This window comes from Anarhichas minor, unplaced genomic scaffold (genome assembly GCF_050575085.1).
Source record: "Anarhichas minor isolate MPS153535 unplaced genomic scaffold, ASM5057508v1 ptg000088l, whole genome shotgun sequence".
Classification (NCBI taxonomy): Eukaryota; Metazoa; Chordata; class Actinopteri; order Perciformes; family Anarhichadidae; genus Anarhichas; species Anarhichas minor.
The window spans coordinates 682505-737458 of record NW_027466534.1 but is presented as its reverse complement, the minus strand read 5'-3'; the positions used below and the strand labels follow the sequence as shown (position 1 = coordinate 737458).

Here is a 54954-nt window from a genome sequence, read left to right as displayed (position 1 = left end):
TAGTACGGGCATACATTGGCAGCTCCAAATCAGTCATTTCAAAACTTTTACAAAGGGTTACAAAGGGCAGAGGAACTACCACAACATATATATCAAGGAGAGATGGGAGGAAGAACTAGAAGATCAAATACCCAGTCAGCAATGGGAGAATATGTGTGAAACCGCGTTCTCTACTTCCTGTTCTATGTATTGGTGTGAATTTGGCTGGAAGAACCTTGTTCGTTCTTCATTACCCCTAAAATGAAGACTTACTTAGCCACAATAAACCATACATGCTGGAGAAATTGTGGGGAGGGTTGTGCAAACCACCACCATATCTTCTGGTGCTGCCCCCCAACATACAAACATTCTGGCAAAACATTTGGAGAATTATGCAGCATATTCTTGGCCAGCAGATCCTATTCACATGCAAGTCACTTTATTTGGGTGATCTACCAGAAGGAATAACAGGAAATGACAGATACCTCCTGAAAATATTAACGGTAGCAGCAAAAAAAGCAATTACTCGTAAGTGGCTACAAACCGACCCACCTTCAGTCGAAAATGGGACTGAAATCATTAAAGAAATTCCCGATATGGAAAGACTGACTTTCCTTCTGAGATGAAGAAAAGACGCACACATAGCAAGATGGACAAAATGGACCAAATATTTGTCAGAATAAGAAACTTGGCTGGTGACTTGCCCTCCCTAACCTCACACAGGTTGTTTGACTCTGTTCAGTGGTGATGCTCATTATCTTTTAAGAAGACAGGTACTCTCTTCAAACAGGATGCTACTTCATCTGTGCACATCTAGATTCTAGCATAAATAATGCTGTGTATAGAACCCTTCCAATATATATTTTTGATAGATGTTGGGCTGAAATTATGTTTAACACACGAGTGACGGACAACGTTGTTGGCGTGATGCATGGTTGTTTTGATGTATTTAGTTTTTTCTCTTATCTATTTATGTTTAATTTTATTTTTCTTCCTGGTCTTTCTTTGCCAGGTGCATGATTTACTATTATTATTCCTTTACTGGTTTAGGATGTTTTTCTTGCCTACAAAAAAATATTAATATCAATAAAATATTTTTGTATATAAAACGAAATGCACAATACTCTTCTAATACTGTGCAGGTATCACCAATTCGTTTTCATAAAGTGTCTGTGAGTAAAATCTCTGCAGTAAACACGTCTTTATTGATTCATTTATGGTTTATTCCACAGTGACAGATTCAGCATACTGAACAGACAAACTGTCATCTGATGTATCAGAGGAGTCACCATGGTGATGTCACACACCTTCATCTTCATCACCTGAACATTAAGGATCGTGTAAATTAACAAAGTGTGTAAATAAAGCCAGTGACTGCTCTCATACGATCACTCCATATCTTCATTATCAGTCATAATCATAATGACATGAAGAAAAACATAAAGTCAATAAATTGTGTTCTCCTATCTAACTTCCTTTTTCTTAAATTATATCCACCGATTGTCGCGATTTGGAAGCAATCAGTCTGATCGCAGGTAAATACGCCAAAGTCACATTTAACGCTAGTTAATAAGGAAAATGTCGTACGGTGGTGTTTTTATATTATATATAAGTCAATAAGGCTCAAACAACTAAGAATATACATATTTGGAAACGGAGTTTGGCTTTTTTCCTAAAAAGCGCTAAGCTAGATCTTTAAAGATAATTATAACTCTTTTTTCCATTATATTCCCAGCTAAAGGAAACGACATATAATCCATGGATAATTGGTGCAGCCACATTCACATCACATTACTTTATTGTCCGTCATGCATTTCACTTCATACAATAGTTACACAGCTGCAAAAGGACAAAAATATGTGTTGACTGTTTGTAGACGCTGTTCAGGAACACAACACGTATCTTTCACTGGAATCAGCGACCGCTCGACTCTACTTCCCTCTTCAAGCTGCAAGAACATAAAAACAAACAAACATTCACTGTGACATTTATGAGAATCTATTGATTGATTTCCAAAATGTTGTGCAGATTTCATATCTTGTTAAAACATCTTGTCAATAATATGTTATGTATTCATATCTTGTGCATAATCATTTTAAGTTCTCTGTAATATTGTAACATTTTAATATTATATAAGTGGAGGCTTCAAATAAGCCCAGTTGCCTCTTCCTGCACTGTGATATTATTTATCTCTTTTATGTTTGTTTACTTTTATTTTGTTGTTTAAATTGTGCAAAACTAAATAAAACCAAACATCCTTTTTGAGGTTGCAATGAAAGTGTTTTTGGTCATTAAATGACATTTTGTGTATAAAAACCATAGCAGTGCTCCTGCATGTTGTGACAGATTGTTACCTGTAACACAGGGGTAGATGTATTCTGTGTCGTCCTGGTCACCTGAGAGAAAACAAAGAAGAAGAAGAGATTGATTCACAGTCCATCACAGTGAACACATGTATGACTAGGAATCAGTATTGTGATAACTGTTCTTCAGGTCTTACTCGGCTGGTAGTAGTCGTAGATCTTGACCACGGCTGGCTTCAGGTTCTGCACAGGAAGCTCCTGAATGAGCTCCAGTCTGTAGTTGATGGGTACCTCCTTCAGTAACTGTTGAGAAGGAAAGAAAACAAGACGACGCCGTGAGTCACAAAATCTTGGAGCGTTGAGTCTCGTTTCCTGGCTGTGAATTCCTCCTCACCTGCGTTATGTAGACCAGGACGTGATCCCCGTTGTGTTCCACTCGATCCACCAGCAGGGCGCCTTTGAGCTGCGATGAGACGACAAGTCAGCCGGGTGCTTCATCAACAACAGGTGAAAACTTTCCTATTTCTACTAAGGCCACATCCACACGACTACGTTTAGCATAGATGACGCTATTGCAATTAAATTATAGCAAAATAACAAATTTTGGGTTCATACAGCTGTAATACATCAATACTGTCAATACAGCATGATGTTCATTTCGTACATTATGGTCCATTTAGAGTCAAATAGACCATAAAGCAGGGTATGCTTTAGGGGCGGGGCTACACAGTGATTGACAGGTCTCTACCAGAGACGTATACGGTGTCTCTACATCACTCCTCAGTCCAAATATGGTCACTTCCTGTTCACTGGTTGCTAAAACAACCAAGATGGCGACGGCCTAAATGCCAAACTGGAGCCCCTTAAAACATCCACAAAGCAATGAGTGACGTCACAACGACTACGTCCACTTCTCATATACAGTCTGTGGTCTGGACAGAGAGCACAAAAGGAAACGTAGCAGTGTGGATGACGCCTAAAGGTGAAAGTTAATGTAATAAACTCACCGCACTCAAAGACTCTGGGCCTGGGACAAACCCAGAGAGCATTTTGATATCCAGGATCACCATGTTTGTACTGATCTCATTTCCAATATACCTACAAGGATATAAAAACTGATGTTAATCTGCTACCAAGTTATAAACATCTCTCCCACGCATCACTACCAACGGTTACTGAGTTCACGTGGCTCTGCTTGCTGACGACTTACTCGACCGTGATCCTCAGAGTGAGTCTTTTGCTGGGGCAGGTGGCCTCTGGTGTGACCTCGACACTGAGAGTGGTGACAGCAGTGGGAGTCGGGATGTTATAGTGATGCGAAATCTGAGAAAGAAGTAAACAAGGGGAGGTTTAATATTCATAAACAAGAATGTTCTTTTACTCAAAATTGTTAATTCATGATGCTTCAGATGTTTGAGAAGTACAGTCTTGTTTTCAAGGGGTTCTCATTTTCACACGCTAGTTTTATGTTGCTGCATTCAAGCATTGATTGGGTTACTTTTGAACCTGTAAATTGAGCATATAAATGTATGTGAAACAATTTATATCTGATCTATATGAAAGTTATAATTTACAATACAGTACAAGACCCTAACCTCCTTATATTTGCATCTTTTCAGGTGAACGAAAACCAACAGGGTTAAGAATTAAAAATAAATCACCTACTGCTAAAAAAAATAAAATATCTGCCTTTTCTCCTGTGTTAAAAGCATAGAAATAAAATATGAGTAGAACAGAAATGTAACACGTTAGTTGCTATGGTAACAAAAGAGAGCAGATGCAGCTCCGGAGACGGATGGCTGGCTAGTTAGCTTGTTAGCTTGTCCTTCTCCAAACGATGGGGAGTGAGGTGGAGGAACCGTTAGACCCAGCCCACTGTTCAGCTCATCTTCCGTTACCAGTGTAGCATTAAAGCATGGTGGAATTAGAAAGCTAGCTAACTAGCAAGTTGTCCATTAGTTAGCTAGCTAGCTTGCTAATTCCACCATGCTTTAATGCTTCACAGGTATCAGAAAATGACTTGAACAAAGTTGTCACTCATCTGGCGATAGCAATGTGCTTCCTTACACTTACGCTTCCTAACGTTTCTACTCCACTCCGTGACTTGTAGTAAGTCGGTTTAGTGTAGACAGAAGTTAGCCCGCTACAACGGCCGCAATGGCAACAGCGCAATAACAATGGCCACCGCTCTGACCATCCTGCTACGTTTATTTATTTTCCCTTCTACTCCTATTTTATTTCTATGGTTTCAAGACAACGATATCTTAATTTGCTACTTTTATTTGCCCGGGCAATGGGGAGCCACTGGCTATTACTTTGGAAAAACATGTTGGCAAAAGGTATTTACCGTGTGGGTTTAGGTCAAAATGTCTCACTTTATGCAGATGACATATTGTTATTTATATCTGAACCTTACTTAACCTCCCACCTTGGTGAAATATTGTACAATATATAAAATAGGTGCACGGTTAATCTTCAAAAGTTAACTAAAGCCAGCTGGAGGTAAAATAGGAGGATTCTCTATTTTAGCACTCTTTAAGATTAGTTAGCAATCTGGACCACACTTAGCTGTAATGGACTTCATGAAGCTAATTATCCTTTTTTACGAATTAAAATAACATGTTGCACAATGTGATCTGCTGCATCTAGGCGGAATAATAAATGCAGTTAAATTGAATATACGTATATATGTATATTTCCTAAATGTTTCAGTATCTCTCAATGTATTTTACTAAATCCTTTTATAATAATTGAAATAGTCAGATTACGCCCTTTCTTTTAAACAAAGAATAATGCAGGTGGAGGTGAATTAGAGGTATGGCCCTTCCAGCTACTAGACCGCTGACATTAGGTCGTATTATCGGTGTTTGTGGGGGTGCATGTACATCCTTTAGTGAACCACTGACCTGCATCACAGCGCATGCACTACCCTGCACCTTCAGGCTGAACATTCCTGTCACATCCTGCAGCAGCTTCTCCTGGTAGAGCAGCTTGTTGTTCTGGTTCACGTCAAACGTCAGCTGTTCGCTGGGAGACTGGACCGTCACCGTGCTCGAACCACCGGGACTGAACACCAGCGTGGAGTAGAGAGCCAGAGCCTGAAGAGCCACCACTGTGTCCTACAACACACACAAGAAAACAATGTACTTTATGTGCTTGAATGTATTTTTACTTTTGTTTCTACATGCAGCAGCTTTCATATGTAGGAGTTCACTTTTTCCAAGTTCAGGTCTCTCTAACTGTTGAATTTCAGACACAAATCAATAAAGAAATTATAATTTCACACCTAAACTTTGAGGATTTCTGCTGTCAGACTTAACGTACACGCACCGCTGAAAGCTTGACAGGCCTGCTGCGCCTAGTTACGGTTGCTAACAAAGGATTGGACAGAGGCCGGCTTAGCCAGGGAGGAAATTCAAACTGGATCAAGTTATTATTCAGTGTGGCTTTGTGGCACAAAGGCAGTAACACTGCCTGTGCCAAAGCACACTGACTTAATCATCTTCTTGCGGGCGAAAGTACCAAAGTTTGCCGCGCTTCTTGTCGCTTCAAAACGTGGGGCCTGATCGAGTTACGTGTGCTATGACTTTTGTCAGAGATTTGCCCAACCGTTTTCCCGAAAATCGCGATAAACAGAGCAAAATCGCCCCATTCACTTGAATGGGATTTCGACACGAAGAGAGCAAAAAAACAAACACTTAACTTTGGGCCCATATTAACTAGCCGTAGTTCAACATAGAAACATGAATTGAAGTTTAAAACGTAGACAAAACGCTGCACGTTATTGAGCCAAAGGGACATTTTGATAGCTAGCACAGTTTTCATGAAGTCACAGATTAAGTTTCAGGAAAATTCTGGGTCCGTTTCAGATTTTATAATGGGTGTGTATTGCACGGAATGTTCAGCGCTAGAGTGATGACATCACGGTCAGAGTAGAGCGGAGCATGAAAAGCATTCTGTGATTTTTCCAAAGAAATTGCTCCAGCTCCCACAATTTTTACTCTTTATACACCATTTTTGGCCAAAATGATAGGAAATGTTGTCTCCCCCTCTCTCACCCACCCAGTCCCATCCTTTCAAAATAAAAGCCCCATGGAGTAATTGTATCTTAACATTAAGCTCAGAATGAGGTTCATGTTAACAAATGTTAAGTTAAAATCTTTCCATCACAAATACAGAAACGTAATTTCCAAAGGTATATATCTTAAATACAAATACATATCTCATTTCAAAAGGTATGTAATTCGCCCCAATAACCGTGGTAAACAGTGACACACGCATGCATTGTCAACTATGTGTTTCTATGAAGCAATAGCTGCTCTCAAGTTCAAGACTGTCCGTCACAAATACAAGATTCAATCCAAGAGTATGAATCTAAAATGCAGAGAAGAGAGAAGCGATATCTCAATTGAACTCAATGATACTACTGGTAATATTGGCGTGTTTATACATACAGTATATTGCGACGTCTTCAAGCAGTAGCAGCCACACTGTCAAAATTTCTTTCAAAATTTTCTTGTTTGTCTCTTGCCGTTGACTACCGTACATATTTGTTCTGAAATAAGGTCCCGTGGTGGTACGCCTGAAGGGGCGGGGCTTCACCTCTCTACAGGTGTTTTTATTCTACCTGCGTGGAGGAGAAGCCTCCGTAGTAGTTCTGCTGGGTCGTCAGCCACCTGACGATGCGCGTGGCATAGCCGAGGTCTTCAGCCGTCGGAGAGGCGCCGAGTTTAGCCAGCAGCACGTAGGAGCTGATCTCCACGGAGAGAGAGGCCGACGTCTCTGTTGAAGTCTGAGACCAGTGGAGGAAACCTCCTAGAAACAGACGTAAAAACAGACACGGTGAAGCTCCATTCACAGTGATGAAGACAGAGGGATCTCCTTCAGGATGACTCACCGTTATTTTATTTTTATGGATACCAAAACTGTTAGCGGTTCTTTTTCATTATTTTGTGAGAAAAAGACATTTTCGTCACTCGCCACTTTCAAAACTGCACTTAAAACTCATCTACTCAAATCTGCTTTCAACCTGTGAAGTTTCTGTTCTTACCATGTAAAGTGTCTTTGAGTACGTTTTAAAGCGCTATATTAATACAAATGTATTATTTAATTAAGAAAAGAATCAACATTTCTTTATTATTCTTGTATGTAAACAAAGTCTTTCTTGAGCAGCAACACAAGAAGTTCTAAAATATTTAAACTACATACTCATCTAATCAGTGATCTAAGTGATTATCTCTCATTGATGATCCTGTTCTCGTGATCAAACTCCGTATGACGTCACTAACGTATGACATCACTAACGTGTGACATCACTAACGTGTGGCGTCACTAACGTGTGGCGTCACTAACGTGTGACATCACTAACGTGTGGCGTCACTAACGTGTGGCGTCACTAACGTATGGCGTCACTAACGTGTGACATCACTAACGTATGACATCACTAACGTGCGACATCACTAACGTATGGCGTCACTAACGTATGGCGTCACTAATGTATGGCGTCACTAACGTGTGACATCACTAACGTATGACGTCACTAACGTATGACATCACTAACGTGTGACATCACTAACGTATGGCGTCACTAACGTATGGCGTCACTAACGTATGGCGTCACTAATGTATGACATCCCTAACGTGTGACATCACTACCGTTACCTGACGGCTGCTCCACAAACAGACTGATATTCTGCTTCATGGTCACATGTTGTGATGAACTTACTTGTGAGGGTTTTATTGTGTTTGAGACGACCAGAGCTGTACAATGTTTCCTTCTCACCTTGTTGCATTGAGACCGAGTCCAGGTGCTTCAGAAGGTGACCTCTGGTCTCCATGTCTCCTGCCAGGGTGAAGACGTACGCCATCAGAGCCGTGATGTAGGTGTTACTGAGGTCACCCACAGACTCTTTGAGGCACAACAGGCTCTTCTTCACTTCAGGGTTCTAGAACAGATCATAAATAACCATCTCAGGACTCGTTTGATTGTTCTACACACAGTTTATTCTATTTTGTGTGAAGGAATTCATACATTCAGCAAAACACAGAATTTCAGTTAATGGAAGAAAAAGGGCAGGACTCAAGTATTAACCAGCACCGACCTGACGGATTAATACCACGACTAATAAATATTCAAAATATCAAATGAGGCCTACAATGACAACCACGTTCTGTTTATTCAGTAGGAAGTCCTTGTATGTTAAATATGTTGGGAGGACGGTTGAATGGTGGAAGGCATCACACAATCATTTGGGAATGTAGACAAAACGTTCCAAATCTGTTTTGTTTTGAATCAGAAGAAAAATGAATTCAACAGTAAAGTTTAGAGGCACCGCGAGTGGTCGGCAGAGTTAATGTTTGAATTCTACAACCAGAGTACTGAAATGTTATAATAATAATAATAATAAACTAAGATTGACATTTATTTACAATTTAAATTTACAACATTTATTAAGAAGTGTGTTTTGGTTATTTTGTTGGGTTTGATGGATTTGTTTATTCCCCACTGAAGTTTAGTTTAGTTCAACTTAACCCATCAACTCTAAAACACTACGTAACGTTAACTAACTAACTAACTAACTAAGCAGACAGAACGTTGATCAACATAACTTTCTGTTTCTTTCTTTCTTGTCTGTGTAAAGTTCTTGGTTTGTGTAAAAATCAGTACAAAGGAAAATTCTTATCTAAAGTTATGACATTATTCGTGGTGCATTAGTTGTTTCTACTCACTTCTACGGACGTATTCATCTCCAGGAAGGCAGCAGTGATGTAAGCAGTGAGAGTCACTTCATCAGACACACCGCCCTGCAGAGAGGAAACATGATGCAGACACAAAGATCATCAGCGAACATCCAACAACGAGACTTTGATCACTGGTAACCAGTAGAGGAGTAACGGCTAACCAACAGGAGAGCTAGTAATGTTAGCAGCACCTCTAACGGCTAACCAACAGGAGAGCTAGTAATGTTAGCAGCACCGCTAACGGCTAACCAACAGGAGAGCTAGTAATGTTAGCAGCACCTCTAACGGCTAACCAACAGGAGAGCTAGTAATGTTAGCAGCACCGCTAACGGCTAACCAACAGGAGAGCTAGTAATGTTAGCAGCACCGCTAACGGCTAACCAACAGGAGAGCTAGTAATGTTAGCAGCACCGCTAACGGCTAACCAACAGGAGAGCTAGTAATGTTAGCAGCACCTCTAACGGCTAATCAACGGAGGTTCACTTAAGTTATATTATGATGCCTTCAGGCTCTGCTCAGTGAACATGAATACTGGCTGAAGGTACATTATAACGTTATCATGATGTGTTCACATGTCATCTGTAAAATGTAGTTTTAGTGATAAACTTGAATAAATCCAGTAGTTTGAAGGAGATGTTTTCACATGAATTTAACTTCCTAACACGAGCTCTAAACACATTATTATACTTCATTAAAAATAATAATGAAGAGATTTATTTTAATCAATAAAAATACAATCTTTTATTTCCTGATCATTTGAACTCTTTTTATGAAGAAAAAACAAAATTATTATGACAAAGTAAAAGTATAACATTTAGTATTTTTGATGGTTTACTGACTTCAGAGATGTCAAATGATTTTTGGGACGATGACAACTTTATTTACCTTCATTCTGTTGTTGAAGAGTCTTCCTGACATTTCGAAACATCCGCTCTCATTTTGTTTATTTTTCAGCCAATTCACGGACTCTTCCATCTTTATCGGGTCGATGTAGATGAAGGACTGGGCTTTGGCAAACGATCGCACCACAAACGCAGTCAGCCTGAGGAGGAAGTTGAGACATTAAAACGATTAAATAAGACATCACGTACATGCTTGTGTTCATGTAGCACGTTGAACCTCTCACGAGGGACAACAGGGTTTTTAGAAAGAGTGACGGCACATTTCATCACATGATGAAGTGGAATCTCATCATCTACTCAGTATGAAAGCAGGGCTCGACAGTAAAGCACAGACTGTATATAAGAAGTGGACGTGGTCATGGCGACGTCAATCATTGGTTTGTGGACTGATGTTTTGAAGCCTCAAGTTAAACGATTTTTTTTCGTTGCCATCTTGGGTTTTATTTGACAGCTTCTGGCTGATAAACGCTGTAGTTTTAGTGATTGCTTAAAGAAAATATGCTTTTGTTTTGGGGTTCAGAGGGTTAATGTCAAGCCCTGAAAAGCTAAACTGTATGACATCACAGTTCTCACCAGGTGTTCCCCGGTCCTGATCCAAACGTGCTGTAAGCTCCATCACGGTGCTTGTAGTTCAGCTGTCTCTGGTAGCCTGCATCACACACATTGATATTTATTGAGTTCATGATTTAAAGTAAATGTCTGTAAGAAGTCTTGTATGCTTTGATGACAGCAAATCAGGGGGAAAGAAAGGAGGCACACAAAGGTCACCACCAGGGTGCATCCAGCACCAGACTGGGTACATTTCTCATAATTTAAGTTCTTAAATGCATTTTGTTATTTTAGCTAGACTCACCGCTGGTCAGGAACTTGATGGCCTTGTTTTTGATGGCGGAGGTGAGCTGCTGAGTGTTTCTCAGGTACTGGAGGATGTAGATGTTGGGGGCGAGGAGCGCCATGTTCTGCTCCCCACATCCGTACGGCATCCTCAGCAGCCCATCCAGGTTGTTCAGGGCTCGGCCCAGAATGTCACCTGCACACACACAAAAACGATACCTCATATTAGTAGAGACCGGACAAAACTATGTGTATAAATGTATGTGTATAAACCATATGGTACAAACAATGAAAAAGACGCTGCCGTGTTTATGCCGAGATGGCATTATATTGAGTGTTGATGGAGCTGCTACAATGTTAGCTTAGCACCGATCGATCCGAGCTCCATTGAGGAAACAAGTATTTTAAAAGTTATTTGCTTGTCGTCTTGCGTAGAGAACTAACAAAACATGAATTCAGACTTTTTACAAATCGGCATCATTACGTAGTTATTCCAGCATCCTTTTTGGCTGTTTATTGCAATCACAGCAAAATCTGTTTGTTTTGTGTTGATACAGCTGTAGTAAACCAGCCGACGTGTGGCTTGCTTGACCAGGGTAGGAAATTTACATATTTTTTTGGGGGCAATTTTTGCCCCCACTGACTGAAATCCAGGGGCATTTTCAAAAAATTGGGGGCACTTTTTGAAACTTGTGAAATAACATTTAACCTTTGTTCAAAATAATAAATATACTTATTTAGGCTTACAGTATATGAGCAATTGTCATCAAATGGCAATAATAAGACTATTAGCAGTAGTCTACAGATTGAAAGTGTTTTCTTAGATTTTTTTAACAAAAAACAAACAGAAATCAGACAATCATATTCATTTCATTCTTATTTCTTTGTGGTTATTTATTGTTATTATTAAATGTTTTAAACAACTATTAACAATTATTAAGTCAACGATGCCTTGATTACATATACATCAGTCATTGTGTGGAATTTTTGAGAAAAACATTTTTATAGCACCTTCAAAATTTAAAAAACGTGCCATTTGAAGGTACAAATTCAGTTCAGAGTTTTTACTTAGTAAAACATCTTAATTGACTGTCGGTCAGGTATTATTCATTAGCAACCCTCAAATCAAAGAATAAAGACACGTTACGCACAATTTAGGTGTATTTTACCTTTAACTCACGACATGCAGGTAGCATGTTTTATACTTAATGGGAATATAATTCATTTAATCTAATTTCCATTATGCAATATGTGTACTTTGTTGGCATCTTATTCTGAAAACCGGATGTTCGTCTGAAGAAACCGGATGTTGTCTCACGTTAATCTTTCCATTGACTTTCAAAGTCCTTCGCTCGCTCCCGATCTGTGCCGTTTGAATGAGTTTACCGTGAATTTCAGGATATAGGTGCACTAACATGTAAGTGTCTGCTGAGTTGACCGCAGTCTCGCAGTCACAGGTCTGATTAAGAAGCGCTCCATTTTTTTATTCGTTTAGTAAGTTCGGGGGCATTTTTTGCCCCTCTCCTAGTGATATCAGGGGCAAAATTATATTTCTTAGGGGCAGTTTTGCCCTTTGCCCTCGTGTATTTCCGACGCTGTGCTTGACGCAGTGAATACAACTCGATAAAATCCACGGAGCTCCTCCGGACTATGTTATGAACCAGACAAGACGGCGTTTAGTTTCCCGGGATATCTGGGACTTCCACAACAAGTACTAAGCAGAAATAGGTTATTTTTTCCATGATTGATGGCGGAAATAAATGGCGGACATTTGAACGGCTTCCAGGGCGATAAGCCACGCCCCCTTTCCGACACGATTCACGCGAATGACCTCAAATGGTCCCCGGCGACTGAACACGGCATAAGACCGAACATGTGACTGACCTGAGCTCTGGTTTACTAAAGACACAGATAATCAAAGTGTAACACATATGTTGTAATCTTGCCAGAATGAAGCTTATTATAAATGCACTTTTCATTTCATTCAGTTTGGTACTGTTTCATTAAAATGTTGATATTTGCATTATTTCCTCCAGTTTATTAAATAGGATTGTGTTTTCTGTTTAGCTCTGATAAAAACACAAAGCTGTTTTTTAAATCTACTGAAAGAATCTCTTCGCTCGTTTTAAATCTCAAGTTGATCATTTGAAAGTGTAACGATTTGTTTAGTTAACAGCAAAACTCAACCAAAATGGATTCATTAGTTTACCCAGGACTGATACTGAAGCACGGGCTGATCCAACAATCACGTCCCCGGGGAGCTGAAGGTCTACTTCCTCAGTCAGAGTCTCTCCTGTGGACAGAGAACAAACAGATCAGCAATAAAACAAATACGTCATTCAGGTTTAACGGATGGTTAGCGGATCATGAACTGAAACAGGTCTGACTGGAAATAAGATGCTAGATGGTTGATAAAATGTATTGAAAGCTACTGTGAGGAACTTTCACTTCCTGTTGATTCTGTCGCCCCCTGTGGACTAAAGTGGTAGTGTCTCTGAGCACCAGAGTCCCTTTAGAAAACCTCTCATGTTACTGCAGCAGGGTCTGACAGTCTGCCCCTCTCAGCCCTGGTTCTGGTTCTCCCGTACCTCCCTTCCCTCCAGCGGGTCCAGCAATACGTCCTGGGTCTGCAGCAGTGTGGTGTCGGTGTTGACTCCCAGAGAGGAGAAGGTCTGTCCACGGTGGACCGGTCTCTGCTGGAGGATCTGGGTCTGTCCACGGTGGACCGGTCTCTGCTGGAGTCTGAGCTGAAGGAGTTTCTGGTGAACCTGCATGAGTTCATCTGGTTTCACCAGAATCCGACCCGGTGGCTCCGATGACGAGCATTAAGAATAACTCTATAGAAATAGACCATCTTCCCTCTGATGGTCTCTTTACTGATAGTGGATCAGGAGTACACTGAGACTGGTTCAGCACCAGATAAAAGTTCCTCACAGTGACTTTAAATAATTACATTAAATGAATCTGCTCTAAAACAGTGTGATGAACTGTGATGTTTGGTGTAAAACACACTGACCTTTCGGGCAGAGCAGCCAGTTGTAAGTCTTTGACATCTCAATTCCTTCAGCCTGAGAGGAAACAAAATCATTGAGACTTTCCATCCGATAAGACGGGTGAGAACTTTCACTTTGCCATCTTGTTTTAAAGTACCGACCTTCACAATGAGAGACCGTGTGACCACGTCGATGCGACCTCTCTTTGGCACGCTCACAATCTCGTTGTCACAAGAAGCGTGGGACGCCACGGCCTCAGCGGTCACCGTCACGTTCACGACGCCTAAAAAAAAAGGTCCAGGAGAGTCAAATCATTTAGTCTGAGGTGGATCCCACAGCCTGCAACACCAGTGTGGATGAAAGCCTGACTCTCACCTAAGGCTGAGGGGGCCATGGTCCAGCTCACGGTCCTGCGCTCACTGCCGCACAAACAGGCAGTGTACTTGTCTCCGGAGAGGGGGGTGAGGGTGTAGTCTAAGGAGGGGGCCGGAGCCACGGAGACCTGGTCAAAAGAGACAATGTATATTTTAATACTGGACATTTATACTGCAAACAGCGCATCAAACCGAAGCATGGTGATGATGCAACACTTTGACCTTTACGAAGCTGCGTCTTGCACGGTTTTTGTTCCAAATAAAAGCGGATATCAAATTCTGACGCAGTTTGAAACCTGACAAACATTTACAAGAACATTGGTAAGGGAGTGTGTCCGGCTTCTCCATCATGGATTAAGGCCGTTGCCATGTTGTTTTTAGCAACCAGTGACCAGGAAGTGACCATATCTGGACTGAGGAGGAGTGACGTAGAGACGCCGTATACGTCTCTGGTAGAGACCTGTCAATCACTGTGTAGCCCCGCCCTAAAGCATCCCCTGCTTTATGGTCTGTTTCTTCACTGGGCAGAACTAGAGGTTGCCGTCTGGCTCCATCTCAAGAGTTTCACCTTGTTTATATGACAACAATATCTTGACAACATATCACCACTCTAACCACCGTTGCACGTCAGACTAGCATCGGCCCTTTCCTTTTTATTATCATAACCCAAAAGTCTGTTGTTCATCCATAAGTTTGGATTAATTTGGGTCAGAAATATAAAAGAGGAGTTCGTCGGCATATAAACACAATTCAGAAGCAAATTATTTGTGTTCTCTTCAGTTTTTTTGTTCCGTCTCTCATAAAAGGTGTAGTAGAGCGGAGGAGTAGTGGACGGTCCTGTGTGGTTCCTCTATTAAGAGGAAAGTATTCAGATGAAACAAAGTTAATCAAGAAAGAGGCCAGAATTGATGGATATATTCTTAATCCATAGTCTATGTTCTGTCCCGATATTTATGATCTATATTTATATTTTGTTACGGATAATTCTTGTTTTGATCTTGTCTAATCGAGGAATAAGCTCAGTGAACATTACAGCTGCTAAACATCAGCATGTTAGCATGTTGACGTTACCATTCAAGTCCACATGAAAACCTCGGTTACCATGATGCAGCTGCTCAAGTAATTGAAGATGGTCGCCTTCAGTTCAAAGTGCTCCCCCCGGATGATGGAGTAGGGCAGGCTGAGCTCCAGGAAGAAGGGCTGGAAGACGGTGATCTCTTTACGGGGGGCCAAGCCGAAACCCTGAGGGGACAGACAGAAGGCCTCTGTCTCCCAGGTGGTGATGGTGTCTGGGACGGTGAGGGACACGTCCTTCGTTCCAGAGCCTCTGATACAGCAGACACACAGACATTCTGTCAACTTCAACATCAGACTTCCATAATTCAGATTAGTCAAAGAACGACAATGTGAGCAGACGATTAACGCCTAATAGAAGTAAAAATGTCGCCATGTTGTTTTTTTGCAGCCAGTGAACAGGAAGTGACCATATCTGGACTGAGGAGGAGTGACGTAGAGACGCCGTATACGTCTCTGGTAGAGACCTGTCAATCACAGTAGCCCCGCCCTAAAGCATCCCCTGCTTTATGGTCTGTTTGACTCTAAATGGACCATAATGTACGAAATGAACATCATGCTGTATTGAAGAAGACTTGAAACTAGAGATTGAGACCATAAACTCATGTTTACAATGTTTACTGAGGTAATAAATCAAGAGAGAAGTAGAGTCATTTTCTCATAGACTTCTATACAACCAGAGGAGTCGCCCCCTGATGGCCAGTAGAGAGAATGCAGCTTTAACACATGTATTGGCTTCACTCGGCAGAACCAGAAGTTGATTTATTACCTCAGTAAACATTGTAAACATGAGTTTATGGTCTCAATTTCTATAAAACAGGATATGCTTTAGGGCGGGACTACCTTGTGATTGACAAGTCTCTACCACTGCGTCGTCCGATCTGGAAGTTGGCGGTGTTTTCGTCTTACAACTTTAACTCTTTCACAGTGTTTTTTGTTTACCTTATCAAAGTTAATTGTAATATTTTGGTCGCCTAAAAATGTCTCAGTGTTCTCAGCGTTCAGTTGTACTTAAGCTCCACCCTTCTTGTGTTACTCCTGCTTGCAAAAAAAACAAGATGGCGACGGCCAAAATGTCGAACTCAAGGTCTCAAATCTGCAGTACACAAAACAATGCATGCATCCACTTCTTATACACAGTCTATGGTAGAGACTGACCTCTGGTGCCGTGTACTGTGCACCCTGGTCAACCAGTAAATTGCAGCCAAGCCTAACTAATACATATTCCTAAGTGTCCTCAGAGCCATCAAGTCTGAGAGAAGGATTGGAGTGCAAAAAAACCTCACCCCACTTCCACCAGGTCCCATATCCAGGTCTCAGGGAAGAAAGTGCGGACCGTCTCTATTGGTGAATTATCAGGTGGGGAAGCTGAGTAACCTCCACCACCACCCATTCCTGGTGTGTCCAATCTGGCTTCAGTTTGAAAACTGTAACTAATACCTGAAAATAAACATAATCCATCAGAAGCAGAAGGTTAATGCTGGTAAATATTCAGCAATGTGACACTTAATAGAGCAAAATAACAAAATAAGTCACCATAGTGATGGCCTTGGTGGAATTCTCTTCCTTTGTATTTGAGGCACGAAGGCACTCGGATTAGCAAGTTTGTTGCCATCTTCATCCCCACATTCTAGATAACACAACAACATACAGGCGTCAACTGAAATGTGCAACAACAAAACATACAAAGAAACAATATAAAGATATTGTGCATTCATGTTTGTACCGCGAAAGTCGTATGAGCGTCCTCTGTCTGCACATCGGGGAACGGCAAGACGGATCTTCTCGGTCTCACGCGCAAACATTCGATGGAATCTTCAACCATATATGGAATGTAGGAGACTTTTGAGACGGGCAACAGGTTGAATATCTGAAGAGAAAAGGCATGGCAGAGGTCCATTTTCAATAAGATTTAGGGGAACCAAATTATGGAATGACTTTTCCCACATCACAAAATAATGTTCCTCTATAAAATGTTTCAAACGGTGCCTAAAAGAAAATCTAACTGCTGTTTTGTAATAACTTTTTGTTGTAATGTATTTCTTGTTTTAGCTGTTATATTATATTCATAGTTGTTTCACTCATAGGGACTTGTAGCATTACTATTGCTTATGAGTTAATGCAGGTGTTTGTTCTATAAAGATCTGGCAATTGGGGAACTTCATTTGTCGAAACTTTATATTATTTTTCTTTTGCCTTACATTTTGATGTTTTTAATGGTTTTATGTGAAGCACTTTGAATTGCCTTGTTGTTGAAATGTGCTATACAAATAAACTTGCCTTATCCTTCAGGCAGACTCTTCATATCTTAACTTTTTTTCCATTTTTAAAATGTATAACTGATAAGAGGGAGAACAGGAAGACAGGAGGAAAAACTGATGACGTTAACGAAGTAAATGCAGATGGATTTGTGGTTAGCTACCTTGTCTGCGTCCAGACTTTTCCCCGGCTCCTTGATGAGGACGCTCTGGTCGATGGCGCTCACACCACACAGAGAGTCTGGCTGGGCCGTCACCTGCAGGGTGGTCTCCTCTCCTGGGACGGCCGAGGACGGAGAGAACTCCAGAGACACCTGGCAGAGAAAAGACAGTTAGTGGTGGATGAGGCGTTATCATGAATCTCACTGCTCTTCTTGGCAGCATTCAAGCGCTAGGATTCACTAGAAAAGCGTCACATGCAAAACCGTTGTTTCCTACAGTAGTGGTAAATATCACGGTTTATTTGTTTTTCCTAAAATGTAACTATAAATGCTTCTTGTAAGGTAAAGCAGAAGATAACATCACATTTGGAACATAGATAAGTTAGCTAGCTAACAGGTAAGATAACATTACATTTGGAACATAACTAAGTTAGCTAGCTAGAAGGTAAGATAACATTACATTCGGAACATAACTAAGTTAGCTAGCTAACAGGTAAGATAACATTACATTTGGAACATAACTAAGTTAGCTAGCTAACAGGTAACATAACAATATATTTTGAACGTAGCTAATTTAGGTAGCTGCTCTTCTTGGCAGCATTCAAGCGCCAGGATTGGCGTCCGTCCTCGCCCGATGTCCTTTGTCCTGACCCATGGGCTATCCTTTTCATTGAGTTGACACTCACCTGCGTCGCCTGCAAAACTGTTGTTTTCCTACGATAACGGTAAATATATTTGTTTTTCCTAAAATGTGAATATAAATGCTTATTGTAGGGTAAAGCACTGGTATGGCAACTGCGGGGAATAATTTCAATCCATCCTGAAGTCAATGTAAAACTAAATTATATCGTTTTACATTGTTATTGTCATCTATAGTGGTTATTTTCAGAAAGCATGCAATTCAAATGATTAGCAAATGAAAGATTGTATTTTTATTGATAAAATATCTTGACATGAGTAGTTTTAATGATGTATTATAATCTGTTTATGTAACATAGTTGAAGAGGTTCAGGTTAAATCCCGCTAAATGGGAAAAGTACGCCACCTGCTGTTGTAAATGTGTACCTGCACTGGATGGTAGACGCAAAGGACTATGGGTAATCCTGAACGCAACGGAGGATTTACTGAAAGGTAACGGGTCCGTGAATGTCCGTGGACAATATAATGACAACTAACTTTAAAAGTACATAACGGTTGAGCTGGCTTTATTTTGTTGAATATTATGTGTGTTAGATAATATTCGCCATGTTTTTATTAAGTTAACTATACGTTTTTTATGTGTTTTATTGTTAGTAAAAATGTCTCCAATACAGCTAACGTTAGCTAACACTAACTTGATGCCGTCTTTCTAGACAGAGCATGCGCAGTTGTCCGCAAGATGACCCATTCTTCTATGTTGTCCTTTGTCATAAATGCAGGTATGTTACAGTATGTTCTATAGAGTGTGATACTATTTTAAACATGCTGATGGAGTCTATAGTCTACATGTTTACTCAGTTATAGAATTGTTATTATAAAATGAAAAAGGTAACAGTTCAGTGTGAGAAATCTGTATAAATATATTTTTAGTTATATATATACTTTTGTAATTCTCCTCATACATTTAAGAGAGACAATTTATGTTCTATTTCGGCTATTTTATTTACATGAAATTGAACCCACTATACGATCACTGTATCGATGTCACCACTGTGTTAGTGTATTTCAAAATGGGTAATCCTGAACGCAACGGAGGATTTACTGAAAGACAGAGCATGCACAGTTGTCCGCAAGATGACCCATTCTTCTATGTTGTCCTTTGTCATAAATGCAGATGTGGAATAAACCTGCTGTTACCACAAGCCTGACCAGCTCCAAGAGATTAATTTAGCCAGGAGACATCTCACAGAGGTTACATTTAGAGCAAGTGTAAGGAAGTTAAACAGCTCATAATTTATCTCTAATATCTATTTTATATTCATGTGAAAACATCTCCTTCAAACAACTTGATTTATTCAAGTTTATCACCAAAACTAAATTTTACAAGTTTATATTTGATATTTATTTAATTAGCACGGTGACGTCTTCAGCTCACACTGACCTTGTGACCGAAGCATTTCTCGACGGGGAAGTCGGCATTGTTGGCGATCACACTCTCACTGGGGAGGACGGCGTACGCCACAACTTGGATGTACGGTGCCATGTGAGCAGACACCATCAGGTTAAAGGACACCTCGCCCTCATTCACTGAAACAAACAAACCAACTCATATATTTACCACAATCACCTCCATTCATCAATAAAACAGAATTATTTGCTAGCTTTAAAGGGTAATTTCATTCTTTGCTTTACTAACCTGAGTTTTCTTGCACGACGACCCGTCGAACTCCTTGCATGAAGATGACTCCTCGGGATAAGGCCTGCAAAACAATGAATAATGTAGAAAAAAACTCATTGAACAGCAGATTACAGCTGTTTGCTGTTATTAAAGGACAAAACAGTGGGTAACATTTAGGGGGATTAATTGGCAGCAATGGAAAACAATATTCATAACTATGTTTTAATCAGTTGTCTAATCACCTGAAATTAAGAATCGTTATGTTTTATTTAGCTGAGAAAAAGCCATTTATATCTACAAAGGGAGCAGGTCATCTTCCACGGAGCCGGCCATCTTTGCACTGCCATGTTTCTACAGAAGCCCAGTAGGGACAAACTGGCTCTAGCGAGAGACATTCGTGTTTTATGTTATCAGAAGGTAGAGATGTGTTCAGAAACCTGGTATTAAAAGGTCATAAGTGTGTTTTCTTTGAGCCAGATGTCAGTTATCTGATGTAAAAAGTCATTATAAAACCATCTTACCCCCGTCGTCTCTCATATTTCACTCACCAGATACATCACATCCACGGAGCCCTGGGCTTCTCCTACCACAGTGTATTGGATGGTGAACTCTTCTTCTGTGTCACATGGAAGTGGGTTATTATTCTGCTTCAGCTTCAGGGAGCTGACCGTCTGAGTGTGTGGAGTTGAAGGTCGGACCAACGACACGGTGTGATCTCCAGCCTCATAGTACGGCGTTCTGTAACCGGGGTAGCCATATGTCGGCAAGCTGCTGACCTAGATAGAAGAAAAGACACTCTGTAAAGTATATATAAAGTTTTTACAGCTAAAGTGAATGTTAAGGTTTAGAGATAAGTCAAGCCCCTCCTGTTTGAACACCATGGGAGTATATGAAAACATCAATGGTAGTCAACGGTGAGAGACAAATAATTATTTGATCCTGTTTGAATTGTTCATGAATTACACGAATGATGTTTGTCAATCTAAAAGATAATTTTGCACGTCAAGAGATTTTCATTTTGTCATAAAGTAAGATAACGTTACATTTGGAACATAGCTCAGTTAGCTAGCTAGCTAGCAAGCGAAACTAACGGCCATGTTAGTTGGGGACGCACATAGTAGAAGACAAGAGATGTTCACTAAGCGGTTTCACACAAAACTAAATGTTACTACGACAAACTGAGACTTTCTTGACTTGCAAAATTATCTTTTAAATTGACAAACATATGTGTAATTAATGGCTGAATTCAAACGGGATCAATAACATATATTTCTTTCGCTGTTGACTACCATTCATATTTTTTACCTTGCGGCATATTGAGAAACCAGTGTAGTGCTACTTCTTATTTACGTGGAGTTGGATGTCCCCGTTAAGTTCAGCCGTGCTGAATGAGAAAGTGGCGACTCCATCGTTGTTGGTCGTGAGATTCTGCAGCCGGCGTGATGACCTTCTTTGACCCTCGAACAGGTACAGCGGCATGTCGGGAATGGGCGTGTTGTTGTAATGAACCGCTTGAATCTGTTGGAAAGCACAGAGTCGTATCACCGAGAATGCACCGCGTCTAAAATCACAACAAAGAAGTGAAGGCCACATGCTCTTACTTTTCCCTCCACGTTTGAGCCTTCGTCATAAATCTTGGGCGTGTCGGTGAAAGACAGCTTTCCAACGACGTATGAAATAGTTATTCTCTGCTCTTGTTGCCGTGAAATACCTGTACAAGAAGCCTCCACGTTACAACAACTGTTTCATAACACGGCAGTGTAATTCTCTCTTTTTTCTTCATATAAATATGATATAGAATATTATATGACTTGCCTGTGCCCTCCTCTTCCACTTTAGCCCGGATCTGCAGGTCATCTCGCAGCACCTTTTGCGAAACTTTTGTGAAAGTTGACATTGTGAAGATAAACGTGGCGCAGCCTTTGTTGTCCATCTAGAAAAGAGCAATGAAATAAGATCAAATACAATGAAATAAAATGAAAGGGCATTTCAAACTTACCCCATTTAACACCCTTGTTACTCCTTAATAAATCAACTTATAAACGGGTCATTTGTTCCGCTTTTTCAGTTAACTAACACGTGTAAAGTTTAGGAGATGCTTCACTCTCTGTGTATGCATACAAAACACATGTAACACACGTAAATACACTCACACACTTTCACACAAATGTCCAGGGGCCCCAGCAACGACACCTGAGGAACCACTTGAAGTTTATTTAAACCATGCAGGTTTTAAGAAACTTCAGCGTTTACTTCACTTTTTAAGAGCTGAAGACTGACGTCTGGGCCAACCCTTATATGCACCTTTTTTTAAGCAGAGATGAGACTGTCGCCGTAGCAAACGTACCTGCTTTGTCTCCTTGTGGCATGGGGCGACCACGTCAGGGATTCCCTGCGGATCTCTAGGGTTGATTGGATGCCTCCTATAGTAGTTATTTAGATGTCGGCACATCTCAACTTCAACACTGCCTGGAACAGCTTGTCCGAATGTGTACCTGATGAGAAGGACATTCATTCACTCACCAAACTGGACCAGTTTTAGAATTATTTAAGAGTGTAACGGGCAACAGAGCGCTTACTTACATCGCACATACTTCAGCTTTGATTTCCTCCTGATCGATACTTACTTCAGAGGATGCATTTAGCTTTACGTCAAATTTAGGCAAAACTGGGGACAAAATATGTTTATTAGCATTCTTGCTTCATTACAATATGGATTGAAATGGAAGGTTATAGAAAAAAAGGAACTTACCGTATTTCTCCACCTTGAAGTTGTGATATATTTTTTCCAACCCGATCGTCACAATAACTCGGTACATCCCTTCACGGGCCTCAGAGTTCAAGTCGTATGAAAGCTGCAATAGCTTACTGTTGGACGTTTCATTCAGCCACTGTCCAATCCGGTTGTTGTCAGCATCCTGTCAAATAAAAGTAAATGTGAAGAACAAGTATTTTTGACAAACATAAGAACCTCATTTCTTCTTCTCCTTCAACGAGATGGCAGAAGACACTAGGCCATAAGTTTGGTGTGAAGTTATATTTTTGCATTCTAAATCACACACCTTTACGTCTTCTAACATACGAAATAGTGTGGTAGTAAAGGTATTGGAACGCACAACATGTGTGTACTTTGTTTTCCTACTATATTTAACTATTTGAAACTACTAGCCTAATATTAGTGCCCAGTTACAGATATATTGATATCAGTGTATTGTCTGTCTGATATGCAAAAAGAAATTCCTGCAAAAAATAAAGTATATATATTATTAATATCAAATCCTTTTTAAATCAAGTTTATTGTAGTTGGACAAATAAATCTTAACTTAAGGTCCACTTACTAGCTCTCATTAGCTCGTCTAGTTCATGCAGTGATGTTAAACTTGATGAACTAAATTAACTTGATTTAAAAGGTTAACGGTCAATTACAAGTAAGAAAGAAGATGCAGCCTGTAAAAAGCATTTTTTAAGAATGATTTTTTGTGTCAAACACCTCGCAGAGCTTTACTCTCACATGTTGACATCACAGATTATAAAGAAGTTGATGTTTTTAGGAAAATCAACATTTCTAAAAGACAAATAAGTGAACTGGACTATCTTGCTTTGGGGTATTAATTTATCAAAGTTTAAAAAAAAAAAACTTTCAGTCTAATGTATTGTGTATTAAAGTGTGGATATTTTCCTATTGGTCTTACCTCAATTTCGATGATATTGTACTGCAAAAGAAAGAGAAGAAAGATGGAGATTTGTTAAAGCTGGTTTGCATCATACAGAGTCCTTATGAATTCAGCTGAATGTAAAAAAAAACTGCACATGTTTCAGTAAGAAATCAGCGGCGTTTTCCAATCCAGAGATTTACTGCAAACACAAACTTCAGCTCTTTATTCATGATTTGTAAATATAAAACGTGGGACACACATTCACATTAAAACTCCTCAGAGTCTATGTCATTCAGTTTTTCTTTTATGGAAAAACAGTTCTATTTAATCTTCAGTATAGTTTCAGTGTTATTACCGATTCAAAATACCATCAAAATGATAAACTAGTGTGAGGAGGTGATGGATTAGTCAGCTAAAATGTTGGAAGGTTTACCTAAAGGGGCCGTGGTTGTACTATTGACCCACAGCACATCGATGTCGATCACTTCATTACATAACTTTTAAACCTGCACCGTTATCTAACAGTATCACTAACACTGGTTCCGTGAATGAGATCTAAAGAAAAGAAAGACTGTGCAAACTCTCACCAGCCCATTGGCAGGTCTCAACTTGGAGTCCAGTGTGATGACTCTGAAATGCACTGAGAGGAATAAAGAGAGATTATTCAACATGAAGCTTTTGCAGCTCTTCTACAACAGTGATAAACATCCTAACAGGCTAGTAAAACTGCTCAGAAATGATATCATTACTGTTGAATTCACAAGTTAGTAAAAGATAGAATCATTAGCTATTAGCATTTACGTTATTCCCTCTGTTGTCTGCCGTAAAACTGCAGATATTGCAAATTCAATCAGTGGAAAACCTCCCTTTCAGCTCATTATTAGTTATCAGTATCTAGTAATCTGGTCACAGCATTGGATTTTAAAATAAATTGGGGTGGATCGTTTTGTACAGAAACTGATGATGATGAAAAGCATTACTGTAAAAGTAAGATAGCTCACACAGTTACTATTTTTAATTAATATTGCAAAAGGTTTAACATAATTTATATCTAGACTGTGGGGAACTGTGCTCTTAACTGGTGCAACAGGATAACAGCTAACATTTCATATATGCCAATGCAACTTTTTTCATACACGTTCTAACGTAACTTTTTCATATATGATAACGTAACTTTTATCATATGTGCTAACGTGACTTTTTTCATATATACCACTGTTACTTATTTATGTATGCTAACTTCACCTTTTTCACATGTGCTAATGTTAGTTTTATATATAAGCTAACGTTATTTTTCATACATGCTAACCTAACTTTGATCTTTTGAACTAATGTTGATTTTTCATACATGCTAGCATCAAGTTCTCCATATGAGCCAATGTTACTTCAATTTATATGCTTATGTATGTTATATCATATAAGCTAATGCTACTTTTTCATAAATGCTGAGGTACACATTTTTTATAAATGGCAATATTATTTATATATATATTAACTTAACCTATGTTATTTTTTCATGTATGCTAATATAACTCTACATATATGCTAATGTCACTTTTTTCTATTGTTCTTCTATAAGCTATTGTGACTTTACATCTGTGCTAATGTAACTTTTCATATAAGCTAATGTTTATTTGTCATACATAGTAATGCAACTTTTCTTCATCTAAGATAATAATACTTTTTCTAATATGCTAATGCAACTTTTTTCACACATGCTCACAATAGTTTTCCACGCTAACGTTTTGAAATTCTGGGGCACACACAATTCATTTCTCTGTATTTTAATCAACACATTTTCAATGAATTTCGTGGAAATAAGCAAATTAATCAAATCTTGAGAGCACACACTATTCATTTCTCACTACCTCTGTGAGTTAATGTTGACGTGTGACATAAAATACAAAAGGTTTTAGGAAAGCAAGGATGACTGCTGCATTCATTTAACTCCAAACAAGCAAGGTGCATTATTTTCTACCCTGTGTTGCACCCACATCCCAATTACTATTAAAGGGGAAATCTGTCTATATTACAGTGTGGTACCATATTGTATACAACATCATAGATCATCAACTCAAGGTTACCTGTTTGTCCAGGGAGGTAGATTGGTTTATCTGTTTGGACGAATGTCTTTGGATGATAAACTTTGATCAGGACTTTCCGGACTTCTTGTGAGTAAAAAGTGTCGCCTCGTACCTCCACCTCGAAATTCTGCACTTCTTCATTCGGCCTTGAAGGAACCTGTGACAAAAAAATATTTTAAGAACACGGTGAGAACCTCTTACTCTCTCATACTGAAAAAATAATTCATGAATATATGTGTGTGCTTTTGTTTATAGATCTGTGTTGCGTAATCCCATTGAGGTTCCAATGTTGCATTTTAAGCAACACATTTTCAATGAATGTTTTGGAAATGAGCAAATGAATCAAATCTTGAGAGCTCACCTTAAATTGAACATGTTGAAAACAACATTTTTTTCATATAAGCTATTGTTACTTGTTTCATATAAGCCAATGGAACATTTTTTGTACACGCTCACAATAGTTTTCCACGCTAACATATTTTTTTTAAGCTTCTGTGATTTTAACCCATACTGCCTGTTTACATTCTGGGATAACCAATTAATCAAATCAAATCTTGAGAGCTCACCTTAAATTCAGTGCACATATGAAATTCTGTATTGGACGTCCGCGTAAGGAGGGTTGCATTCGCCTCTGAAGACTTCAGAGTGACGGTCATGACCAGAGTCTCGTTGGGCTGCAGGAGACTCGCACAGAATTTGGCCTCAGCCCCAGCTTCAAGAGTAGCAGGAATGGCCACCATGTACTGCCTACAGCCACAGAAACAAACAGTAGAGATCTTATTGGATCTGATATGGAAGAAACTCCAAAACTGGCAGCAAAGATTCATGTTCAATTAAGTCAACCACACGCTTATTATTTTTCTGAGACAGTTTCGGGTAAACTTACGGTCCTGCCAATGCTCGACCCACACAGCTGAAGAAAACACAAAGTGTCCACGTCCACATCTGAATCCCGGGGCGACCCATGGTTGACTGAGATGATACTGGGGAAGCTGATCAGCATCTTTTAAATAGCCTCAATAGAGACACCCGCCCCCGCTCCACACCCACACACTCATCATCATGCAACCCTTCAAAGGTATTCCAGGTATCCCATGTGTCAATCATTTATAGACTTTGTGTTGTTTAACATAGAGCGTAAGACTGACTGCAATTTTAAGGATTTAATCAGATCACACTCCACCTATAATAATGAAAATGTCTTTTTTTCTACAGAATATTTTGTCACATTGGTTGTATTTTCTCAATTTAAGATGTTGCACAAACTTTTTAAGCATTTCGTTCTGCGCATTCTTTGCATTGGGGACACGGGGTTAAATTGGGCCGTGGCACATGGGCCTCTTCTATGTTACCATCACCAGGTCCTTTTGCCTCAATGTTGCCCCGAAAATATAATTTGAATATACATTTTATACATAATATATGCTAAAGTGACTTTTTTCATATAAGCTAATGTTACTTTGTCATATATGCAAACATAAGTTTTTCTCATTAGTGCTAATGCCACTTTAATATTGCAGCTGGTAAATATGGAGCTCATATCATTACTTTATAAACTGCTGTGTTGTTTAATCTATAGTAACAAATCATGATTTATGATTTAGACATTCCCTTTTATATGTAAATAAGGTTCCAGAGTGCATAAAAATACATTAATGTAGAGCTTGTTTATATTATCCATCCTTATGCCAGGAGAACAGAGCTGTCTTCACATATTCTCTTCAATCAATCCGACCTGTTACAGTAAGTTCTGCAACAATGCCCTTTACCCAGCGTGGGATGTTTGTCATGCAAACAGCTCTTAACCTGACGATAAAGTAAGTAAACATTTGTGAACTGATAAAAATGAGTTACAACACAGTGAGAAATGTGCTTACTGTTTAAAATTGGGCAACAATAAGACTAAACTAATTTTCTTTGCACTTTCAGGCATTGGCTTATAAATATATATATACATACACTGTATATATATGCGTTGTATGAAACTTCTTCTTATATTAATTGTATGTAGGCCTGTCTCTAGATAGCAAACGGCCCTAGGCAAGATCTTTTGGGCGGCCCTTTGTGAAGTGATGAGAATACCAGGGGTCACATTTATAACATGGCGTACAACACTTCATACGCATACATTGTGATGTATAAGAAAGAAGAAAACATTTTGGAGACACAGATGGTGAACTGAAGCCAGACTGTAGAAATTAAATGTGAGAGGCTTCATTCCACAAATAATGATGCCATTAATTTATTCAGTTCTGTTCTAAACTCAAAGTTCTAACAGTGAAAATAAAATAAACTCAAACAAAGAAAAATTTCATCTAGAAGAGATAAAAGTGATGCGTGTGATTTTTAATTAAAGAACCTTTCCTCAACTTAAAAATCTACATTAAAACAAGTTCCATGTTTGTCTAGTTGATCACAACTAAAAGCTTAATTTGTCAGAAACTAGTGAGGTTTAGTTCTGTTTGGAGTGAAGAGAGATGACGAGAAAACAACAGCGCCACCTACAGGACGACCAGCTTTATCAACAGAAAACACACAAATATACACAAGCAGACATGAAACTACACAAGATGTATCTTTAAATTAAATGGAGATTTAAATGTTAGTGGGAACACATCAGTCTTCAAGCTGCAGATGAAAAGAAAAATATGACTTTCAGATTAAGTCTCTGAAAACAAACACGAAATATTCTGCTTTAATCTGTATTTGTTAGCGTTTAGCCTTTAAAAACTGTATTACTTAATTATGTTGACTAAGCTGACGAGTTATATTCATTAAAGAAAGAACGATTAAAAAGGGCTCTTATGGCTTCTTAAATATGAGGAAATATTTGAAATCTTTTTCTTCTCGTGACAAACTGCAGCTTTTTTCTATTTCATTTTATTTCTTTTCAGGGTATTAAAGTTACTACAAGGACCTTTTCGTTTCTGGCGGTCCCTGTGGACAAAAGTGGTAGTGTTCCCAGCACCATAGTCCCTTTAGAAAACCTCTCTTTATATTTTTTATCTGCATCAAAGTGTAAAGAATAATTACACCTTGTGACTCACACATTACGCATTTGTTTACCATTTTACTGCTTTTTGCAGTATTTCTGTGTGTTTATGGGGGAGATACCAGGATTTAATTGGACAATATAAATGTTCTCTTCATTTTGGGATGAGATGAAACAGTAGAAGAAGTTCAACAAAAGACAGTTTTAGGAGCCACATTCACATCACATTACTTTATTGTCCGTCATGCATTTCACTTCATACAATAGTTACACAGCTGCAAAAGGACAAAAATATGTGTTGACTGTTTGTAGACGCGGTGTTCAGGAACACAACACGTATCTTTCACTGGAATCAGCGACCGCTCGACTCTACTTCCCTCTTCAAGCTGCAAGAACATAAAAACAAACAAACATTTATAAGAATCTATTATATATATTTATTTCATATCTTGTAAAAACATCTTGTCAATAAGTAGTCATATCTTATGCATATTCATTTTATGTTCTCTGAAATTTTTATATTATATTAAAGATGCAAGCAGCATTGATCGGACCCTCGCATCTTCACGCACGTACTGGCAGGACTCTGGTGGATTTCTGTGACCATCAGACACTGTGCACGAGTTAAACGGTATTTCCTGCGAGGACCAATGGCGTAGCCAGGTCATTTTGCCAGGTCTTAAGCCTTGAATGTTTTGAGTGTAGCTCCGAATACAATCATAAATGAAAGCCTGTAAAGTTCGACAAAAAACTAATGTGTGTGAATGTGCTTTGACAGAATGTCAAAGTTTGTTTTTGTACGTAGCTCTGACAATCACTGCTGAGTGACTCAAAGCGGGAAGAGTCAAGGAGAAATGGCAGAATGTATAGTTCCATGTCAAACTCTCTTGTAGAGAAATAAGTTTAAGCCAAAAGGGGATCCCATGTTGTATAATCTATAACATGAATTAGGTTGGGTGCAGGTTGATTTTATTGAACAAAGTTCACGTTGCATGAAATTACTTTACATTACGGTCTGGCTTCAAAACAAACAAAAACAATTAAATTTACTATTAATGAAAACTCCACTAATTTTACTACTAAGAGAAGCAAGTCAAAGTATAGAGACTTTAACTTCCTGTAACCAGTAGGTGGCGCTATGACTATTATACATAATTGTGGAGTCGAGTTACATCAGTTTATTCGTTAATGGCAAAGGATCAAAATTCGCCGAGGCGCCACGTCGCCGCCCTTTAACGAATTCTTACAATCTTCACAATGAAGCATTATCAAGGTCTTAAGACTTTTTTGACAACATTTGAAAGGGATCTGATTAATCTGTGAGGAGCAGGATGTCAAAGTACTCAACCCATAATTTCCTATTTTATGGTGAATGGTGTTTTCTTGCCGCCACACTACGGATACATAGTTCGATAACTTTTTGATCTTTTGATAACTTTTCACTGCCAAGGTCTCATCTGAAGTCAATCGGGTCAAATCTCTAGGAGGAGTTTGTTAAAATACGACGCCTTGAAGTGGTCAAAAAACATCATAAAATTAACAGTGGCCGACTTCTTGTTGGGTTTAGGGCATACCTCTTTGAGGCTTTTTTGTATGTCCCATCGCGTTACATATGCCTACCAAATTTCAAACAGCTAGGTGAAACCCAATGTTGGGGCTGCTCTATAGGGGGCGCTATCAAGCCATTTTGTCCGACCTTAGCCCAACGGCCCACTTTCCTTGTTATTTTCAAGGATTGTTGTGCAAATTTTGAAGAATGGACGTGTAGCACAAGCACCTCTTTTTCCCCTTAAAAGACGCAGAATAATAATAATAATAATAATAAACATTAGAAGAAGAATAGGTCCTCCGCTCCGACTACATCAGAGGGTCGGGCCCTAATAAATGGAGGCTTCAAATAAGCCCAGTTTGCCTTTTTTGCCTCTTCCTCCACTGAACTAAAACTAAACATACTTTTTGAGGTTGCAATGAAAGTGTTTTTGGTCATTAAATGACATTTTGTGTATAAAAACCATAGCAGTGCTCCTGCATGTTGTGACAGATTGTTACCTGTAACACAGGGGTAGATGTATTCTGTGTCGTCCTGGTCACCTGAGAGAAAACAAAGAAGAAGAAGAGATTGATTCACAGTCCATCACAGTGAACACATGTATGACTAGGAATCAGTATTGTGATAACTGTTCTTCAGGTCTTACTCGGCTGGTAGTAGTCGTAGATCTTGACCACGGCTGGCTTCAGGTTCTGCACAGGAAGCTCCTGAATGAGCTCCAGTCTGTAGTTGATGGGTACCTCCTTCAGTAACTGTTGAGAAGGAAAGAAAACAAGACGACGCCGTGAGTCACAAAATCTTGGAGCGTTGAGTCTCGTTTCCTGGCTGTGAATTCCTCCTCACCTGCGTTATGTAGACCAGGACGTGATCCCCGTTGTGTTCCACTCGATCCACCAGCAGGGCGCCTTTGAGCTGCGATGAGACGACAAGTCAGCCGGGTGCTTCATCAACAACAGGTGAAAACTTTCCTATTTCTACTAAGGCCACATCCACACGACTACGTTTAGCATAGATGACGCTATTTTGAGTGTTGATGGAGCTGCTAGCATGTTAGTGTTACACACTGAATGATTATGAATGCCCATTCAGTTTTTTCCAGATGAGTTTGTTCTGTGAATAACAACCAGACAGTATCAGATGAATGTCAGCATCTACGATCTCAACTGTCAGTTGTTGGTCTAGCTCGCTTGTCTTTGACAAGAATATTGCAGCGCCAGTCAAACCAAAACCCGCTACTGCCACCTATTGGTGGAAAATGAGTATCGCCCTGCAGCTATTTTAGGTGAAAGTAGGTGAATTTATAAGTCACACAAAGCGTTTTAAATTATAATAACAAGAAAATAATAGTAAGGGGGGCAAGGTGATGACACAAACTAATACAATAACAATTCAGCAAATAATTGTAGCCATTAAAATGTCCAGGGTGCCACATTAGCATAGCCTAGCACGGATCGATCCAAACTCCATTCAGAAAACAAGCATTTTAAAAGTTATTTGCTTGTCGTCTTGTTGAGAGAACTAACAAAGCATGAATTCTGACTTTTTACAAAATAACATCATTATGTTGTTATTTCGGCATCTTTTTTTATCCGTTTATTGCAATTATATTACAGCAAAAACAACCAATTTTGGGTTCATACAGCTGTAATACATCAATACATTGTAAATGATGGTCCATTTAGAGTCAAACAGACCATAAAGCAGGGGATGCTTTAGGGCGGGGCTACACAGTGATTGACAGGTCTCTACCAGAGACGTATACGGCGTCTCTACGTCACTCCTCCTCAGTCCAGATATGGTCACTTCCTGTTCACTGGTTGCTAAAACAACCAAGATGGCGACGGCCTAAATGCCAAACTGGAGCCCCTTAAAACATCCACAAAGCAATGAGTGACGTCACAACGACTACGTCCACTTCTCATATACAGTCTGTGGTCTGGACAGAGAGCACAAAAGGAAACGTAGCAGTGTGGATGACGCCTAAAGGTGAAAGTTAATGTAATAAACTCACCGCACTCAAAGACTCTGGGCCTGGGACAAACCCAGAGAGCATTTTGATATCCAGGATCACCATGTTTGTACTGATCTCATTTCCAATATACCTACAAGGATATAAAAACTGATGTTAATCTGCTACCAAGTTATAAACATCTCTCCCACGCATCACTACCAACGGTTACTGAGTTCACGTGGCTCTGCTTGCTGACGACTTACTCGACCGTGATCCTCAGAGTGAGTCTTTTGCTGGGGCAGGTGGCCTCTGGTGTGACCTCGACACTGAGAGTGGTGACAGCAGTGGGAGTCGGGATGTTATAGTGATGTGAAATCTGAGAAAGAAGTAAACAAGGGGAGGTTTAATATTCATAAACAAGAATCTTACGAATGTTTTTTACTCAAAATTGTTCAAATTCATGATGCATCAGATGTTTGAGAAGTACAGTCTAAAGAATATTTTTTTTTTAAATCATCTCCTGCTAAAAAACAAAACGTATATCTGTATTTTCTCCTGCGTTACAGGCATAGAAATAAAGTAGGAGCAGAACAGACATTTTTTGGTGGCTATTTGACTCGCACAAAAGAATATGTCGGTGTGTTGTTCATTGATATGGTAACAAAAAATGTCAAGCTAATTATCCTCCTTTACAAATTAAAATAACATGTTGCACAATGTGATCTGCTGCCTCTAGGTGGAATAATAAATTCAGTTAAATTGAATATAAATATATACGTATATATATTTCCTCAATGTCTATATGTTTCAGTATCTCCCAATGTATTTAACTAAATCCTTTTATAATAATTGAAATAGTCAGATTACACCCTTTCTTTTAAACAAAGCATAATGCAGGTGGAGGTGAATTAGAGGTATGGCCCTTCCAGCTACTAGACCGCTGACATTAGGTCGTATTATCAGTGTTAGTCGGGGTGCACGTACATCCTGCAGTGAACCACTGACCTGCATCACAGCGCATGCACTGCCCTGCACCTCCAGGATGAACATTCCTGTCACATCCTGCAGCAGCTTCTCCTGGTAGAGCAGCTTGTTGTTCTGGTTCACGTCAAACGTCAGCTGTTCGCTGGGAGACTGGACCGTCACCGTGCTCGAACCACCGGGACTGAACACCAGCGTGGAGTAGAGAGCCAGAGCCTGAAGAGCCACCACTGTGTCCTACAACACACACAAGAAAACAATGTACTTTATGTGCTTGAATGTATTTTTACTTTTGTTTCTACATGCAGCAGCTTTCATATGTAGGAGTTCACTTTTACCAAGTTCAGGTCTCTCTAACTGTTGAATATTTATTTTAATCCCGTTTTAATTGTGCCACAAACTACATGTTTGTCAATTTAAAACGTTGAGAAAATCTCAGTTTGTAATTAATGGCACAAATTGACCCTTTGCTAAGCCCGTCCCCCCTTGGTTACTGTTGCTAGGTGTGTGAAGCTTTTGCACCAGACGTGTCAATATGGCGTTTTTCATCAATATCAGTGAGATTAGTGACATTACAAAGCAGATAATAGCAGCTTTCTGGAATAACTGTTCTGAAATATCAGAGAGAAGTGAGACAGAATGGTCAACAATATGCATCTGAGAGCTAACGTTCCATTAAGAATTGTAATGTTCCTGCACAGCACGGTAAATCAAGATATTGCTGTTGTTAACGTCAGGGGCGTTTCTAGGATTCAAAGAAAGGGGGGGCTTAGCCCCAAGGGGAGTGGCATGTTTGCGGGCAATTTTTTTTGGGCCCATTTGGGGCCGCGGATATCCATTGTTTCAGACAGTTCATAGATTGGTTCAATCAGAAAGAGTGTGATTTTGCTCTGTAGTTTTGCTTGCATTCAGTATATGATAACACAAGAGACAGAATTTCAGGGTCATAGTGAAATTTGACACCACAAATATGAACTTTTCTCAAATAAAGAGAGAAATAAATTTCCTGCTTGTAAAGGAAAGACGGATAAACTAGCTTTCATATCCACGTCACTCCCAAATCCTAATTCTTAAAGGGACCGCACACAATGGATGGAGAATGGACCTGACAGTGTCAACTTTATATCGTTAAGTATGATGATGGGCTATTGGATTGTAATTTGAAGGGGGAGAAAACATACAAACCAGAACGCACGCACATATGTCGCATGTTAGAGTTATAAATAACTTGTCCATGTGAGAAACAATAGTTTAATTTAATGACATCACCAAAAAAAAAAAAATATATATATATATATATTTTTTTTTAATCCAATAATGCCAAATTATTTGGGGGGGCTGAAGCCCCCCCAAATAGGCCTAACGACGCCCCTGGTTAACGTCCAACGTTAGTTATGACTCCTTATAGCTTTCATTATATAATATAAAATATTGCTCGCACATCGTAGTGCTTGATCTACACACTGGATCTCGTAAATATTAATAAGAATTCATATCTTATTCATTTAGTCTTTGTTTGCTAATGTGTCAGGCTAGCTAACGTTATTGTCGTCTTACCTCGGAGCGAACAAAGACGTTTTTTTGTTGGTCTTTGATGGATTCAGTTGTGAGTAAAGTCTTCAACTCTGTTTAATCTCTCCTCTAGAGAAAAAAATATGACATCTAAACTTTGGGGATATCTGTCAAACTTAACGTACACACACCGCTGAAAGCTTGACAGGTCTCCTGCGCCTAGTTATGGTTGCTAACATAGGATTGGACAGGGGCCTTTTGAGGGAGGGGCTTAGCGAAGGGGGAAATTCAAACTGGATCATTATTCAGTCTGGCTTTGTGGCACAAAGGCAGTAAAACTGCCTGTGCAAAAGCACACTGACTATAATCCTGCGGGCTTATTATTAATTCTTCAATGCAAAAGTTTGGCGCTCTTCTCCTCACACAGCGTTGCCAACACTTGCACAAAAAATACATCAAAACGTGCGGCCTCATCGGGCATGGTCTGCTATGACTGTTCTCATAGATTCGCCCAGCAGTTTTACCGAAAATCACGAAAAATGGAGCAAAATTGCTCCATTCACTTCCATTTCGGTTTCAAGAGAGCTAAAAACACTTAACTTTGGGCCCATATTAACTAGCCATACTTTAACGAAGAAAAATGATTTGAAGTTTAAAACGTAGACAAAACGCTGGACTTTATTGAGTCAAATGGGCATTTTGATAGCTAGCACAGTTTTCATTAAGTCACAGATTAAGTTTCAGCAAAATTTTGGGTCCGTTTCAGATTTCATAATGGGTGTGTATTGCACGGAATGTTCAGCGCTAGAGTGATGACATCTTGGTCAGAGTGGAGCAGAGCATGAAAAGTATTCTGTGATTTTTTCAAACAAATTGCTCCCAGTCCCACAATTTTTACTCTTTATACACCATTTTTGGCCAAAACGATAGAACATTTTGTGCTCGTCACACGCATGTGTCCATGGAATCCAACAGACTTACACATTTGGCTCAAAGAGCCGCAGAGCGACATGAACTCCAACCAACTGCTCCATTAGACTCCATGTTAAATATCACCACTAATTTCTCAAAGAAAGCAGACGGTACCAGTTTTGTATATTGCTCTGGAGCTCACATTTTTAAAACCACAAACATAAAAACCACATCAGCGCATTCGGAGTCTTATCTCTCTCATGGTACCCATATGTTGTTGATTGGACTCATGGTTTTGGTATAAAGGGCAGAGGTTTGACAGGTAGTTTTGTTGAAAATCCCTGTTTACTCCAATCTCTTAATTAGCCTCTAACACCCAGGTGCTACAATCACCATGGCAACCAGTGACACACATGGATACAAGTCACCTCAGATACAGACGAGAGAGGAGCGACAGCTCCACATCTCTAAGAGCCCTCATGATCACATTTTAAACAAACATAAACATTATATCAACGCGTTCTGCAGAGTCTTTCCTCTTTGTTGATAATAATATTTTGGTGATCTCCAGTACAGAAATGACGGGAGCCATTTGTGGACTGTCCATCCCGAATACAAGAATCAATCTAAGAGTATGAATATAAAATGCAGAAAAGTTCAATTGAACCTCAACGACACTTCTGGTAATGTTGGCGTGTAAATATATATATTGCAACGTCTTCGGGCAGTAGCAGCCACTCTGTCAATTTCTTGTGAAATGTTCTAGTTTGTCTCCCGTACATATTTCAAACTGATTTTCTGTTTCATTTTTATTGGTTGATTTTACTAAATGTATTTTACTTTTTATTTATTTCTTAGTTTATTTTTATCGTATCGATTGTCTCATTATTGCCTTTCTTTTGCTGCGTTGTCTGTCAAAGCACTTAGTAAACTCTGTTTTAAAGGTGCTATATAAATAAAGTTATTATTATTATTATATTTGTTCTGAAATAAGGTCCCATGGTGGTGCACCTGAAGGGGCAGGACTTCACCTCTCTACAGGTCACAGCTAAGCCAGAGTTTGTTTGTCCCAGAAGAGAATACTTTGTTCGTTTTAACTCGCAGTCCAGCACTTTACGCTTCCTGTTTTGTTTTTCCTACCTGCGTGGAGGAGAAGCCTCCGTAGTAGTTCTGCTGGGTCGTCAGCCACCTGATGATGCGCGTGGCGTAGCCGAGGTCTTCAACCGTCGGAGAGGCGCTGAGTTTAGCCAGCAGCACATAGGAGCTGATCTCCACGGAGAGAGAGGCCGACGTTGAAGTCTGAGACCAGTGGAGGAAACCTCCTAAAAACAGACGTAAAAACAGACAAGGTGAAGCTCCATTCACAGTGATGAACAGAGAGATTTCCTTCAGGAGGATCCCTACTCACCTTGTTGTATTGAGACCGAGTCCAGGTGCCCCAGAAGGTGACCTCTGGTCTCCATGTCTCCTGCCAGGGTGAAGACGTACGCCATCAGAGCCGTGGTGTAGGTGTTACTGAGGTCACGCATGGACTCTTTGAGGCACAACAGGCTCTTCTGTACTCTAGGGTCCTGGAACAGATTATAAATAACTCGTTTTATTGTTCTACACACAAGTTCATTCTAACGAATTCATTTATTCAGCAAAACTTTAGACAAAGAACTTCAGTTAATGGAAGAAAAAGAGAAAAAAGAATCTGATTGACCTGCTGTTGATAGAATAAAACTGACAAATAACTTATTTTTGTTTTTATTTTACTTGGGAGATTTTTACAAGAAACGACAATCTCAGACAGACTGAATGTCTGAAATAATATATAATGTTATAATATTAATACAAAAAAGAACTAAGATTGACATTTATTTACAAAAGAGTATATCAAAAGTATATCAAAAACTATAATAACTCATTACAGCCGTTTCTCGCGAGCTTTTATCATTTATTATTCTTTTTATTTACTTTAATATAAATAGTAACACGAGCAACACCTAGAGGTCGTTTTTGGTATTGAACCAAACTGTGGAAGACGTGTGTGAGTTTTGGGTATTTTGTTGAGTTTGATCTTAGTTTGGTTTGATGAACTTGTTTATTTCCTCACTGATTTGTACTTTTTGTAAAGGTTTGTGTTTATTTTGGGTAATACTTTTTTTTATTTTTTTATTTAGTTTATGACATGACAGTCAGTCAGAGCAGTTCAACTTAACCCATCAACTCTAAAACACTACGTAACGTTAACTAACTGTGAGGAATTTAGGTTTAGAAGTGTATTTTAGTAGGATTTATAGCAGCCCTAGAGGTGGATAGTAAAATGTTAGCAAGTATGTGGTATGCCACTTTATACTTTAAACTAAAAAATGTCAAAGTATTTGGAACGTCACAAGAATACTTATCAAATGTATAATATGTTTACAGTAGGTTTACCGTAGAAGTGTTGAGCCATAAAAGACAATCATTGAATGTATCAAACTGTGAAGAATAGCCAAGGGACAGACAGGGATTTTGAGACAGGCATTTCAGAGACCACCAGGACCAGAGGAGGAAGTAGAAGCTGGGCCTAACGGAAGCAGAGTGACGCGCAGAAGGAGCGACCGACCAAAAGCCAATAGGTCACGCGAGGGCGGTCAGCTGGCTGAAGCCAGGAGGAGTCAGCTGGATTTAAGCCAATTGTAACTGAGACAGACATTTTGTGGATGCTTTACGGACTATGAAAGGAGATTCAAAGAAAGAACTCGTTCAGTTCATCACATTTCATCCTGCAGGTATCAAACTTCCTGGTTGGAGCGTGTGTGGACTCTTTTCCGCGGATCATATTTCTATCGATAGTGTAATTCAGATTGTAACTGTTTAGCCTCTGTAATTATTAAATACTTTTTTGATAATAAACCGGATCCAGCCGACTTTTTGGCACGCAGCAGCGAGAGACGTGCGGTCTTCCACAGTTCCGAGAGGTTCAACTCCCAACATAACTTTCTGTTTCTTTCTTTCTTGTCTGTGTAAAGTTCTTGGTTTGTGTAAAAATCATTACAAAGGAAAATTCTTATCTAAAGTTATGACATTATTCGTGGTGCATTAGTTGTTTCTACTCACTTCTACGGACGTATTCATCTCCAGGAAGGCAGCAGTGATGTAAGCAGTGAGAGTCACTTCATCAGACACACCGCCCTGCAGAGAGGAAACATGATGCAGACACAAAGATCATCAGCGAACATCCAACATCGAGACTTTGATCACTGGTAACCAGTAGAGGAGTAACGGACCGTTGATGATCCGTATGGACCCCCCCTCACTGTGTAACGTTAACCATCACAGTGTAAATAAAGTTGTACTGACTCAGTAGAACATGTGTTTCTAGTCTCTGATCTCTGATAATGTTTCATTGTAACAACCAATCAGTGTTTAAAGCAACAGGAGGAGAGCTAGTAACGTTAGTCATATTTTAACACAAACTCCAGTGTGACTTTATTTACCTTCATTCTGTTGTTGAAGAGTCTTCCTGACATTTCGAAACATCCGCTCTCATTTTGTTTATTTTTCAGCCAATTCACGGACTCTTCCATCTTTATCGGGTCGATGTAGATGAAGGACTGGGCTTTGGCAAACGATCGCACCACAAACGCAGTCAGCCTGAGGAGGAAGTTGAGACATTAAAACGATTAAATAAGACATCACGTACATGCTTGTGTTCATGTAGCACGTTGAACCTCTCACGAGGGACAACAGGGTTTTTAGAAAGAGTGACGGCACATTTCATCACATGATGAAGTGGAATCTCATCATCTACTCAGTATGAAAGCAGGGCTCGACAGTAAAGCACAGACTGTATATAAGAAGTGGACGTGGTCATGGCGACGTCCATCATTGGTTTGTGGACTGATGTTTTGAAGCCTCAAGTTCAACGATTTTTTTTCGTTGCCATCTTGGGTTTTATTTGACAGCTTCTGGCTGATAAACGCTGTAGTTTTAGTGATTGCTTAAAGACAATATATTTTTGTTTTGGGGTTCAGAGGGTTAATGTCAAGCCCTGAAAAGCTAAACTGTATGACATCACAGTTCTCACCAGATGTTCCCCGGTCCTGATCCAAACGTGCTGTAAGCTCCATCACGGTGCTTGTAGTTCAGCTGTCTCTGGTAGCCTGCATCACACACATTGATATTTATTGAGTTCATGATTTAAAGTAAATGTCTGTAAGAAGTCTTGTATGCTTTGATGACAGCAAATCAGGGGGAAAGAAAGGAGGCACACAAAGGTCACCACCAGGGTGCATCCAGCACCAGACTGGGTACATTTCTCATAATTTAAGTTCTTAAATGCATTTTGTTATTTTAGCTAGACTCACCGCTGGTCAGGAACTTGATGGCCTTGTTTTTGATGGCGGAGGTGAGCTGCTGAGTGTTTCTCAGGTACTGGAGGATGTAGATGTTGGGGGCGAGGAGCGCCATGTTCTGCTCCCCACATCCGTACGGCATCCTCAGCAGCCCATCCAGGTTGTTCAGGGCTCGGCCCAGAATGTCACCTGCACACACACAAAAACGATACCTCATATTAGTAGAGACCGGACAAAACTATGTGTATAAATGTATGTGTATAAACCATATGGTACAAACAATGAAAAAGACGCTGCCGTGTTTATGCCGAGATGGCATTATATTGAGTGTTGATGGAGCTGCTACAATGTTAGCTTAGCACCGATCGATCCGAGCTCCATTGAGGAAACAAGTATTTTAAAAGTTATTTGCTTGTCGTCTTGCGTAGAGAACTAACAAAACATGAATTCAGACTTTTTACAAATCGGCATCATTACGTAGTTATTCCAGCATCCTTTTTGGCTGTTTATTGCAATCACAGCAAAATCTGTTTGTTTTGTGCTGATACAGCTGTAGTAAACCAGCCGACGTGTGGCTTGCTTGACGCAGTGAATACAACTCGATAAAATCCACGGAGCTCCTCCGGACTATGTTATGAACCAGACAAGACGGCGTTTAGTTTCCCGGGATATCTGGGACTTCCACAACAAGTACTAAGCAGAAATAGGTTATTTTTTCCATGATTGATGGCGGAAATAAATGGCGGACATTTGAACGGCTTCCAGGGCGATAAGCCACGCCCCCTTTCCGGCGCGATTCACGCGAATGACCTCAAATGGTCCCCGGCGACTGAACACGGCATAAGACCGAACATGTGACTGACCTGAGCTCTGGTTTACTAAAGACACAGATAATCAAAGTGTAACACATATGTTGTAATCTTGCCAGAATGAAGCTTATTATAAATGCACTTTTCATTTCATTCAGTTTGGTACTGTTTCATTAAAATGTTCATATTTGCATTATTTCCTCCAGTTTATTAAATAGGATTGTGTTTTCTGTTTAGCTCTGATAAAAACAACACAAAGCTGTTTTTTAAATGCATCGACTGAAAGAATCTCTTCGCTCGTTTTAAATCTCAAGTTGATCATTTGAAAGTGTAACGATTTGTTTAGTTAACAGCAAAACTCAACCAAAATGGATTCATTAGTTTACCCAGGACTGATACTGAAGCACGGGCTGATCCAACAATCACGTCCCCGGGGAGCTGAAGGTCTACTTCCTCAGTCAGAGTCTCTCCTGTGGACAGAGAACAAACAGATCAGCAATAAAACAAATACGTCATTTAGGTTTAACGGATGGTTAGCGGATCATGAACTGAAACAGGTCTGACTGGAAATAAGATGCTAGATGGTTGATAAAATGTATTGAAAGCTACTGTGAGGAACTTTCATTCCCTGTTGATTCTGTCGCCCCCTGTGGACTAAAGTGGTAGTGTCTCTGAGCACCAGAGTCCCTTTAGAAAACCTCTCATGTTACTGCAGCAGGGTCCGACAGTCTGCCCCTCTCAGTCCTGGTTCTGGTTCTCCCGTACCTCCCTTCCCTCCAGCGGGTCCAGCAATACGTCCTGGGTCTCAAGCAGCGTGGTGTCGGTGTTGACTCCCAGAGAGGAGAAGGTCTGTCCACGGTGGACCGGTCTCTGCTAGAGGATCTGGGTCTGTCCACGGTGGACCGGTCTCTGCTGGAGGATCTGGGTCTGTCCACAGTGGACCGGTCTCTGCTGGAGGATCTGGGTCTGTCCACGGTGGACCGGTCTCTGCTGGAGTCTGAGCTGAAGGAGTTTCTGGTGAACCTGCATGAGTTCATCTGGTTTCACCAGAATCCGACCCGGTGGCTCCGATGACGAGCATTAAGAATAACTCTACAGAAACAGACCATCTTCTCTCTGATGGTCTCTTTACTGATAGAGGATCAGGACTACACTGAGACTGGTTCAGCACCAGATAAAAGTTCCTCACAGTGACTTTAAATAATTACATTAAATGAATCTGCTCTAAAACAGTGTGATGAACTGTGATGTTTGGTGTAAAACACACTGACCTTTCGGGCAGAGCAGCCAGTTGTAAGTCTTTGACATCTCAATTCCTTCAGCCTGAGGAGAAACAAAATCATTGAGACTTTCCATCCGATAAGACGGGTGAGAACTTTCACTTTGTCATCTTGTTTTAAAGTACCGACCTTCACGATGAGAGACCGTGTGACCACGTCGATGCGACCTCTCTTTGGCACGCTCACAATCTCGTTGTCACAAGAAGCGTGGGACGCCACGGCCTCAGCGGTCACCGTCACGTTCACGACGCCTAAAAAAAGGTCCAGGAGAGTCAAATCATTTAGTCTGAGGTGGATCCCACAGCCTGTAACACCAGTGTGGATGAAAGCCTGACTCTCACCTAAGGCTGAGGGGGCCATGGTCCAGCTCACGGTCCTGCGCTCACTGCCGCACAAACAGGCAGTGTACTTGTCTCCGGAGAGGGGGGTGAGGGTGTAGTCTAAGGAGGGGGCCGGAGCCACGGAGACCTGGTCAAAAGAGACAACAATGTATATTTTAAAACTGGACATTTATACTGCAAACAGTGCATCAAACCGAAGCATGGTGATGATGCAACACTTTGACCTTTACGAAGCTGCGTCTTGCACGGTTTTGTTCCAAATAAAAGCGGATATCAAATTCTGATGCAGTTTGAAACCTGACAAACATTTACAAGAACATTGGTAAGGGAGTGTGTCCGGCTTCTCCATCATGGATTAAGGCCGTTGCCATGTTGTTTTTAGCAACCAGTGAACAGGAAGTGACCATATCTGGACTGAGGAGGAGTGACGTAGAGACGCCGTATACGTCTCTGGTAGAGACCTGTCAATCACCGTGTAGCCCCGCCCTAAAGCATCCCCTGCTTTATGGTCTGTGTGACTCTAAATGGACCATAATGTACTAAATGAACATCATGCTGTATTGAAGAAGACTTGAAACTAGAGATTGAGACCATAAACTCATGTTTACAATGTTTACTGAGGTAATAAATCAAGAGAGAAGTAGAGTCATTTTCTCATAGACTTCTATACAACCAGAGGAGTCGCCCCCTGATGGACATTAGAGAGAATGCAGCTTTAACACATGAAGCATCGACTTCACTTTATAACATTGCAGACCACTGATTGGTCAAGAGAGAAGACAAATTGTAATAAAATTAAATAGCCTTCATTTTTTTATTCACTCGACCCAGATTTTATAAAAATGGCAGCCTGTGAAACTACGTCGTGAACTTGATAAAGTTCAGATGTTCATTTGTTTGCTTGCCGCGGCGGCGTTATGGCGATGAACTGAGAATCTAAAGCGGAAATTGAAACAGAGAAACGAACCTGGTACCATAATGGATCTTGTCTAATCAAGGAATAAGAAGGTGAACATTACAGCTGCTAAACATCGGCATGTTAGCATTGTGATTATGAGCACGTTAGGATAATTAACATTAGCATTCAAGTCCACATTGAAAAACATCGGTTACCATGATGCAGCTGCTCAAGTAGTTGAAGATGGTCGCCTTCAGTTCAAAGTGCTCCCCCCGGATGATGGAGTAGGGCAGGCTGAGCTCCAGGAAGAAGGGCTGGAAGACGGTGATCTCTTTACGGGGGGCCAAGCCGAAACCCTGAGGGGACAGACAGAAGGCCTCCGTCTCCCAGGTGGTGATGGTGTCTGGGACGGTGAGGGACACGTCCTTCGTTCCAGAGCCTCTGATACAGCAGACACACAGACATTCTGTCAACTTCAACATCAGACTTCCATAATTCAGATTAGTCAAAGAACGACAATGTGAGCAGACGATTAACGTCTAATAGAAGTAAAAAATGTCGCCATCTGTTTTTTTGCAGCCAGTGAACAGGAAGTGACCATATTTGGACTTCAGAGGAGTGACGTAGAGACGCCGTATACGTCTCTGGTAGAGACCTGTCAATCACCGTGTAGCCCCGCCCTAAAGCATCCCCTGCTTTATGGTCTGTTTGACTCTAAATGGACCATAATGTACTAAATGAACATCATGCTGTATTGAAGAAGACTTGAAACTAGAGATTGAGACCATAAACTCATGTTTGCAATGTTTACTGAGGTAATAAATCAAGAGAGAAGTAGAGTCATTTTCTCATAGACTTCTATACAACCAGAGGAGTCGCCCCCTGATGGCCAGTAGAGAGAATGCAGCTTTAACACATGTATTGGCTTCACTCGGCAGAACCAGAAGTTGATTTATTACCTCAGTAAACATTGTAAACATGAGTTTATGGTCTCAATTTCTATAAAACAGGATATGCTTTAGGGCGGGACTACCTTGTGATTGACAAGTCTCTACCACTGCGTTGTCCGGTCTGGAAGTTGGCGGTGTTTTCATCTTACAACTTTAACTCTTTCACAGTGTTTTTTTTTTTTACCTTATCAAAGTTAATTGTAATATTTTGGTCGCCTAAAAATGTCTCAGTGTTCTCAGCGTTCAGTTGTACTTAAGCTCCACCCTTCTCGTGTCACGTGCTTGCAAAAAAAACAGATGGCAACGGCCAAAATGCCGAACTCGAGGCTTCACAACTGCAGTTCACAAACGAATGAGTGCATCCACTTCTTATACACAGTCTATGGTAGAGACTGACCTCTGGTCCGGTTTACTGTGCACCCTGGTCAACCAGTAAATAGCAGCCAAGCTAACTAATACATGTTCCTAAGTGTCCTCAGAGCCATCAGGGACTGTGGTGCAAAGAAAACTCACCCCACTTCCACCAGGTCCCATATCCAGGTCTCAGGGAAGTAAGTGCGCACCGTCTCTATTGGTGAATTATTAATAGGTGGGGAAGCTACGGGACTCTCCATTGGCATGGCCAATAACATTACAGGACGATCTTCAAACTTCATGTAACGAATATCTGAAAATAAAACAGAACATATTCCATCAGAAGCAGAGAAAAACCTGGTTTGTAATGCTGGTAAATATTCAGCAATGTGACACTTAATAGAGCAAAATAACAAAACTAAATAAGTCACCATAGTGATGGCCTTGGCGGAATTCTCTTCCTTTGTATTTTAGGCACGAAGGCACTCGGATTAGCAAGTTTGTTGCCATCTTCATCCCCACATTCTAGATAACACAACAACATACAGGCGTCAACTGAAATGTGCAACAACAAAACATACAAAGAAACAATATAAAGATATTGTGCATTCATGTTTGTACCGCGAAAGTCGTATGAGCGTCCTCTGTCTGCACATCGGGGAACGGCAAGACGGATCTTCTCGGTCTCACGCGCAAACATTCGATGGAATCTTCAACCATATATGGAATGTAGGAGACTTTTGAGACGGGCAACAGGTTGAATATCTGAAGAGAAAAGGCATGGCAGAGGTCCATTTTCAATAAGATTTAGGGGAACCAAATTATGGAATGACTTTTCCCACATCACAAAATAATGTTCCTCTGTAAAATGTTTCAAAAGGTGCCTAAAAGAAAATCTAATTGCTGTTATGTAATAACTTTTTGTTGTAATTTATTTCTTGTTTTAGCTGTTATATTATATTCATAGTTGTTTCAGTCATAGAGACTTGTAGCATTACAATGGTTTATGAGTTAATACAGATGTATAAACCAATATCCCCGAACAAGTCCATGCTTACTCTCACACGCACACAAACAACGCAAGAACATTTTCTTTTGTAGTGTATTAATTTTGTTATCATATTTCATATATTGTAAAAACATCTTGTCAATAATATTTTGTGTAGTCATGTCTTATGCATGTTAATTTTATGTTTTCTGTAATATTGTAAAATTGTAATATTATATAGGTGGAGGCTTTAAATAAGTAACTTTTTACCTCTGTGATATTTATTTATCTCTGTTATGTTTGTTTATTTTTATTTTATTGTTTAAATTGTGAAAATTAAATGAAACTAAACTAAACTAAATGGTTCAAAGCTGTAAACCGTAAAAATGGTATTTGGTCTATAAAGATCTGACAATTGGGGAACTTCATTTGTTGAAACAGTGCCTTTATCCTTCAGGCAGACTCTTCATATCGTCACATATGCGATCTACACTTTTTCCATTTTCAAAATGTATAATGGACGACTGATAAGAGGGAGAACAGGAAGACAGATTGACCACGACAGGAGGAAAAACTGATGACGTTAATGAAGTAAATGCAGATGGATTTGTGGTTAGCTACCTTGTCTGCGTCCAGACCTTTCCCCGGCTCCTTGATGAGGATGCTCTGGTCGATGGCGCTCACACCGCACAGAGAGTCTGGCTGGGCCGTCACCTGCAGGGTGGTCTCCTCTCCTGGGACGGCCGAGGACGGAGAGAACTCCAGAGACACCTGGCAGAGAAAAGACAGTTAGTGGTGGATGAGGCGTTATCATGAATCTCACTGCTCTTCTTGGCAGCATTCAAGCGCTAGGATTTGGCATCCGTGCTTGCAGAGGTACCGTAACCGGATTTTTTGGGGGTTCTGTGTTCTGACCGATGGGCTATCCGGACCCCTGATTACTCGACTTCCTAACCTGAACCTATCGTCTCCGCCTCAACCAGCTACACTGTCGTACCAAGAGGAGCAGTGGGATTCATAACTACACGTAAATGAGAAGCTATGATCTTTTCAACATGACACAAATGTGTATTTTACTCTAACAAAAATAATCTCCAAGATTCATTTTTAGTTACATTACTGGCTTTTCATTGAGTTGACACCCTTATGACGCCCCAATTACACCAAGACGCATTACTAGAAAAGCATCACCTTCAAAACTTACGGTAACGGTAAATATCACGGCTTATTTGTTTTTCCTAAAATGTCAATATAAATGCTTCTTGTAGGGTAAAGCATTGGTACGGAATAATTTCAACTATCCTGAAGTCAATGTAAACTGTCAAATATTTTAAATTATATATTTTTACATTGTTGTTGTCATCTATCCTGGTTATTTGCAAAAAAACATGCAATTCAAATGGTAAGGAAATAAAAATGTTATTGATAAAATATCTTGTCATGAGTAGTTTTAATGATGCATTATAATCTGTTTAGAGCTCGTGTTAGGAAGTTAAACAGCTCATAATTCATCTCTAATATCTATTTTATATTCATGTGAAAACATCTCCTTCAAACAACTTGATTTATTCAAATTTATCACCAAAACTTAATTTTTCAAGTTTATATTTGATATTTATTTAATTAGCACGGTGACGTCTTCAGCTCACACTGACCTTGTGACCGAAGCATTTCTCGACGGGGAAGTCGGCATTGTTGGCGATCACACTCTCACTGGGGAGGACTGCGTACGCCACAACTTGGATGTACGGTGCCATGTGAGCAGACACCATCAGGTTAAAGGACACCTCGCCCTCATTCACTGAAACAAACAAACCAACTCATATATGAACCACAATCACCTCCATTCATCAATAAAACAGAATTATTTGCTAGCTTTAAAGGGTACTTTCATTCTTTGCTTTACTAACCTGAGTTTTCTTGCACGACAACCCGTCGAACTCCTTGCATGAAGATGACTCCTCGGGATAAGGCCTGCAAAACAATGAATAATGTAGAAAAAAACTCATTTAACAGCAGATTACAGCTGTTTGCTGTTATTAAAGGACAAAACAGTGGGTAACATTTAGGGGGATTAATTGGCAGCAATGGAAAACAATATTCATAACTATGTTTTAATCAGTTGTCTAATCACCTGAAATTAAGAATCGTTATGTTTTATTTTGCTGAGAAAAAGCCATTTATATCTACAAAGGGAGCAGGTCATCTTCCACGGAGCCGGCCATCTTTGCACTGCCATGTTTCTACAGAAGCCCAGTAGGGACAAACTGGCTCTAGCGAGAGACATTCGTGTTTTATGTTATCAGAAGGTAGAGATGTGTTCAGAAACCAGGTATTAAAAGGTCATAAGTGTGTTTTCTTTGAGCCAGATGTCAGTTATCAGATGTAAAAAGTCATTATAAAACCATCTTCCCCCCGTCGTCTCTCATATTTCACTCACCAGATACATCACATCCACGGAGCCCTGGGCTTCTCCTACCACAGTGTATTGGATGGTGAACTCTTCTTCTGTGTCACATGGAAGTGGGTTATTATTCTGCTTCAGCTTCAGGGAGCTGACTGTCTGAGTGTGTGGAGTTGAAGGTCGGACCAACGACACGGTGTGATCTCCAGCCTCATAGTACGGCGTTCTGTAACCGGGGTAGCCATATGTCGGCAAGCTGCCGACCTAGATAGAAGAAAAGACACTCTGTAAAGTATATATAAAGTTTTTACAGCCAAAGTGAATGTTAAGGTTTAGAGATAAGTCAAGCCTCTCCTGTTTCAACACCATGGGAGTATATGAAAACATCAATGGTAGTCAACGGTGAGAGACAAATAATTATTTGATCCTGTTTGAATTGTTCATGAATTACACGTATGATGTTTGTCAATCTAAAAGATAATTTTGCACATCAGGAGATTTTCATTTTGTCATAAAGTAAGATAACGTTACATTTGGAACATAGCTCAGTTAGCTAGCTAGCTAGCAAGCCAAGCTAACGGCCATGTTAGTTGGGGACGTACATAGTAGAAGACAAGAGATGTTGTAAACTGATTGGTTTCACACAAAACTAAATGTTACTACAAATAACTGAGACTTTCTTGACTTGCAAATCTATCTTTTAAATTGACAAACATTATTATGTGTAATTAATGGCCGAATTCAAACGGGATCAATAACACATTTCTTTCGCTGTTGACTACCATTCATATTTTTTTCCAGAATTTGGTCCCATGGGTGACACCGGAAGGGGCGGGACTTCGCCTCTCTATTGGCACTGCAAACAGTTCCAATACGGCTACTTGCTACGATGGCGGCACCTTGAGAAACTAGTGTAGTGCTACTTCTTACTTACGTGGAGTTGGATGTCCCCTTTAAGTTCAGCCGTGCTGAATGAGAAAGTGGCGACTCCATCGTTGTTGGTTGTGAGATTCTGCAGCCGACGTGATGACCTTTCACCCTCGAACAGGTACAGCGGCATGTCGGGAATGGGCGTGTTGTTGTAATGAACCGCTTGAATCTGTTGGAAAGCACAGAGTCGTATCACCGAGAATGCACCGCGTCTAAAATCACAACAAAGAAGTGAAGGCCACATGCTCTTACTTTTCCCTCCACGTTTGAGCCTTCGTCATAAATCTTGGGCATGTCGGTGAAAGACAGCTTTCCAACGACGTATGAAATAGTTATTCTCTGCTCTTGTTGGCGTGAAATACCTGTACAAGAAGCCTCCACGTTACAACAACTGTTTCATAACACGGCAGTGTAATTCTCTCTTTTTTCTTCATATAAATATGATATAGAATATTATATGACTTGCCTGTGCCCTCCTCTTCCACTTTGGCCCGGATCTGCAGGTCATCTCGCAGCACCTTTTGCGAAACTTTTGTGAAAGTTGACATTGTGAAGATAAACGTGGCGCAGCCTTTGTTGTCCATCTAGAAAAGAGCAATGAAATAAGATCAAATACAATGAAATAAAATGAAAGGGCATTTCAAACTCACCCCATTTAACACCCTTGTTACTCCTTAATAAATCAACTTATAAACGGGTAATTTGTTCCGCTTTTTCAGTTAACTAACACGTGTAAAGTTTAGGAGATGCTTCACTCTCTGTGTATGCATACAAAACACATGTAACACACGTAAATACACTCACACACTTTCACACAAATGTCCAGGGGCCCCAGCAATGACACCTGAGGAACCACTTGAAGTTTATTTAAACCATGCAGGTTTTAAGAAACTTCAGCGTTTACTTCACTTTTTAAGAGCTGAAGACTGACGTCTGGGCCAACCCTTATATGCACCTTTTTTTTAAGCAGAGATGAGACTGTCGCCGTAGCAAACGTACCTGCTTTGTCTCCTTGTGGCATGGGGCGACCACGTCAGGGATTCCCTGCGGATTGCTAGGGTTGATTGGATGCCTCCTATAGTAGTAATTTAGAGGTCGGCACATCTCAACTTCAACACTGCCTGGAACAGCTTGTCCGAATGTGTACCTGATGAGAAGGACATTCATTCACTCACCAAACTGGACCAGTTTTAGAATTATTTAAGAGTGTAACGGGCAAAAGAGCGCTTACTTACATCGCACATACTTCAGCTTTGATTTCCTCCTGATCGATACTTACTTCAGAGGATGCATTTAGCTTTACGTCAAATTTAGGCAAAACTGGGGACAAAATATGTTTATTAGCATTCTTGCTTCATTACAATATGGATTGAAATGGAAGGTTATAGAAAAAAAGGAACTTACCGTATTTCTCCACCTTGAAGTTGTGATATATTTTTTCCAACCCGATCGTCACAATAACTCGGTACATCCCTTCACGGGCCTCAGAGTTCAAGTCGTATGAAAGCTGCAATAGCTTACTGTTGGACGTTTCATTCAGCCACTGTCCAATCCGGTTGTTGTCAGCATCCTGTCAAATAAAAGTAAATGTGAGGAACAAGTATTTATGACAAACATAAGAACCTCATTTCTTCTTCTCCTTCAACGAGATGGCAGAAGAAACTAGGCCATAAGTTTGGTGTGAAGTTATATTTTTGCATTCTAAATCACACACCTTTACGTCTTCTAACATACTAAATAGTGTGGTAGTAAAGGTATTGGAACGCACAGCATGTGTACTCTTTGTTTTCCTACTATATTTGAAACTCCTACTAGTTACAGATATATTGATATCAGTGTATTCTGTCTGTCGCAGATATGCAAACAGAAATTCCTACAAAAAATAAAGTATATATATTATTAATATCAAATCCTTTTTAAATCAAGTTTATTGTAGTTGGACAAATAAATCTTAACTTAAGGTCCACTTACTAGCTCTCATTAGCTCGTCTAGTTCATGCAGTGATGTTAAACTTGATGAACTAAATTAACTTGATTTAAGAAGGTTAACAGTCAATTACAAGTAAGAAAGAAGATGCAGCCTGTAAAAAGCATTTTTAAAGAATGATTTGTTTTTGTCAAACACCTCGCAGAGCTTTATTCTCACATGTTGACATCACAGATTATAAAGCATGTTTTTAGGAAAATCAACATGCTGAATTTCTCAAATACAAACAAGTGAACTGGACCATCTTGCTTTAAGTTATTAATTTATGAATCAAAGTTTAAAAATGTTTAACTTTCAGTCTAATGTATTGTGTATTAAAGTGTGGATATTTTCCTATTGGTCTTACCTCAATTTCGATGATATTGTACTGCAAAAGAAAGAGAAGAAAGATGGAGATTTGTTAAAGCTGGTTTGCATCATACAGAGTCCTTATGAATTCAGCTGAATGTAAAACAAACTGCACAACATGTTTCAGTAAGAAATCAGCGGCGTTTTCCAATCCAGAGATTTACTGCAAACACAAACTTCAGCTCTTTATTCATGATTTGTAAATATAAAACGTGGGACACACATTCACATTAAAACTCCTCAGAGTCTATGTCATTCAGTTTTTATTTTATGGAAACAGTTCTATTTAATCTTCAGTATAGTTTCACTGTTATTACCGATTCAAAATACCATCAAAATGATAAACTAGTGTGAGGAGGTGATGGATTAGTCAACTAAAATGTTGGAAGGTTTACCTAAAGGGGCCGTGGTTGTACTATTGACCCACAGCACATCGATGTCGATCACTTCATTACATAACTTTTAAACCTGCACCGTTATCTAACAGTATCACTAACACTGGTTCCGTGAATGAGATCTAAAGAAAAGAAAGACTGTGCAAACTCTCACCAGCCCATTGGCAGGTCTCAACTTGGAGTCCAGTGTGATGACTCTGAAATGCACTGAGAGGAATAAAGAGAGATTATTCAACATGAAGCTTTTGCAGCTCTTCTACAACAGTGATAAACATCCTAACAGGCTAGTAAAACTGCTCAGAAATGATATCATTACTGTTGAATTCACAAGTTAGTAAAAGATAGAATCATTAGCTATTAGCATTTACGTTATTCCCTCTGTTGTCTGCCGTAAAACTGCAGATATTGCAAATTCAATCAGTGGAAAACCTCCCTTTCAGCTCATTATTAGTTATCAGTATCTAGTAATCTGGTCACAGCATTGGATTTTAAAATAAATTGGGGTGGATCGTTTTGTACAGAAACTGATGATGATGAAAAGCACCACTGTAAAAGTAAGATAGCTCACACAGTTACTATTTTTAATTAATATTGCAAAAGGTTTAACATAATTTATATCTAGACTGTGGGGAACTGTGCTCTTAACTGGTGCAACAGGATAACAGCTAACATTTCATATATGCCAATGCAACTTTTTTCATACACGTTCTAACGTAACTTTTTCATATATGATAACGTAACTTTTATCATATGTGCTAACGTGACTTTTTTCATATATACCACTGTTACTTATTTATGTATGCTAACTTCACCTTTTTCACATGTGCTAATGTTAGTTTTATATATAAGCTAACGTTATTTTTCATACATGCTAACCTAACTTTGATCTTTTGAACTAATGTTGATTTTTCATACATGCTAGCATCAAGTTCTCCATATGAGCCAATGTTACTTCAATTTATATGCTTATGTATGTTATATCATATAAGCTAATGCTACTTTTTCATAAATGCTGAGGTACACATTTTTTATAAATGGCAATATTATTTATATATATATTAACTTAACCTATGTTATTTTTTCATGTATGCTAATATAACTCTACATATATGCTAATGTCACTTTTTTCTATTGTTCTTCTATAAGCTATTGTGACTTTACATCTGTGCTAATGTAACTTTTCATATAAGCTAATGTTTATTTGTCATACATAGTAATGCAACTTTTCTTCATCTAAGATAATAATACTTTTTCTAATATGCTAATGCAACTTTTTTCACACATGCTCACAATAGTTTTCCACGCTAACGTTTTGAAATTCTGGGGCACACACAATTCATTTCTCTGTATTTTAATCAACACATTTTCAATGAATTTCGTGGAAATAAGCAAATTAATCAAATCTTGAGAGCACACACTATTCATTTCTCACTACCTCTGTGAGTTAATGTTGACGTGTGACATAAAATACAAAAGGTTTTAGGAAAGCAAGGATGACTGCTGCATTCATTTAACTCCAAACAAGCAAGGTGCATTATTTTCTACCCTGTGTTGCACCCACATCCCAATTACTATTAAAGGGGAAATCTGTCTATATTACAGTGTGGTACCATATTGTATACAACATCATAGATCATCAACTCAAGGTTACCTGTTTGTCCAGGGAGGTAGATTGGTTTATCTGTTTGGACGAATGTCTTTGGATGATAAACTTTGATCAGGACTTTCCGGACTTCTTTTGAGTAAAAAGTGTCGCCTCGTACCTCCACCTCGAAATTCTGCACTTCTTCATTCGGCCTTGAAGGAACCTGTGACAAAAAAATATTTTAAGAACACGGTGAGAACCTCTTACTCTCTCATACTGAAAAAATAATTCATGAATATATGTGTGTGCTTTTGTTTATAGATCTGTGTTGCGTAATCCCATTGAGGTTCCAATGTTGCATTTTAAGCAACACATTTTCAATGAATGTTTTGGAAATGAGCAAATGAATCAAATCTTGAGAGCTCACCTTAAATTGAACATGTTGAAAACAACATTTTTTTCATATAAGCTATTGTTACTTGTTTCATATAAGCCAATGGAACATTTTTTGTACACGCTCACAATAGTTTTCCACGCTAACATATTTTTTTTAAGCTTCTGTGATTTTAACCCATACTGCCTGTTTACATTCTGGGATAACCAATTAATCAAATCAAATCTTGAGAGCTCACCTTAAATTCAGTGCACATATGAAATTCTGTATTGGACGTCCGCGTAAGGAGGGTTGCATTCGCCTCTGAAGACTTCAGAGTGACGGTCATGACCAGAGTCTCGTTGGGCTGCAGGAGACTCGCACAGAATTTGGCCTCAGCCCCAGCTTCAAGAGTAGCAGGAATGGCCACCATGTACTGCCTACAGCCACAGAAACAAACAGTAGAGATCTTATTGGATCTGATATGGAAGAAACTCCAAAACTGGCAGCAAAGATTCATGTTCAATTAAGTCAACCACACGCTTATTATTTTTCTGAGACAGTTTCGGGTAAACTTACGGTCCTGCCAATGCTCGACCCACACAGCTGAAGAAAACACAAAGTGTCCACGTCCACATCTGAATCCCGGGGCGACCCATGGTTGACTGAGATGATACTGGGGAAGCTGATCAGCATCTTTTAAATAGCCTCAATAGAGACACCCGCCCCCGCTCCACACCCACACACTCATCATCATGCAACCCTTCAAAGGTATTCCAGGTATCCCATGTGTCAATCATTTATAGACTTTGTGTTGTTTAACATAGAGCGTAAGACTGACTGCAATTTTAAGGATTTAATCAGATCACACTCCACCTATAATAATGAAAATGTCTTTTTTTCTACAGAATATTTTGTCACATTGGTTGTATTTTCTCAATTTAAGATGTTGCACAAACTTTTTAAGCATTTCGTTCTGCGCATTCTTTGCATTGGGGACACGGGGTTAAATTGGGCCGTGGCACATGGGCCTCTTCTATGTTACCATCACCAGGTCCTTTTGCCTCAATGTTGCCCTGAAAATATAATTTGAATATACATTTTATACATAATATATGCTAAAGTGACTTTTTTCATATAAGCTAATGTTACTTTGTCATATATGCAAACATAAGTTTTTCTCATTAGTGCTAATGCCACTTTAATATTGCAGCTGGTAAATATGGAGCTCATATCATTACTTTATAAACTGCTGTGTTGTTTAATCTATAGTAACAAATCATGATTTATGATTTAGACATTCCCTTTTATATGTAAATAAGGTTCCAGAGTGCATAAAAATACATTAATGTAGAGCTTGTTTATATTATCCATCCTTATGCCAGGAGAACAGAGCTGTCTTCACATATTCTCT

At 39.6% G+C, this 54954-nt stretch overlaps 2 protein-coding genes across 2 annotated transcripts; both read right to left on the bottom strand.

Moving 5' to 3' along the window:
• Nucleotides 1–1745: 1745 nt before the first annotated feature.
• On the bottom strand, nt 1746–26642 carry LOC142938692 (alpha-2-macroglobulin-like). The gene is made up of 36 exons (XM_076082028.1): nt 26563–26642; nt 26243–26423; nt 25677–25833; nt 24180–24232; nt 23629–23649; nt 22689–22854; nt 22520–22604; nt 22284–22431; nt 21752–21869; nt 21538–21647; nt 21287–21454; nt 20485–20712; nt 19955–20018; nt 19700–19845; nt 17623–17772; nt 16927–17070; nt 16737–16830; nt 16487–16640; nt 15228–15453; nt 14128–14254; nt 13914–14035; nt 13776–13827; nt 12969–13052; nt 10779–10955; nt 10499–10574; nt 9909–10065; nt 9012–9086; nt 8065–8227; nt 6910–7097; nt 5189–5401; nt 3493–3605; nt 3290–3380; nt 2677–2745; nt 2480–2585; nt 2334–2375; nt 1746–1927 (listed from the first exon to the last, which is right to left on the bottom strand). The coding sequence occupies exons 1-36, from the start codon at nt 26640–26642 to the stop codon at nt 1923–1925; spliced, it is 4353 nt and encodes a 1450-aa protein (XP_075938143.1). The 3' UTR covers nt 1746–1922.
• A 2238-nt stretch (nt 26643–28880) lies between these two features.
• Nucleotides 28881–54199, bottom strand: LOC142938672 (alpha-2-macroglobulin-like). The gene is made up of 36 exons (XM_076081993.1): nt 54120–54199; nt 53800–53980; nt 53234–53390; nt 51737–51789; nt 51186–51206; nt 50257–50422; nt 50088–50172; nt 49852–49999; nt 49319–49436; nt 49105–49214; nt 48857–49021; nt 47959–48186; nt 47429–47492; nt 47174–47319; nt 46140–46289; nt 45152–45295; nt 44962–45055; nt 44690–44843; nt 43442–43667; nt 42329–42455; nt 42117–42238; nt 41979–42030; nt 41094–41177; nt 39911–40087; nt 39631–39706; nt 39041–39197; nt 38661–38735; nt 36982–37144; nt 36714–36895; nt 33174–33386; nt 32432–32544; nt 32229–32319; nt 31061–31129; nt 30864–30969; nt 30718–30759; nt 28881–29054 (listed from the first exon to the last, which is right to left on the bottom strand). Exons 1-36 carry the CDS (start codon nt 54197–54199, stop codon nt 29050–29052), a joined length of 4344 nt encoding a protein of 1447 aa, XP_075938108.1. The 3' UTR covers nt 28881–29049.
• Between the last annotated feature and the right edge of the window lie 755 nt (nt 54200–54954).

Bases quoted from the DNA above. Each gene is read 5' to 3' on its own strand.
- LOC142938692 (XM_076082028.1), bottom strand. From the start codon at position 26,642: ATGGGTCGCCCCGGGATTCAGATGTGGACGTGGACACTTTGTGTTTTC. The intron at 19,846-19,954 runs GTTAGTAAAGCA...TGTTTGTTTCAG, and splicing joins CGTCGTGCAAGAAAACTCAG to TGAATGAGGGCGAGGTGTCC. The intron at 17,071-17,622 runs GTAGCTAACCAC...TTTTCTCTTCAG, and splicing joins AAAGTCTGGACGCAGACAAG to ATATTCAACCTGTTGCCCGT.
- LOC142938672 (XM_076081993.1), bottom strand. From the start codon at position 54,199: ATGGGTCGCCCCGGGATTCAGATGTGGACGTGGACACTTTGTGTTTTC. The intron at 48,187-48,856 runs GTAAGTAAGAAG...TCTTCTATCTAG, and splicing joins AAGGGGACATCCAACTCCAC to GTCGGCAGCTTGCCGACATA. The intron at 40,088-41,093 runs GTAAACTAATGA...GTGTGTGTGCAG, and splicing joins TGCTTCAGTATCAGTCCTGG to GTGACATTCTGGGCCGAGCC.